Here is a 72,089-nt window from a genome sequence, read left to right on the forward strand (position 1 = left end):
AGTGTCAGGAAAGGACGGACGGTTAATAGTAATGAGAGTAGTGAAGTGTGACCAGTCTTCCCTCATAACGGAAACACGATGATCACCACCTTCCGCACAACTCCACTTCTCCACTACTTAACTTCCTCCACTTCCTATGAGATCAGGGGCGCTCGATGACTTGTATAAATAGGTTTGCAATATACTTTCAAAGGGAACACAAGTGTTATCAACACAAGTATACATAAACCATTTTCTGATACAAGTCATAAAACAGCCACACCTTCATAATTCAACATTCTGATCTCAAACACCTTCTTCGCTTCCCTCCCTAAGATCAACCATTTTCCTTCATTTCGTGACTGCATTGAATCTGGAACGAGCATTTCTTGGTTTAGGCCAGAGTCTTACAGACTGATCTCTCGAATCTAAAAGTACTCCAGTGCAGTGCATTTGTTTAGGGTTTGAATTCGCTTCTCATCAACACACCCAAATTTACCAAAAACATCAGAATCAGTTTTTACCCATAAACAACTGGAGACCACAGTGGGAGATTAATCTCTCGGTTGCAATATCAATTTTCAATTTCATTTAAATTTTCTCAAATTCAAGATGCTGGATCTTAGGTCTGGATCAGCGACACATGCCGATGTTACTGGCGCTGACAACACCCCTGGTGTCAACATTCCTGTTGGGGACACCAATGTACCGCCTACCAGTACGATCAACGCATCTCGAGGTGCTACATCCTCAACCACCAACACCAGCGGCGCAGGAAACATTCCTTTAGGCATGACACCTCCAATCGCCAGAGCCGGAGCCGCTACCGCCACTTCCAATGTTTCTTATAATTAACACCCTCGGTCGTTAATAGAGCTACTATCACTCCCCCATCAGGACGAGAGGCTGGAGGATCCAGGAGGAGACAACCCCCTATCAATATTGTTGATTTTATGGAAAGACAATAAGTTCTCGCTAAGGCTCAGACGGATATGGCTACAACTCAGAAAGAGGTACTCACTTTCCTCAAGACACTAACGGAGCGACTACCACAAGAGCCGTGTCAACCCATGGATCCAATAAGGAGTACTTTCAACACTCCTGGCGCAAGCACTTCAACAGGGCGTGCCTTCATAGATGAAGAAGTTTGTGTTGCTCCTGAGCGCTCAAGGGAAAAGAATCAGCCGTCCGACTTCATCACACGTGAGGATCTGGAGCGTCTCCTCCAAAATCGAGGCAAGAAAAACCCGGTAGACATGCACCAACACCAACCTCCATATCCTCCTGATGTGCAAAGAGTTCCTCTCCCGAGAGGATACACTTCTCCTCAATTTTCCCTTTATGATGGTACTGGTAATGCTCGTGAACACATTTCTCTATTTCTGGAATCACTAGGAGAGCACAAATACAATCACGTCCTCCGCCTGAAAGAGTTCTCAAAGTCACTTACCAGAAGAGCATACACCTGGTACAATAACATTGCACCAAACAACATATCCAAGTGGTGTGAGATGGTAACCGCTTTCTACAAGAAGTATTCCTTCGTATCCGAGAAAATCACCTTTTCAGACTTGGGAAGAATGTTCCAACGAAACAATGAGCATCCAAATGATTACGTCAAAATATTCAGGATTCAGGCGTTGGATTGTCACGATCCAAACGTGACTGAACAATAGTTGGTAGAATCGTGCATTAACGGCATGGTGCCCATCTATCGCGCTCTACTGGATAACTTGCGTTTCCAAACTTTTTCTGAACTTCATGAAGCTGCTAAGCGCTCAGCCACGACGGCACCAGCATTACTGGAGAGGACCATACCCGCTAGAAACGAAGATGTACGTGAGACTCGAGGAAGCATACGTCTCATTAACAAACAATACATTGTTGGGACCTCTGTAAGCGTAGTGGGTGAAGGAGGAAAAATGAAATCTCCAGCCGTGGAACAACATCCCAAATGTGCGGCACCAACGCATTATGTGGCTCCACTACGAAAGGTACCAGCGCAACAACAAGGGGTTGGAGATGCTGCTCCAGACTTCCCATTCCCAATGGAGGAAGTAATCGAGCTCCTAGAAGCATGGATTCAGGATGATGCTATCAAACTACCTCCTGTCAGACGCCCACCAACTGAAGAAGAGCTGGCAAATCCAAAATATTGTCGTTACCACAGGTTTGTCAATCATCCCACCAATGAATGCAACAAGTTGAAGCGCATTTTCAAAGAAAAAATAGATGCGGGAGAACTTCAACTAGGCACTGAGGGAGTTCACAGAGACCCTCTTCCAATCAGAAGTTGCACACTTTCTGGGGACTCTATCCACAAAGCCGTGCAATCCATGATGGAGTGTGTATGTGAAATTATTTATTTCTCCAAAGCACAACGTCAAGATATATTTGCAGCCATCAATCGCATTGTGTCGGGAAAGCGGTTGTTTTCAGTTGAAGGAGCCACTCCCAACCCCCAACATCTTTTAGAAGGCGTTGTTGGAAAATGCAACTGGGGACTACTGACAACTACCCACCTGAAGGGAGTCAAATTCGACAACACACTGATCGACGCGGCCTCTGACTTCAATGTTGTTACCGTCAAGACTCTGAGAGCTGCATGGATTCCGAAGCAGGAAGTTGTTCATTGCCCAACCATGATTAGAAACGCAGAAGGAGAATCAAAAAAATGCTTACAGATACATTAATCTCGAAATCAAGGTAGGAGATGCTCTAACACGCGACAAGTTTCATATTGTTAAAGAATGCATGAATTATGATATGATTCTAGGCCATTCGTGGGTGCATGACAACAAAGCAAAGCTAGGAGTATGTCCTTTGCCAGTGTCTATACCTGAAAGGATTTCCAACAAGCCGTCCAACCCCGAAGATTATATGTTGTCGTATCAACAACTTTCCAATGTGACACAGCTACCTGGGGAGAGCCCATCGACGTACATTCGAAGATTCCGAACCCAAGTAAGTCTTATTGAACAACCCTTTTTACAACCAGTTACTCTTCCTTCCGCCAAAGCTTAGGGACTCGCTCCGATCATCAACCTAGCCGCCACTAGGATATGTGAGTGGGATGCTGGCCCTTTAAAATACTTTATCAAAAATTTAGAAGACGTCTCGGTCAAAGACAACGAGTCTAAGAATCAAGTAATTGTGCAACACCCAAACCCATTTCAAATTGGAGATATGGTAGTGAAGGTGACTGCGTTTCAAGTTGGAGATGTGGCAGTGAAGGTGACCGCTCATCCTGATTCTCCTACAGAAAGGGAAGACGAGCCATACCTGGTGGCAGATGTTATCTTAGGAGGTTACTGCAAGCTCATCAATGCCGACAAACTGGAAGGTGTGACAATTCACTCACGATGGCTCAAGCCTTTAAATAACTAAAATGTTGTGCTACCTTTTTCTCCAGCGGTCTCCTTAATATTTTCTCTAGCAATTTCCCTTTTCATCCAATATTTGTAATTCCTCCAAAATGATTGTACTGCTTGCATTCAAAATTAGTGTTTGTCACTCAATCGAAGTATTCTTTTTTAAAGAAATCTCTTTACTCCTGAATCATGAGACAAAGTCTCGAGCAAGCCTAAACTCCCGTCATTACCCATTAATTCAACAAAAAAAAAACCTACAAGAAATATCTCATATCTTTCGAGAAGCACCGAAGAATATATGAAGAAAAGAGAAGGAAATCGTCAAGCAATCAGCAGATGGTTTTTAGGGCAAGCGCTTTCTGTCCCCTGCAGTGCAACCTGTTTCAACAGTGAAGCGGCCACTCAATCACCGCATCATTACATGAACTGCGACGCGCTATCGATTGGAGGTGGATAGGTTCATGTCAATTCTTAATTTCCATCATTGCATTCTCTACTTCGGGCTATCATTGTTAGGGTTATAGGTAATTATCATAGAGGCGGCGCCCAAGCACATAAAAGCATCACCATTTATGTGTCGCACCCCCTTCATCCGCACAAACCTATGGAATGGGATATTCTATTGCAGCTCTATTGGAAAGCGTCGCAGAGTCTCGAGATTATATAAATAAATGAACCATCATTTAAATAAACGTAAGCTCAGCCACCACTGAGTATAAGAAGAAAATGTCTACAAACTGCAAAGAAGTGCTCATCTACAAAAAAGAGAGAGAAGATAACAAAAGAGAAATCTAATCATCAGCGAGATCAGCAGTGTCTTCACCGGAGCCGTCATTGGAAGCTTCTTCAACACCTTCATCGCAATATCCGGAAGCCGCCTCGACTTCCCCTTCCGATGTCGTTTTAACACTTCTCTCAAAGACTGCTTCAATATTCCCTCTAGGAGACGCGCCAACATCTTTCTTGGAAGATGTTCCAACATCTCCTCCAGATACTGGTCCCATGTTCCCCTCAGCAGCCGCTTCAGTGTTCTCTCCAACAGTTGCTTCAATATCCCCTACGAAAGCTACTTCGACCTCTTTCTAGGAAACTGCCCCAACAACCTTTTGAGGATGCTCCGGTTCGTCCATGTCAGATTCGAGGATTATGATCCCGTTATGAATAGGGTAATCATACTTATTCCCACTTGGAGGTTGCTTATGCTCGATCCTCCGCCGCTTCAATCGAGCCGCGAATCTTTCAGCCCCAGCATTCGGTGGAGACGGTTCATCACGCTGAGAAGCTTCATCACATCTCCACTTTTCCTTCGTGCTAACCGAAGCCAAGAAAGCCTGAACACGCTCTCGAACGATACGCAAATGTGCGAGAGGCATACCTTGTATGGCACGACCAGCTTCACGGAATGGAGGATCTATCTTAGCTAGTACCTCCTCAAATTCAGAAACCCTAGGTTTGTTGAATTCGAAACTTTTCTCTAGGGAATTGGAAGAATAATTATCCCCGGCATTTCTCATCATATACTGCAAAGCGGTATTGTGATTGTATCAACAACCTGCATGATAAAAAAAATCAAATCAAATCACACGAGGGTGTTAATAAATACCTGGAACAATGAAGGATGTAACTCTATGATGATTGGACTGAAGAAGAAAGCAACTCTGCGATGATCAGTGCAGAGAAAGGCCCCGACGCTTCCTTTATATCCCGTAAATCAACAAGATCCCGGTAAGGAGAGGAGTCTCTACTTTCCGTGTATAAAGGCTTCAGATGCGGGATAACGATCAAATAGATGCTTATCCACCTGAAAAACAACTGACGTGCGCTAAGAGGAAACGTATCATACTCAGGGGTCGAGTCAGCCCATATCCGGGTAATGTACGCCAAACTTCTCTCGTGAATTTTTTTTTAACTGTCACCATCTAGTGCTTACCCCGCAATAGCGTCACTATTACGTGCTAAGCAAGGGATTTAATGTTGATGGTGGTTTTTAGTTAAGGGTCAAAATTGTAAAACCCTGTATTTAATGCGTTGTCATCCTGCAAAAGAATAAAGCCCATTTAAAAGTATTGAGTGTCCAGACCTCTTTACTTACATATGTATTGAGCAATTAAAAATATTTATGAAGTTTATCCAAAATGGTGCGTGAAGCAACAACCCCTGATATTCTGTAAATTTTAACCTATTGCATTATTCACTAATGCATGACCTGCCTGGTATTTTCCTATGCTATGTTCCCAGCCGAACTCTCAATATTGGCATGACATGATGATTAATGTTCACTCGCAGCAGAGTAGCATGAATCTCCCGAAGTTTCGGTATTGGGATCTGCATGAAAATACTCACACAGGCTACATCACTCTCTGAAAAAGAGATTTTCGTATCGACGCACTTTTAATTGAAAGTTAGCTCGATCGAACGTGTTTAAATTTCTTAAGGAAAATCTAGACTGTTCATATCAGTCTCAAAAATAATCACGGCCACACAATTTTGCCACGAAATCCAACAAGCCTAGCCTACTCCTAGCGGAACTAAGCGACCATCATTATGACCACCGGCGGGCCCACTAATACCATGACCAATCGGATTCCATTTAGCAGACTCGCAGTGCCATCCAACGCTAACCCTAACATGGGTGATCGCGTTGTTGAAAAAGAGAGCTCAAACGAGCTAAGACATGTAAAAACGGTCTCAAATACATCATGATCGTCCAACTTAGATAGCCTAGTTAGACGGCGGAGATCTTCCTTGGAATGAACAAAGAGGCGTCAGCATATCCACTGGGTTCCCAACTTCTCCCTTGGTCGATCGACCTGCCCGCGGAAAGTCTAGAGGGCGTCAAATCGTTTTCCCAAACTGAGGCGAACGCGCTATTCCAAAACCCTAATTTGGGTCGGGACAACATATATCTATCGCAAATCATCACATCCGTCCAACTTCGCCAACCTAGTTGGACGGTCTAAATCTTCTCTCAAATAATCAAAAGGGTACTGGCGTGTTCTTCGGCGACCCAACTACATCCTGGTTCGATCGAGTTGCTAACGGAAAACCAGGAGCATGTTAAATCATTTGCCCAAAGTAGGGCGAACGCGCTTCTTTGAAACCCTAAGTTATGTTGCGGTAACACATTACTGTCGCAAATCGATCACATCCATTCATCTTCGCTGGCCAAATCGAGTGGTTTAGATCTAACTTCAAGTGGCACCGAAGATGTCAGCATGCTCATCAGTGACCCACTTTTACACATGGCTGATCGGCCTGCTCAAACCAGCGCCCCGCGCTTTCATTCTCTTAGCCAAAGTTGGGTTGGACACACGGCTTCCAAACCCTAATTACATCAACGGCACTATGCAACCGTCGCATATCATCTCGTCCATCAACTTCGCTAGCCTAGTTGGATGGTTTAGATTTGTTTTCAAGAGGCCAGTAGGGTAGAATTGTGATCACCGGCCACCCCTCTCCCACAGAGAGCGATCGACCAAGCAGTAGCTCGCCCGCAGGGATCCCAAGAGATCACCCAAAGGTGGTCGATCACGCTCCCTTTTCTAAGACGTTCAACTCGCGACTAACTTGAACGAGCTCTAAAACAACGATGTTTTCTACACATCGATTATTTTTCAGCTGCTTGTTTAAAATCGATGCTTTCTATACATCGATTATAAGATGTTATACAAATATTGATTTCACAAATAACTTGTTATTTAACCTAAAAAGCACTATGTGCTAATTTTAGTGGCGAGTCTCACGACTTGACTCATTCACTCGAGACATCAAACATGTCACAAACTGGGGGATGCTCACTGGGGTATTGGTCTGGAGGCTTACAACGTGCGGCGTACAACACGCCCATTACGAGAAAGTGTCAGGAAAGGACGGACGGTTAACAGTAATGAGAGTAGTGGGTGAAAGTGTAACCGGTCTTCCCTCATAACGGAAACACGATGATCACCACCTTCCGCACAACTCCACTTCTCCACTACTTAACTTCCTCCACTTCATATGATATCAGGGGCGCTCGATGACCTGTATAAATAGGTTTTCAATCTATTTTCAAAGGTAACACAAGTGTTATCAACACAAGTAGACAGAAACCATCTTCTGATACAAGTCATAAAACAACCACACCTTCATAATTCAACATTATGATCTCAAACACCTTCTTCGATTCCCTTCCTAAGATCAACCCTTTTCCTTCACCTTATGACCGCATTGAATCTGGAACGACCATTTCTTGGTTTAGGCCAGAGTCTTACAGATTGATCTCTCGAATCTAAAAGTACTCCCGTGCAGTGCATTTGTTTAGGGTTTGAATTCGCTTCTCATCAACACACCCACATTCACCAAAAATAGCAAAATCAGTTTTTACCCATAAACAACATCACAAGGATGCAAGGTATAGTTGGCAACCAAGCTCAAAACCTGTTGGTTGGCCCATATTCGAAACGTAACAAACTGGACCGGCTTGAATGGTTGTCTAAACAAGCTGGGTTAGAGTTGGAAATGATGGCTTGCTGGAAAATGGGTTGGCCCGGATTGGCCCGTAAAACCGCAGATCAACCTGTTAACCCGTTAATTTTCTTTGAAATTTGAAAGGAAGGTTTTCTTTTAAAAAGTGTTTTTTTTCCTTTTTTTTATAGGTTGGCCTGAGACCAAAAAAACTAACTACTCTAACATCTCTCATTGTTTCTCTACCAGCAAGGTCATCACTTATCAAATATTTAATATCATTTGGAGGTTGATTTAACCGCACATCCTCCATTACATTTGCAGCTCCTCCCTTAGCTAAGTAGTCCTCCACAGAATTAGCCTCTCTATATCTCTTTTGAAAGAAAATATCATCGAAGTATTCTTTCAAAGCACTAATGTCTTCAGTTAACGCATATATGCTCCATGGAGCCTGGACTTCCTTGTTGCACAACTGAATTCCATATATCGAGTCACTTTCAACCTCCAGTTTCTTGATAACAATCTCCTTTGAAAGAATCATTTTATTTCTTATCTCTCAAAGCTCTACAACATTGTTGTCGTTCTTAAAAATATGTTTGGCATAGCATGCAATAAAGCCTCCGTGATCACCACGAATAACCCCTCATATCCCAGCAAAACCCTGATGATTTTATGCTCCATCACAGTTAAACTTTGCATACTCATATTTGCGATATATCCAAGGGACCGGAACAAAAACAACTCTTTGTGGAACATGATGCAGTTGATGTGTAGCAGTAAGGAACCCTCTTGCATCCTTGATAGCTCTGGAAAGCACTCTAGTTGGCTGGAAAATAATCCCCCTAAAAACACAATCATTTCTTCCTCTCCAAATTGACCACAACACAAACAACATAAGATATTTCCACTAGATATTGCAAATCTTTCCTTCGAAATTGCACCAGTTCTTGAGAATAGTAGGAGAGATGTGATCAGCAATAGGTTGGAAACCAATCCACAGCTGAACTTTCCTCCATAAAGGACCAACTTCACAACAATTAATAAATAAATGGTGAAGGGTTTCGAAGTCTTTGTTACATAGCTTACAACCTGGGTGAGTACCAATATTTTTCATGTATAAAGATTCATTCAGAGTAAACATGTTGTGGAAAAATAACCACAAGATATTTTTAATTTTCTGTTGACATTTGAGCTTCCACAAAAATCTCTGATCCATATTAGGACTGGGATTACCATTATTTTAGAAATAAGGTAGATATAAGCTTCTTTAACTGTGACTGCACCACTTTTACTTCCTGAACAAACAAGTTAATCATTATGTCCTTCGCCACCATCAACCGGCATAGCTTTTATATCCTTTTCCACTTTTACTTCCAACATCTACCTTGTTTATTCATAATACTTTTGACCTTGAGATTACGTAATGTTGGACTATTATCACTAATTATTGCATAAATGGGAAGATTATAGAGCCATGGATCATTCCATAATTCAACAGAGTTTCCATTCCCTAGATTCCACCTAAGACAATCTTTAACGAGATATCTACCTTTTGAAATGATTCTCCAACTAGTGCGTAGAGCACTTTTTCTTGATGTCACAAGACCAGAAAAGAGCTAGTTAGTTGTTTAGTTATGAAGTTATTAACCACAATATACATTTTGTGCAAGAAGTAGTTATTAGTATCTATATTGTTGGACTTGGTAATACAAACAATGGTATTACAATTTTACGGTCTCGAGTTTGTTTTTTTTGTTGTTGAAGATGATCATGAATTGATGAAGTACTAGTAATTAGTGTTCCTTTTACAATGCAAAATTAGTGTGAAATTATTGTTAATTCACATTATTTTACAATTTCATCCTTATAATTTGTCACAAATTAACTTAATTAAGTTTTAAATTTTGATATTAATTGTACAAGATAACCGGCAAGCCCGAAAGCTTTACCCGCTACAAGCTAGGGTTTAAGAGATGACCACCCGTGAAGAATAACTTCCCGCAATATTTGGCTCGTGTTAACCCTTGTGACCCGTAGCAAGCCAGACTCGGTTTGTTCGTTTGACAGCTCTAATGCAAGGCAAGTTACATCAAGAGCCTAATTGATACACCCTTGGAACAAGCAACACAACTGGATGCATTCGGCACAATGCAAGGAAAAATAGGGAAGCAAAAAATAGGTTTGCAATGGCTTATGTGCAAGTCAAAAGCATGCCTTATGCCTGGACATGATGCTGAAGTCAATTACGCATTCAATAATGCATCAACATTAGCCTTCATGGATTTATACCCTTCTCAAAAAAAAAAACAGTGTGGAATTTGCATCATGCTTTCCAAGCATACTTGCAAAGAAAAATGGACGCGCATTTTAAATTTACTTTGCAAAATTCGATAACAGACAATAATTTCCTGCTCTCGTTGGGCCGGAACGAGCTCTAAATAATCATTATACGCATTTAAAGTGAATATAAGTAGAGAAACATAGTAAATTTACTGGATGACAACCCATCACAAAACTGTAGTTCATTTTACGAGTTGAGGCTTTAGGCTAAGATAAACCTTCATAAAGGCATCTCTAATGCTAGTGTCAAACAACCTGCGTAGAGATCACGGTTATTTGAGGTCATTTATATATAAAAGAAATTTAGAAGTTTTTCTTTTAGCGAAAAATCAATATCCAATGCCAAGGTTTTATTTGTGTTTTTTAAAACGGCAGTTTCTTTTGTTTATCAAAATAAACATACAGTTTTTATTGGTTAGTTGATAGTTTTTAAAATTTTAAAAGGTTACATAGATATACTTAGATTTAGGGTCATAAAGTCTATATATGACTTTTTCTTTTACCTTTATCAAAAAATATTTTTTCCGGTCATCATCCGAAAAAATTAAGACATTCTAGTATTAGAAAAGGTCATATTATCTTATATGTCGACAAAATAGTTTTTGAAAGGAAATCTCCGGATCCTGAAGAGCTTATCCAAAAAATCCAGAAAGATATTATGGTCTTTCTAAAAGAAAATCATAATCTTTCTAATAAAGCGATTAGAACTTATTATGGTGATCATCCAAATTGCAAAAATGGAAAGAATAACCTGAATTTAAACATCAATTATATCATGTTTGATGATGCCTTCATTAAGAAGAAAAAAAAATTCTTATGGAATTGTTAAAGTTAATAACTTTGGTGAAATTTGTGACTTTGCAGGTGGAAATGGGTGGTGTTTTATGCTTACAAGGAAGGGATGGAAAAGATGCTGCTAAATGGGATCTGAACAAGAATCTGAAGAGCATAACTGTGCTCAATGACAACAATATAATTGATTTTTTTGCTACAAAAACTTGCTCGATCGAGTGGAGATGTCAATCTATTTTAATGAATATTAGTGAATTCAGTAGGGATTTCACTTTTACTTTCTTCAAATATGCAAACATGTGTTGTAATAGTCCTACGGATAGACCGGCTAAATTGTTGTTAGTCTTTGCCAATCATCAGATTACCTCTGATTTAATGCAACAATGTAGGGAGAAGCTATGGATTCAAAAACTTAGCTCTGACGAGCATGTATCTGATTTTTTTCTTTCAAGTTAATAGAAGTCTTTTTTTATCAAAAAAAAAAATGTCAGACAAAATTCAAGACATTGACCTAGCATTGGAAAAGATCCAAACAAGCGAAAATTGCGTGCATTCCTTTTTGATTTGTACAATTATGATGGCGGGATATGTGGTGTCTATTGACCCCACTCAATTTTCTTTGTTTGAGTACTTGCTAGTAATACTTGTAGGTTCTGATCCCGTACAATATATTTGTTAACTGACTAACCCCATTAAATTTCTTTGAGAAACAACTTCTACTCTAATACTTCGCATATTAACCTTAAAGACCCTTCAAATATTACAGAAAAACTAAAAATCGCACTTGCTTTGACCCTTAAGTGAGTTATATAATTAAGGATTAGGAAATGAACATTGTCCTGACTAGAATTGTTAAAATTTTCAATAAACTTTAAAATTCGGGCGGCCTTCAACCACGACTATGTTAGCGTTTTGACCCCATTGAAATAAATTCTTGGGTCCTCCACTATAAAGTTGTATCAAGTATTAGATTTGTTAGAGCGATGCTCGGTCGAACTCGCAAGTTTTGTTATCTCAAGCTTGTTATCAATGTTAGATGCACAAAACTATATCTTGATTTCTAGTCTACTAAAGTTAAGACTCGGACTAGGATTAGAGCATGGTAGTTGAGTATCATACATCACTAAATGACCCTCGAAGCTTAAAGACTGGAGATCAAACGAAGACATTTGAAAAACTTCATCGGCAAAGAGGTATGTGAATACTGAACTATTTTATTTACTCATGGCATTATTATTCTATTTGTACGAGACTATCCTATTTGCATTAATATTGCAAGAAGAAGGTTCAAGTCAAGCTTGAATATGATTTAAGCAATGGATGTTCATATATCCTTAGAAATCTTATTTCAAAATAATTTATTGTTCAAGAACTATCTTTGTCTCAGTTATATCATTGAAAATTACGTAAGCAATGATATATAATTTATATCTATGGTAATTGGGAATGTTTCAAAACATGAAAAGATATTTTTCAGAACTGCTAAATTTGGACACAGGGTAGGTACGCATACCCAATACTCATACCTTAGCTAACTAAGTTCTGGAACAAGGTAGGTACGTATACCCTGTAGTGTACCCTAAGGTTCTGAGATTCATAAATGGGGGAGGTACGCATACCCATACATGTACCCTAAGGACTTGAGTTTGTGAATAGATTAAGGGTGCATATACCTGGTATGCGTACCTTAACTCCCTGAACTCATGAACTGGTTCACTGGTACGTGTACTCCTACACATACCTACCCAGTACGAATTAAGCAGATGCTCATGAACTATTTTCACAAATATGTTTGGCATTACTACAACTCTCAGAAACACCTATAAGACATCTTTGATCACTGAATCACTTTGTGTATATGTATCATGATTCAAGTCTTAAGTTTTAAATGAACATGACTATGCTTATACGTTCATAAGGCATACTTTCCATGAACTATCATTATACACGGTTCTGGTAACCTGGGTCATAATGTATATTCTTTTATATTATTTCAAGTCAAACTGCTCAATGCTTACATGAACTCCTAACAAGAGTTTTATCTAAACAGAGAAAGTTTTTTTCTTGATTCTCAAGTTATCTTAGATTGAATTTTAAGCAACCTCTTAAAAGTCTATAAATAGAAAGACTCAAACAACTGGAAAAATCAATACTTGACACTCTTGTATCCTAGTTGTTTGATACATTCACCCTCTATTAACCTAGGTTTCCTCTGAGAAAGATAACTGGTTATGAATTAAAGACTTCACTCAGGGATTCATGAATCCATGTGCGACTATTTTTACCTTGATAAGTCATGTATCCTGATCTTGTTCTTTCTGTTTATCGAGGTTTTCGTTAATCTCCTTCAGGAACAGGATAAACATAAATCACAAAGTTATTTTCATCTCAGACATTATGATTCCTCAATATAGATATCTAAAACTCTTTTTTATCGATATGTTTAAGATTTTCTTGAGAACTGGTTTATAATACAAGATTCTCAGCTAACTGAATGTAAGTGTTCCGGATTTGTGAGGTTTACTATCTTTGTCTATTGCAAACAGATTTCCAAGCTTTGATCTATTCGATCCAACGGAAAATCGAATAGGCTTGTCAGTTAGAGGAAGATTAGTATCAAAAGTCTTCACTGCGGTTGAAGGATGTCAGCTAAGGGAATCAATTGCATCGAATCTTGCGAGGTTCAAGAGACGTAAGGAACACGACCATAACTGAATTCCTTGGATAGTTAATTTGTTTCAACTACATTCCATTTTGAAGTCTGATGGTATGATAATGTGTGTAGCGGCTTAATCAAGTTGGTGTTCAATTCTGGACAAGGTCCCGAGGTTTTTCTGCAGGTACAGTTTTCCTCGTTAAGAAAACTTCTGGTATCTTGTGTTTTTCCTTTTACGCATTGTAATAAGTCCATATTAATTTTGATCAATTACGAGACTCGTTCTTGTAGAATTCGTATCTTGAAAGATAGATAACAAGTTTCATACTTGGCAGAATTCGGATCCTCTTTATTTGGATACGACTAGATTGATCTTTGATATTGATTCTTGAGATCGTCCAAGTACTCTATACAATTAGGTTCATGTACTTTATTGTCTTGACCTTTTGATTGTGAAGGGAATGAGGTATAATTGTTGGTGTACTTGGTACCTTCTCATTTTCAAGATTTGTTATAGCCATTTGAAAATAAACTGGTGAAGTTTTAACTACTACTTTGTCTTGTTTTTGTTATAGTTTATGCTTCTTCTTTCTTTTTAATACTAAGCTAGATGGTAACTTCATCTTTTTTTCATGCAGTTTTTATTTTATAAGGAGATGAAACTAAATTTTTGATGACATGTTCCTCGTACAAATTTCTATGTTCGCACCAAAATTAATATTAAACCTCACAATTTACCGGTTTTAATCTCAATCGTCAATTTTCAACCGTCAGTTTTTTAAGTGATAAATTGTAATAATATGCCTCTCGAATTGTGCTAATTTTTAGTATGAATGCAAAGATTTACAAAAAGAATATATTATCAAAACACTAATTTCAAATATTTTGTCATTTGGAAAAATAAAAATTTGGTGCCAAAATTGTGATATAATGTGAAAATTATCATGACGTATCGTGTCCACCAAGTAAAATGTAAAATGGGAGGGAAAGAGTATATTATCATGACGAATCCTGCCCACCAAGTAAAATGTAAAATTGGGAGGGTTTTTTTTTTTTTCTTTTTTCTGCTAGGTCAAGTAAAATTGGGAGGGAAAGAGTATTCTTGTACATTCTCCGCATAGACTTTGCAAAGACAAAAGCATCTTTAAATCGGAATTATTAGGTCTGGCCCGTCTGGGTATGTTTCAGTCAGTACAATTCATCTTCGTATTTCTTGTCTAATTCATAAGAAATTAAAAGTGTGTGTACTTTGCTCGAGTAATATTCGAGTAATGTCATTCATTATCTCATTAAACTATTAAAGCGACACTAATATGTGCCCATTCTGGTCGGCACCAAAGCGATTGATACTATGTACCAGATCCTAACCGACGTCAAGCTACAGTCCCACAGTACACACCTGAAATGTAATGTCCTTCGTTTGCCGTGTAATAGCAATAACAATAACACAGTATATAGTAACAGAGTTATAGTACGTATTGGTCATTTCATTGCCATAAAGATGAATCATTATGAAATTTAAGAAAGCAAAGTCACATGGTAGCTAAATTGATCAAACTTCTCTAAATACTCGAACTTTTATACTTGTATATACGTGTGGCGTCTCTACGCAGTTTCTGGTTATTCATCCGAATACCTGCAAGAAACCCGAAGACATTATCCATGTTAAGAACGTTTCCTCTCCTACTTTATTAAACCAAACGTACCTGAATTTGTAGACAAATTAAATTGCCATGCGCACTTGTCTTCTAAGCCGTCTATGGCTGCAACCGTATATACCCAAATTGTACAAAACTTGTAGGCATGCGTTGTATTTGTTGTTAGAAAACGATTAATAAAATAGAATTTTTAAAGTTTTAATAAAAAATTATAATTTATTGTTTTTTTTGTGAATGAAAAACTTATTAGTCCCACAACGTGGAGTTTCCATTTTTAGTTGTTTTAAAAGACTATGTAAGTTTTTTAGTCCCATATCGGGGAGTTCATCATTTTAAGTTGTATTATTCCATTATAAAAAAAGATTCACTACTTTTGTAAAATCTATGGGAAAGAGGTTGCTCTATATTTTAGAGGGACCTCCAAGGGAAAAATATTTTATATTGTTTTCTTATGCGTTCGTGATTTTCCTTAAGGGTTTTTCAGAGTTGCCAAGCTCAAGTTGAGCATCTACTACATATGCTAGTACTAGGTGTAGTATGGTGTTTTATCCTGGAGATATCCATCCTGTGAGGGCTATAGCATCACTCTTGAGTGTAGCCGGGCGCTAATGTCTTAAGGGCAACGTGTTGAACACGTAACTCACTCTGTCTTTCCACAGTTTTGCCTTGTTGCTTTTGCGGAGATCTGGGGAGCTCATCCGTTTCATCAAATCGATCACTTCCATTATAAAGGAGCTAAGTATCAATAACTTTTGTTTATTTGATTTTTTTCCTTGTTTTTGATTATTACACCCAACAATCTTAAGACCTTAGAATTTGTAATAATCATGGATGTTAATTGTGACGTGAAACAAAAAATGAATTTTTGGTCAGCTGTAGAGTTTAAAATTTATCTCTCAACCTAGAAGGAATTTCGATGAACCCTTTTGACACAACGTAGTAGACATCCTGCTAGTTACCCACGTAAAATTTCAGAATTTTTGGAGTTGTAAAAGTATTTTTTTGATATTTTACAAAACAGAGAAACGTTCCTGAAAAATTCTGATGGACAGAAATTTGTTGTTAACTAAAGTTGTTTTTATGGGGTAACCATGAGTTTTTTGAAATGGTGATTCAAACAAAGTTTGTATATCTAGATGTTATCTTCAAAACTCATATTTTATTTTTCGATTCGGAACTAAGGTTTGTGAGATGTGGTGTATTAGGTGATTGGCCTAGTCAGAGTATAAACGAAGATTGTGACATGAAACTGGAAAGGGACATGGCTAACATGCGCATGTGGATGAACACAAGTCTTCCAAAGCTGAAAAAGGCGAGAACATCAAACAACTCTAAGCGTAGTCTTCACAAGAAAGGTATGTTTCGTAAAATTGAATCCGGCATTACTTTAATTAAGGGTGATTGTTATGTTTGTAAAATTCCTGGCCACACGGCAGTAAATTGTAGACAACATAAAAACCTTAATAAGTAGAAAGTTAATGCTAATTTAGTTGAAACAAACTAGAACGAGTTCAATGGCATGATGTCGGAAGTTATTTTAATAACCATTGTGAGAAACCAGTAGGTGGACTCTGGAGCCACCAAGCATGTTTGTTCAAACAAAGACTTGTTCACCTCCTATCAGAGGATAGGGGATGTCGAGAAACTCTATATGAGTAACTCAGTTGCGACAGAGGTTGCATAAAAGGGAAAGGTCGAGCAGAAGCTCATATATGTAATATTCTCACATTGAATGAAGTTTTCATGTTCCGGGCATATGCAAATATCTTGTATCTTGTTATGTTGTAGTTGTTAAAAGATTTAAGATATTAATTAAATCTAAAAACTTGCCGTAACTAAGGGAAGTGATTTTTTAGGAAACAGGTATAAGACTTAAGGTCTATATAAGCTTAACGAAAAAAATGATGAGGTAAACGTAGTTGATTCTTGTGTTTTGTGCTGTGTGATTGAATATTTTGCATGGTAGACTTGGAACCGTAAACTTATAAGCCAACGCATAAACTGGCCAGCATAGGCTGCGTACCCAATTTTAGTTTGGATTTTTAACACAAAAGTGAAATCTGTGTAGAATCAAAATATGCTATAAAATCTTTTAGCACAAATGTTCAGAGTAATTCTAAGCCATTAGAATTAATTCAGTTAGGACTAGTTGACGTGAGTTCAATCCAAAACCACTATGGTAAAAGATGGTTTATAACTTCCGTAGATGATTGTACGAGGTACTATCTTGTATACTTTCTTAGGGATAAGAATGATGCCTTCAAGCCTTAAAATGTATAAAATTGAAGTTGAAAACCAATTAGAAGCCTTGAACATAACATATGTATCCTTAAGTAGATGATAATTGCCATGTTGATTAGTTCAGGATTACCTGAGGCCTTGTGGGAGGAGGTTGTCCTCTTATCTAGTATATCCTGAATAGAGTACCCTTTTAAGGATCAGATGAAACTCCATATAATTTATGGAAATATAGACAACCTTCTAATGCATACGTCAAAGTGTGGGGGTGTTTGACTAAGATTGTCATTCCTCTTCCTAAAAGAACTAGATATAAACCAAAAATGTTGATTGTGTCTTCATATAGGGTATATGTTGAGTATACCTCTATATATAGACTTTTGGTTTTGTGTTCTGATTTTTCAGACTTTGGTGTGATTTATGACTTTGGTGTGAATATTATTACGAAATCTAGGGATGCTGAGTTCTTTGAACATGTTTATTCTTAATCATGCACTTCATTAGAGATGTGTTGTTGATCCCCTAGATTTATTTTGAAATTGTCAGAACTTATTCTAAAAGAAGATGAAGTTGATGTTGAGCCTAAGAGAAGTAAAACAATCAGACTTGAGACTTCTTATGAAACCGACTTCATAACATGCCTAGCTTAGTCTGAGCCCCGGACTTGTAAAGAAGCCTTGATATCTACTGAAACCCCATTCTGGTAAGAAGCTTCATTTAGTGAAATGGACTCAGTCCGTCGGAACCAGACTTGGGGGCTTGCTAGTTTACCTCCAGGGAGTAAGACCATGGGACATAAATGAGTCTTTAAGAGGAAACGATTGGTAGATGGAACTGTGAAAAAATATTAAGCTAAGTTGGTAGGTAAAGGCTATAAACTAAAAGAAGGTGTAGATTTCCTTGATTTTTATTCACTTGTGACAAGAATTACTTCTGTTGAGATGCTAATTGATTTTGCTGCCATAAACAACTTGGAGATACATCAGATGGATGTTAAGACAGCTTTTCTAAAACCGTGAATTAGATAAAGAAATTTACATAGACCAATCTGAGGACTTTGTAGTGAAAGGTTATGAAGACAAAGTTTGTAAATTGAACGAATCTTTGTATGATTTTCAAATAAGCTCGTAATAAACAATGACATGGAAAATTTGATCATGTGATAATGTGTAGTGGATTTAAGTTAATGAATCTTACAAGTGTATTTACAAGTAACTTGTTAAGGATGCATGTGTGATTGTATGCTTGTATGTTGATGATATGCTTATGCTTGTTACAAACATAGATGTGATTAATTCCACTAAAAACATGCACTGAATGAGAACGTTGACTAGAAAGACCTAGGACCTTTTGATGTAATCTTAGGGATAAGGATTAGAAGATAATCAAAAAATTATATTCTTAGCCGTTATCATTATGTTGAATTTGTGCTTATGAGATACAATCATTCTGATTGTAAGTCTGCGTGTAATCCATACGATTCTTCTTGTAGACTCGAGAAAAATAAGGGTAATGGAGTATCTTAACTTGAATACTCAAGAGTTATAGGATGTCTGATGAATTTAATGAACTGTAAGAGTCCAGACATTGGCTATATTGTGAGTAAGTTAAGTATGTATACTTGTAGTCCAGAACAAGAGCATTGGGATGCACTTAGTAGAGTATTATGGTACCTAAAATACTCTACTACCTTTTGTTTGATTTATGAAAGGTCTCTTGTTGTCCTTGATGGACTTTGTGATGCAAACTGGATAGTTGACTCAGAGGAGTCTAAGTCTACGAGTGGATATGTTTTCACTCTAGCAAGAGGGTTTGTTTTTGGAAGATTTTCAGACAAACATATATTGCTCAATTCATTGTGGAATCTAAGAGTATTGCGTTAGATAAAGCACGAGAGGGGGTCGAGTGCCTCAGATGCTTTTTAGAAGACATTCCTCTCTGGCATAGGCTTGTGCCAGCTATATCTATACATTGTGTTAGCCAAGCTATAATAGATAAAGCTAAAAATAACTAATCTCAATCGGCGTTATTTCCATTGATTCGATAAAGTCCAAGGAGAATATGGCGCAACCTTTAACGAAAGGTTTGTACAAAGAGATAGTTAAAAATGCATCGAGGGGGATGGGGATTAAGCTCATAAATTAAACTTGTCATGAAGGATACTCAACCTTGCTGAATGGAGATCTCAAGATCAAGGTTTCGAATGAGACAACTAATTTGTGGTGGGTAAAGATAAACACTATCAGAGAATTTCATTCTTTGTCCCTTCCCTATGGTGTAGACGTGATAGTGTGACTGCATGTGAAGGATGACTTTTAGAAAGTATTAATGAGTTTTATAGTTTCAATTTAAGATTGAAGTGGGGTGTAGCAGTAACACTCTTTATGGAAACTCACCTGTATGAATGAGGAAGTGGGGTCGCTTCCTATGAGAATATGAGATTTGATTCTCTAGAGCATTCTGAGAAACAGGATATGTCTAGGGCCAAATTGGACAGAACGACACGATTTTGGCATCAACCTTGGAGATATCATCCGTGGTCGTTATCGAGAATTACATCAAACGCTAGAAGTTCAATACATATTTCACTGTCTCTAGCAAGTAATTCTGGTAATATCTCACTAAGTAAAGGTTCAAGACCTCATGGACACCTCTACCTAAAATGGTATTTCCTTCGCTTTTTATGTGATTTTCGTTTTGATGGTTTTGGTATTACTGGAACTTAGGACCAAAGGGTCACTAAGGGTTCACTAGTTCATGCTTTTTCACTTTGGTGAAAAGAACCTTTAGTCTCACTTGTGAGGAACTAAAGATGAAAGCTCTATATACTATATGATTTTTGTAATCCATGGTATGACCCTGGGGTCAACACACTGTTGTGTGAGGGAGATGACGTTGGAATGGCTAGTATGACTTCAACATGCACGATCTGTCTGTCTGTTCAGTCAGTTCGGGTTGTGAGATTGGGTTGTTGATTTACCAAGATCTATCTTTGTTTTCGTGTTTTATTGAGTTTTCATTCATGTGAGGGATTGTTGGCAAACGATCAATAAAATATGATTTTTAAAGTTTTAATAAAAAATTATAATTTATTGTTTTCTTTTGTGAATGAAAAACTTATTAGTACCACACCATGGAGTTTCCACTTTTAGTTTTTTTAAGAGACTATATAAACTTTTTAGTCCCACATCGGGGAGTTCATCTTTTTAAGTTGAATTATTCCATTATAAAAAGAAATTCACTACTTTTGTAAAATCTATGAGAAATGGTTGCTCTATATTTTAGAGGGACCTCCAAGTGAAAAATATTGTATATTGTTTTCTTATGTGTTCGCGATTTTCCTTAAGGGTTTTTTCAGAGTTTCCAAGCTCAAGTTGAGCATCTACTACATATGCTAGTAGTAGGTGTGGTAGGGTGTTTTATCCTGGAGATATCCGTCATGTGAGGGCTATAGCATCACTCTTGAGTGTAGTTGGGCGCTAATGTCTTAAGGGCAACGTGTTGAACACGTGACTCACTCTGTTTTTCCAAAGTTTTGCCTTGTTGCTGTTGCGGAGATCTGGGGAGCTCGTCCGTTTCATCAAATCGATCACTTCCATTATAAAGGAGCTAAATATCAATAATTTTTACTTATTTAATTTTTTGCTTATTTTTAATTATTGCACCCAACATCTGTATATATTGTACTTGTATACTTAACAATTAAAGCAAAAAGAACATGACAGATTTCGAAAACACCTTTTCCAATTATATATATGTAGTTTAGACGAATCTTTGGCTCAGCGGCAGCCCAGACATCTTTCATGCAACTTACTGTTGCAAATAGACTCAAGAAAGATCGACCCTCTTGCGGTAAATTGGTAGTTAGTACTGACTATATTTTTCTACGTTACAGTGATTGTAATGTTCAATTTTCCATGCCAATGATTGGCTCTTATCTTATGCAAGATAACAAAACCCATAAATAATTTATTGGCGATTTATCTGTGCATCGTATAAGCGCGTTAAAAATGTCTAAATAGCGTGTGGCAAAGAGTTAGTATACAATCTGCACAGATATTGTTGCATATAAAAGAGAAGAGACAACTAGAAAAATGAAGAACAGATTAGTTAATCTAAAATAAGTAAATCATTAGAGTTAGAGATAACTAATGTATTATTAGGGATCGGGCACATGAAATGACTATCGAAAGCAGACGTATCATACATCGAGAAATAAAAGCGAGCCACAGCAAAATTCAGTCACGTGCATTGGTCTCTCCAATCTTCTAAGCGTTAAATTCTAAAGTCGCACAGAGATTACAGAAACAGACCAAGAGATATTCACTGTTTTTACTGCTCACATATCTTAGATTCTCTCATCCATTTCGCCACATTATAAATAGAGTACATGTTAGAGGTTTCTCATATACCACCAAAGTGTTTTACTTCGAAAAACATACATAAGAATCGATCAAAAAAAAACATACAAAAAAAGCTAATATAGCAAAAGAATCATTCATGGCTAAGTCTAAAGCTAATGGGTGGAAGAAAAATGGAATGGTCAAGCTCAAAGTTGTAGCAGAGAAGTTACTACAAAGAAGTATATCGAAGAAAGAAGAATATGATACTGATCTTGATCTTGATTACGGCCAAGATGGTATGTCTTATAACTCAGTTCCAGATGATGTTAAAAGAGGTCATTTTGTTGTAATGGCAACTGGTGATGGTGGTAAACCAAAAAGACATGTTGTTGCGCTGAGTTATTTAACTAATCCGGCATTCCGGGAACTATTGGAGAAAGTGGCCGAAGAGTACGGTTTTTATCACGGCGGTGCCCTAACCGTTCCTTGTAGATCGAGTGAGCTTGAATGTATTTTGATGGGAAAGGGGGGAGATGTTGATGATGTAGCTTCTAGTAATATTGGATGGGAGGCCTCTAAAAGTACTATGGTTTGGAGTTGCTAATTTCCAAGTAGTCATGAAAGACGCAATATCTTTCAGAATGATGCAAGATGGCTCATTAATTCCTTCACCCCAAGAAAACAACAAAACGATCTTCTGCTAAGATCGTTTGAATATGTGGAGATGTGAAGCCAAGAGGATGTGTTTCCCTGCGGTCAAGGACTATCCAGGCTATTAATCGATGAACGATAAAAGATTGTTATCTTTTCTTTCTTTTTCTTTTACTTTTTTTTTTTTTTTACGTAATCACGTCGTATGTATCGCCACCTGACTACGTCAGTTTGTTTATATTTTGCCTTCAAAAGGCTAGATTTGCGAAATGAGAACCAAGAATGGAACCTTCCTCAAGTTATGTTATTTTTAAGATTTTGTTTAAGTTTAATTAGTTCGAAATTAATTAGCTTCACATGGTCTTCTAAAGCAGGAGTTTAATTAGTGTTGCAGGTGCCCCTCATTAGGATACGTACGCAATCTCTAACGACAAGTCTCTCTTTCTGATTGGGTAACGGAGGAACGGTTAATTGTTGGACGTGAGGAGATTCACCATCACAAACTTCTTCCAAAACCTCTGATTTTCTGCTTACTGCTGAATTTCTGTGTGTTTGGGAGTGAATTTAAGTATCAACTATATGCCTACGTAATATTCCTAGCAGTCTGGGGGGGAAAAGTACCCATATGACAACAAAAATGAGTGTTTAAATGAGGAAGTGACAAGAACTTGCGTACAGTCAAAAGAGTAGTGTCAATCACCCTCACTTTCACGACGTCAGACCTTCATAATCAACAGTCCAACACAAATGATTTGATTCTTCAAGCTGCTACTTGCAAAGACGGACAAGATTTCTCTGCCACTTGTGGTTTAGAATTTAGACAGGACTTGAAACCTATTTTAGCCACCTTTCTAAAGAAGGCTACTAGCCATCTTTTGTGGTGTAGTCCGATCATCCACGAATTTCTTAGTTGCACGATAACGTGTTAAGGTAACATTATGTTTACAGTTAAGATTAAATGTCAGTTCTCTTACAGGCTGTTTTATGAACTGATGGAACCAGAAGGACGAAACTGTTTCCTTCCTAAAATGAAGGGTCAAGCAGCCGGGATTAAATGAGAGGGAGGGAGGAAGGGAGATGAATTTCACATTATAGCAGACTGCAATTCAAAGTTTAGGTTCAGTGGAACAAACATAATATAGGTTTTTCAGAGGTTGAATGGAACAAACATAATATAGCTTTTTCAGAACAACAAAATCCCCTATCTACTATAAAAAAAGGACTCATGTTTATCTCCTTTCGTAGTTAAATTTAAAACATATTAAAAAGAGAAGGAAAAAAAATGATAATAATAACAGTAAAAAAGAATTCCGGCAGAAAACCCGAACCTGTCAACCAATTGGCGACCAATCTATATCCAGTTACTGCAGTTCTCTTCTTTCTTGATCTCGTCATCATCCCCCAATATAATTATACTTAACCGAACGATTTAGAACTCCTTCCCTTCTCCTCATACCCACACCTCATGCTCAAGTCCTACCTTTGGAAGGCACTGCTTCAGGTTCTATAACCACCTTATAAACCAGCCTTCTTCTTTAAGTGCTGCTTGAACTCCATAATATCGCCTCTCCATGGTGTTACCTTCAGGTTCTCACATACCCATATCTCTTTGGCCACCTGGTTGATGAGCCTAAAGTCGTGGCTAACAAGAACAAGCCCACCATCCCACTCCTTCAGTGCCTCGGCCAAAGAATCAATTGTCTCAATGTCAAGATGATTCGTAGGCTCATCAAGCAATAGCATGTGAGGTTGTCTCCATGCCAACCATGCAAATATAACCCGAGCCTTCTGACCATCGGACAAGTTATTCATGGGCATCACTTGTGCTTTTCCTGTCAGGCCAAAATTACCAATTGCAGCCCTCATCTTTTCTTCCCCATTTCCAGGATATTCATTCATCATATACTGGAGTGCAGACACATCCATGTCGAGCTTCTCAGTCAAGTGCTGATGGAACTGAGCAATCTTAAGGTGATTGTGGCGCTTGACCATTCCATCATCAGGCCTCAAATCTCCGGTCATCAACTTCAGCAGAGTACTCTTCCCAGCTCCATTGGGTCCCACAAGTGCAATTCTCGAGTCCAGATCCACACCAAATTCAATGTTCTTGTAAATGGGAGCCTCGGGAGAGTAACCAAACGACACCTCTGAGAACTGGAGTACTGGAGGAGGGAGCTTACCAACATCGGTAAAGCGGAACACAAGAACCTGGTCTCTTGTCACCTTCTCTGTCAATCCACCACGTTCCATCTTTGCCAAGGTCTTTTCCTTAGATTGTGCCTGACGGGCAAGCTTTGCAGAACCATGACCAAAACGAGCAATGTACTCTTTCATATCTGCAATCTGCTCTTGTTCCCACTTGTACTTCTTCATCTGGTTCTCTTCAAGTTCTGCGCGAGTTTGCACATATTGGTCATAATTACCAGAGAAAAACTTCAGCTTTTTACTCTGCATGTGAATGATGTTCGTGCAAACACCGTTCAAGAAATCTTGGGAGTGGGACACCACAACCAGGATACGATCGAAGTCCTTCAATGTCTCTTCCAGCCACACACAGGCCTCCAAATCTGTCATCAGAAACAATAATATAACAATGGTGAATATCAGGATGAACGTATTATTGCCATCATAAACTACAAGAAAAATGAAATAATATGTCCTCTTGCAGCACACCTCACACCTGTACCATGTAAGCGGTTTGGCAATTTGTGTAGTCCACCCTTGCATGAACAGGTGTTGAACGAGGAGGCAAATGTTACTAACTTAGAACTACACCAACTGCGTTACAGCCACAAGCACTTCCATGAAAAAGAGAGACTGAATTCGAACAAATGAACTAAACATGGAATCTACTGTGCTTAAAGCAGGCAACTAGGCAAGCAACTGCTTACTTGAATAAAAATATACACAATCTGCATCAATGTGCATACATGTTTAAAATGTCATTGTAGAGTTCATAGATGATTCAAGCCGGACAAGTAGAGTTCTAATACCATAAAACTCGCGCTTTCAGGAACATATGGCAAGCAGGCAAGGGCAATCTAAAACTAGTACTCCAAACATCTTACCAATATAAAGATGAATATGCAAGAAAATGAGAGAGAGAGAGAGAGAGAGAGAGAGAGAGAGAGAGAGGCAAAGTAGACATTACCAAGATGATTTGTAGGTTCATCAAGTAAAAGAATGGTTGGTTTCATGAACAAAGCTCTTGCTAGTGCTATCCTCATTCGCCATCCACCAGAAAAATCCCGTGTTTTCTTGGCTTGCATATTCTTGTCAAAACCAAGACCAAACAGAATTTCAGCTGCACGTTTCTCAGCTGTTGCAACATCCAAAGACTCCAACCGTTCGTAAACACGATCTAGAGCTTCTCCACCACCATCATCCTAAAGACAAAAGAGCATTAAACTCCATACCGAACTCCAAATATTTAGAATTTAAAGCACTGCATAGTGAGTGGCATCATTTCACAAACCTGTTCGGCCAAACGTTCAGCTTCTTTTTCCAATTTCAGCCTCTCATCATCACAATTTATAACAGCCTCCAGGGAGGACATGTCAGAAGCTTCAATCTCCCGGCTAAGATGGTAAATATCCATATGATCCGGAATAGGAAGCTCCCTTTTTCCAATTGCAGTTAAGAGAGTAGACTTTCCACAACCGTTCAAACCAAGCAAACCGTAACGCCTGGAAAAACAGAAAGAGATTCGAAAATACAGGTTACTTTTCACTGACCAAAGTTTGCATCAAACGGAAGCTAAGTAAGTAAGTGAACAAATAAAACCAGAAGCTACAAACCTGCCATAATTAAGCTCCATTTCAGAATCCACTATGAGATCATGACCATGGAAGGTAACAGATAAAGACTCTATCTGCAATGAACGCAAAAAAAAAAATATTGCTCAGATTAGTTCCTCACATAGTAAAACAGCTAACCCAACAACAACAACAAAAAAAACAATATTAACAAAACCAAACAGGAATCTCCCTTGCCAGACTAAGAGCAAAAGAGAATTATAAACATCATATTGGTGGATAGTTATAATGTTGTTATTTTCCATTAGAAAAACAAGTCATATTATAGTGATTAAGTTAATTTGTCAATCAATGCAATTCCTTTTTACCACTCAATTCAATTCCTTACTAGCAAGGATTAAGAACTTCACCAGAAAAACAGCAACAGTTCAAAATTTTAACCTAAATATACCTTTAGAAATCAAAAGTTGAGCCTAAATAACTTATCTAAACGAAAATATCACCAAATAGAAATAACCCCTAATCTAAATTCTCACACATCTTAAAGAAATCTCACATCCACTAGAGAAACTCGTTATAATCCAATCTTTCTGGAACTTACATGGATATCTCTTGACATAGGATGAGAACAGAGTACACCAGTACAAGTACGATCAGATATTTCAATATTTTCAACTCCATTCGCTAACTTATCAAGAGCACCATTAGAAGCCGACTTTGAAGTAGCCGCCGCTGATTTTCCTCCTCTTTTAGCAGCTGCTGCTGCTTTCTTTTGAGCAGCTTTCTTCTTACTTGCATCAGAAACCATTTTTCCTCCTAAAATAAATCCCAAAACCAAACACAAACAATCAAAAATCAGATCTAATTCATCAAAAATCCAAATCCTACAAAAATTGATAAGATCTGATTTCGCATAAACGCTTCCTTTACCTGTTTTTTTCGATTTAAGAAAAAGATAGCAAAAGTGATTTCACTTGAATCGAAAAAGTTCGAATTAGGGTTTCCTTGCAAGTTCTGATTTACGTTATAGCTTTCACTTCTTCACTTTCAAGAGAAGAAGAAGAGAACCGATCAAAAAGAAAAAGAGAAGAAGAAGAAGAGAGAGAAACCTACAACAATACCCTCAAAATCGAGGGTTTTCAAAGAGGGTTTGCGGAACGGTTGAAGTCAGGTATTTATATATTTAGACCAATTTCATTGTACCACTTGAACGCTGTTTTTGATATCAGAACTAGTCATAAAAAGCCAAGGTGACCAAACTTGTAGTACAAAAACCCCATTCAAATGTTGGGATCAGTTAGAGCGACTGCAATGGTACGACTAAACTCAAAGATCAAAGACCAAAAAAAAAAGACTAAATATGAGTTTAATCTGTACTGTGACGTTATGGGGAGAAGACCAAATTTGGTCGCGCGTAAAATTAATCACCGCACGAAAACGGGCGTAAATTTGGTGTACGCTTGAATGGGGCGTAAAATTGGTTTACGCCCGAAATTTGAATGGGGCGGATGGTTTGGTGTCCGCCTGATGAGTAAGTGAACGGGCGGATGGTTGGGTGTCCGCCTGATGAATTTCATTTTGAATGGGGCGGATGGTTTGGTGCCCGCCTGATGAGTAAGTGAACGGGCGGATGGTTGGGTGTCCGCCCAGCAATAAACGTACTTTAAATTTACGCCCGACTATATTAGGATTTGGTATTTGGTCGCGACCAAATATGATCTGGGATTTGATCTTTGGCTGGGATTTAATCTTTACTCCGTCCCACTGCGTTACGATCTCATCCCAAATTTTTGGTTATACTCGCCCACTGTGGATGCTCTTAAAGCTCCATCTTAAACAAAATTGATACAAAAACCCCCAAATTTTTAAAAAATGATACAAAAACTCCAAATTTCAAAATTGGTTTCATCAAAATTCTTTGTAGTTTTTGTGTTACTTTTGTTTTGATGGGGTTTTTGTGTTACTTTTATTTTGATGGGTTTTATATGGATGGATAGTGACACCTTTGGGGTTATAACTCGCGGACCGTTTTGATATTTACCCATAAGAATTGACCACGTGAGTGTTAATTATATTTATACTTACCTAATTTTGGGGTGAAGAATACGACAGAGTTTTAAGCCGTTGAGTACTTGTACGTTTAGCCCTAAAATCTTGGCAAGTAATTGTGTTACCCTACTATTTTAGGAGGTGAATAAAAGGTGAATCCAGATTCAAGAATCAAACAGAAAGAGGAAAGATGGTTGGCAAATATAATATTTCACACGTGTCTCTGGGTATGTGGCGAGAAGCTGAAGTCCACCTAAAGTGTTGGTCGGTTAGCCAATCAGATTTGATTACGTGGGTTGTATGTTTTAAGGAAAAACATGCGATGTGAGTGAGTGAGTGTGACCCATAAATTTGGCTTTTTGATATGGGTAGGCTTGAAATTGGGGTTTTGATATGGGAGGGCTTGAGATTGGGATTCTGATTACAAAACTAGTCAAATAAAACCAAGGTGACCAAACATGTGGTACAAAAAATTCAGCCATATTATTTTTAATAAATGAAAACCATTTAATTAAAAAGTGACACAAAAACTCCAGGTCAAATAATAATATGCAAATTTAGTTTTTATTACTTTAAAAAAAACCAAACATACCCTTTTTACCTTGTCTTCTTCTTCTTCTTTCCTTTCTTTTTTCTATTTATGCGGTCTTCATCTCCCCACCACCATTAACACCAGCAGTAACAAATATCTTTCCATGAACACCATCGCAACACCTCCGTCACCACCAACAACAACACCTCTGTCACCACCAGCAGCAACACCTTCGTCTCCTCCACGAAACCTTCGTCTCTTTTTCTTCTATTTCTATTCAGATCTATCACCAACAGTAGCTCCGCCACCATCAAACCAACTGATGTGTCCAGATCCGCCACCAACAGAACCTCCGTCTCCTCCATTAACACCATCATCACCTCCTTCTCCTCCATTAACACCATCATCACCTTCTTCTTCTCCGTCTACAGATTTTCCATCAACAACACCGCCTCCTCTTATTTTTGTTTTTCCCACCAGTACATCAGATCCGCCACCAACACTACTTCTACCTCCTCCTTTTATCATCTAAAACCACCACCAATACCTTCAAATCGGCCACCAACAACACCTCATCTACAATCAACGCCAGTACATGCAGATCCGCTCCCAACATCACCTCCGCCTCCTCGTTCAATCCTCTACAATCACCGCCACCACCTTATGATGTTTTCATCACCAACAAATGATGATACATCTTCAAAGTCGAAATCAATATTGTATTGGGAAATGACAGATTTATGATGAAACCAAAATTGGTTTCATCAAATTCTGATAGTTTTGGTTGGTGAAAACAGTAAACTAATGATGAAACCAAATTTGGTTTCATCATAAACTTGCCTATTTTCTGTCATGAAACCAAAGATTTTAATGATGAAAATTAAGTTTATGATGAAACCAAATTTTGGTTTCATCTGATTTTTGTCTAGTTTATTCGGTCTGACTTGGAAGACGGCATGTTTGGTTTCATCATTGAAGTTATGTTGGTGAAATGACAATATGTGGTTTCGATTGTATGTACAATGGTGGTTTTGATTATATGTGTGTATGAATTGGGAGAATTTGTATAGCAGGGTCTGGTACTGGTACTCCAGGTATTGATGAAGAAGTTTTGTTGGTAGTGGTGGCCTTAACTGAAGTTATGGAAGTGATAAAGAATGGATTAACTGAGTAAGGGTGGTGCTAATGTAATGAGAGTTGTAGTTGAGCTTCAGGTGTTGCATAAAGGACTGGTATGGGTTACAATTAAAGAGGTGTATGTCTGCATTGTTAAAAGTGTAATGAATTGGCTGAAGTTGATGAAACCTAATTAGGTTTCATCGTATTTTTTTCATTTTGTTGAATATTAATATCTGTGAAGCCAATTTTTGATGGTGGGATACAGGTGGATTATTTTTTGTTGAAACTGGTTGTAGTTGAGGGGGTAATGGTAGTGGTGGTTGTGGTGTTGGTGGTTGTGGCAGCGATGGGGGTGGTGCAGTTGACGGTGGTGGTAGGTTTCATCTTATTGTGGATTGTTTTTTATTGAAAGTAGTCTTAGTTAAGGAGGTAATGGTAGTGATGGTTGTGGTGATTATGGTTGTGGTGGCGATGGGGGAGGTGCAGTTGACGGTGGTGGAAGGTTTCATCTTATTGTGTTTCATTTTTTCTTCTTCTTCTTTCTCCTTTCTTTTATGATGAAACCAAATTTTGGTTTCATCTTATTTTGGTGAAACCAATTTTTGGTTTCATCATTTTTCTGGTGGTGGCGCGGTGGTGGTCGGTGGAGCCGGCGAAGGTGGTCGGTGGTGGTCGGTGAAGCCGGCGAAGGTGGTCGGTGGCGGCGGCGGCGAAGGTGGTCGGTGGTGGCGGCGACGACGGGCGGTGGTGGTGTTGCTGGTGGTCGGTTGTTGTTCGTGGTGATAATATAATAAAATTTAAAGGTTGGGTTGATTTTTGTTTTTGTTGGGGTGATTTAAATAATAGAAGGGTAATGTAGACAGTTTATGTTAAATGGGGTTTTTGTGAACATTTTGTTTTGGTGGAGTTTTTGTGCATGGATGTGACACCTTTGGGGTTATAACTCGCGGACCGTTCTGATTATAGATTTCTTTTCTTTCCAGACTATTGGTCTTGTGTAGGGTGAGCGAAAACACCCAAATTCGCTTCGCATTTTGGCGGGTTGACATTCAATTCGTTTCTCAGAGAATTGCACGCGGGTGGGCTTTTAAAACCGGTCATTTTCACAAGTTGGATGTGGGTGGAACATTACCCGGTCATTGAACACCTGATCTTAAAGATAATGAGTTCTTTCGTTTAAGAGTAAATCAAATCTTATATATTCTTTACAAGTTTATATCTTAGATAAGATGATCATGATACTCGATCCTCATGATCATTCTTGCGTATTGCTTGGCTCCCTTGAGATATAGTTCTTGCATATCATATTTATAAATTCGAACACCATCTCATGATGATTTTTCCTCAAAAGTTAAGCTAGCTCTTGACTCTTACGTTCTTAATAAACTAAGAGGAGTAAACTTTTGATGATGATGATAGATATAAATTTACTTGTGAATTTGTTAATGTCCATAGAAATCATTTACTTGTAGAGGTCTCTGCGATGTTCTCTTTGTGAATAATATAAAATGGGGGAGAGTTCTTAAGTGAACTTGTGTTTAATTGCTATATCTTTGTGAGGAGAGTGGATGTGGAATATAAAGGGAATGTTTGTATCTTAAATCTCCTAGATGAGCGATACGTATTTTGTATTTGTGTATCTAAATTAAAGTTGATATGAATTCCTTTAAGTCTTCAAGTATCTTTTGTTTGAATTCATTACGATCCCATTATTTTCGTATCTTTACCAATTTTTATTGACAAAAAGGGAGAGAATTAATTAGTAGTGTTGCACTACATAATTTGAATTCATTACTATCTGTATATACATATCACTACGCATCTTCAACAACAACGATGTTGAGTTGAACACGTTCAGAATCATTGCAACTTGAAGTAACAAATAATTCAAGGAGTTGAAGAACCAAGGAAATCAAGCATGATGGATTCCGGAGTTTTGAAGCTTTATTCTTAATGCATATGTATTGATATTTTTGTCACTAATATTGACAAAGGGGAAGATTGTTAGAGTATTTCTCGGCCAAACTCACAAGTGTTGCTATCTCAAGCTTGTTGTCAAATTTAGTTGATCAAAACTATATCTTGATTTCTAGTCTACTTTAGTCAAGTTTCAGATTTAGGATTAGAACTGTGTAGTTGAGTATCAGAAACTACCGGACACCCTTGAAAATTGAAGATTGGAGATAAAACGAAGACATTGACGAGGACTTCGTCAACAAATGTATATGTGGTTACTGATTTCATTTGGATTTTTGTTCAATTCTACCTTTCTAATCTATCAAAACAAATGCTCACTCTATGGAACAATTCCTATGATGCTATACTCGAGGTTATTTGATCCAAGACTTAAGTGAAAATAACCTTCATCCCTGGAAAGGTTCTCATGTTATAGTGAATGAGCTTACGAATTAAACGAGCCAAGAATCACTCAATTCCGAGTTATGACGAAGAGGTTATGAGTAATTTATTAAAGAAACAGTTATAAGTGTGTTGTTTCTGTTGCAGTTCGTTAGTAGGAAACAATCCACAAACTGTTTCTAACGGTTCACGGACTTGAGCGCAAATACGTGACTAGAAGTCTATTTTAGTCAAGTTTTTGATGTTTCCTCATCTAGGCAAGATGATTATTCTTTAAAACACATATTAAACCTTGTTTAATTGGGGGACCAAAAAACAATTAGGGGCCCTAGATTCCTATCCCCACTCATGGGAAGAGGATAAGGGGTGTCTAAATATAATGAAAAGACTAGATTACCCTAACCCGTAAGATTATGACATGTGTCACCGTATTAATATTCAATTTTTTTATTTTTTTATTTTTTATTTGTTATTTTTGAAAAGATAAATTGCCCAGATTTGTATGAAAATTCGTCATAGTATTGAAGTGTTTCAATAACGACTCTAAACAGTCGTTACTGTTTCAATGACGACCCTCAAGAGTCGTTATTGCTTCAATGACGACTCTAAAGATTCGTTAATGCTTCAATGACGACTCTTTTATTGCTTATAAAAGAGTCGTTATCTTCTTTGAAGAGTCATTAATGGCGGAAATACATTAAAGGGTCGTAATAGTGTTGAATACGACCATGGCGACCCTTTAATGTATTTCCGCAATTAATGACTCTTCAAATAAAATAACGACTCTTTTATAAGAAATAACGATTATTTAGAATCATCATTGAAACATTAACGACTCTTTAGAGTCATCATTGAAACAATAACGACTCTTGGGGGTCATTTTTCAAACAATAACGACATTTCAGAATCGTCATTGAAACACTTTAATACCATGACGACTTTTCATACAAATCTGGGCAAAAAAAATTAAAAAAGAAAAAAAAAATGCAAACAACAAATTTGAAAAAAAAAAGTTAAAATCAAATTAAGTAAGATTAATACTAATTAAGTAAGATTATCACTAATTAAATAAGGACAGATTAGCCATTACCTAAAATATTTGGATAAGGGGTTATTGAAATTAGGTTTGGGTGACCTTTTTTGTCTTCTAGTGTGAGGCCCTAATTATTTTTTGGGGCCTCCAATTAAACTAGGATATTAAAGTGTTTGTGATATTTTAGAATTCCTTCATAAGTTAAATTGTGATTTATTCACAAAAATACAATTTTTGCTAAAGTAATTATTTAGGCAACAGTTGTAACTTAGGAAAGACTCCCAAAATTAGGAGAGTCCTGAAAAAAGAAAATAGCTGAAACTTGCTTTGGATTCAATCTACCTTTGCTTAGCTTTCAAGCTACCTTGTTCACTATAAATAAAGGGTTCGTGAATACTACATGTTTCATCCCTTGGAAAATTGATGTAAGCTTCATAAGGTTGTTTTCCATGTCTTATGTTTTTCGTGAACAAGAGTGAGATAATAAGTCTTTGCTTCGGGGATCGCAAAGCCGAGTTGTAATAATTTTCGTGATAGTTACGCAACTTGTAATCTAGGTTATTCATAACTCCTGTCTATTCTAAGGTCATTCTCTTCTGATATAAGGTCATTCAAGAGTTGTTGATCACAAACCCTAGGTTTTGGTCGAAATCGGAACTAGAAAGAAAACTTCGATCAAGGTATCTCATAAAACCCTTAGGTCGTGTTTGGCCCCTTGGAAATGCCTATCCTGGGTTGGGTTATCAAAAAAATACACTTAAAATATGTTTGTCTCATTCTAATTCTAATCGATAAGAACTACTAAATCTTCCTTAATTTTAGGAAGCAAAAAAAATAAGGTTATGGTAATCTCCAAAGTAGCTAGGATACCAGTATACTTAGGTTAGACGGTTATAGGGGTAGTTATTTTAATTTATCAAATATTATTTAAAATTTTAATCTATTTTTATGTTTTTATTTTTGTTACTCTAACAAAAAATTTCAAAATATACAATTATTCTATAAAAATACAGGGTTAAAGTTCCGAGAGACAAACATAATACATGATAAACCTGTGATGGATATAATGGAAAGATGAACAACATCTTTATTAATACATCTTAGGATAATACGAATCAAGTTAGAGAAAAAACTTCCCTAGCTAAGTTTTATGTAGTCAAAGCTCCCAAACACGGCCTTAAGGAGTTTTAACAAGATATCTTTAGATTTATTCTAGTTGTTCTTGTTGTAGAATTTAGGTTTCTCTTCCAGTTTTGAGGAGTATAATAATCCCTAATCTACAAGTTTGTTTTGATATCTCCACTTTTATCTGGTAGTTGTTCGAAACAAATACAAGATTTCCGAAACCTTGGTTCACACCTAAAAGGAAATCACAACCGGTGTTTTTTGGATTCAAAACCCAAAAATTCTTCACTTAGGTTGAAGCAGCTCTTAGGCTGTAAAGGACGTCGGTTAAGGGAATCAAGTGCGTAGAATCTTGCAAGGTTCAAGAGATCTAAGGAGCGAGGCTGTAACTGGATTATTGTGAGGGTGGGTTTGGTCTCAAATACATTCCAGTCCGAAGTTATTGGTAGTAGGCTAGTGTCTGTAGCATCTTAATACAGAGCGGTGTTCAAACTGGACTAGGTCCCGGGGGTTTTCTGCAAGTGCAGTTTTCCTCGTTAATAAAATTTCTTCGTTTCTTGCTTTACTTTTGTTTTCCGCATTATATTTTGTTTGATATAGTTAAAGTAAACGCTAGTGATTCGATAATCTACCTAAACAGTTTTTAACTAAAATTATAGTGAACCTACAAGACTTGTTCTTAAAATTCGTATCTTGAAATATAGATTACAAGATTTGCTCTTATTGGAATTCGGTTCACGTACTGTTACGGTACTAGGTTATCTTGGATATTGATTTTTGAGATCGTCCAAGAGTTCTTGTACACAATCAGGTTCACGTATCTTTTTGATTGTACAAGAAAAATAAAACTTATATGCATATTGTGAAGGATCATTAAGTTAGTTTACTTTCCACTGTATTAGGTTTTGTCTCATAGGTCCGAACAAAAAAAATTGGTGCTGTATTTTGGTACTCCCTTGTTTTCATATCGGACTCTTAAAATTAGAGAACTTCAGATATATAGACTAACATCTTTCTTTTGGTATGGTGATGGCAGCTGAATAGCCGTGTTTGATTATCGTACGGGGAAAATGAGAAATTTAAGATGTATGTTGATTAATAAAGACAGTATAAATTCAATTTTTTTCTGATCCAACCAAAGAATCAATTAAAGCTAGTCCACAAGTTAAATTTTTCTTAACGTTGACCAGTCGAGGTTACAATCTCTCATTAACCATAGGTAATTGTCTGTTTTATATGTATAAAGGCTTTTTTTTTCCTATACTGGCCAAATGTTGTTTCACTTATACTTTATAAAATTTGATTCTTAATTATGATTGTTGACAGTTTCGCATGGTTGGGATCGACCCGCAACTGCTGAAGTCAAACGTTGTACAAAGTTTGATCAAAGATTGAGAATCCTCCTTAGAGTTAAGTTCAGAAGAGTTTCGTGCCATAAAAGACATTAAAGCCGACACCAGAGTTCTTATAATTCAGGTTCCCCCCATTTAGTATATCTTTCTTTGAAATGTCGTTTTATATACTTTCTTAATGGGTTATGAGTTCCTTTGTGTTCATCAGCTTCTCACCGATAATATCAAGCACCCACTCCCAAATATCACATATTTGCTACTCAAGTTTATGTGGTTGCGCAGACAGTTCTACAGACAAATTTCTACTACAGGTTTTGCTTGTTACGGTTGTTTTAGAGTCAAATGTGAAAGGGTGGTGTAGAGTCCTAGCCACATCATGCTCAATTGCCCTTAGGAGGAAGAAATAGGAAAAGGTAAAGGAGAAAAAAAGTGAAAGAGAAAAAAAAAAAACCTTCAAATGCCACTTCCTTTCTGTTAGAGCATTGCTCGGTCAAACTCGCAAGTGTTGCTATCTCAAGCTTGTTTATCAAGTTTAGTTGACCAAAACTATAGTATTGATTTCTAGTCTACTTATAGCTATGTCTCGGATTAGGATAGAATGTGTAGTTGAGCTTTAGACTTCACATCATTCATCGATTGAAGACGAAAATCTACTAAGGAGAGCTTGGAGGAATGATGTAGTTTTGAAAGTGGTAGTAAAGTTCGTTCAATTCGGATTGTGTAAAGGTTTGATTTAAGAACTAAGAATAAAAATACTAAAAATATATTCACAAGGTTGTCACGAATATCGAGAGGTACTGAGACTTAGGATTTCACCACTAATCACATTCAATTGGTTCATATGATGACTCATAACAATTCTAGCTTTTTTGTTGACTCTTTTCTTTGCCAAAAGTAGATTTTATAAAGCATTAGATGTAAATCACAAGCATGACGCATCAAAAGTTCCTAAAACCCAGCATGCGACATCAAACAAAATCACAACTAATCAAGAAAAATCATAAATCGATTAAAACAAGTGCAAAAATCATAAAGAATCAATTATAATTACCAAGTGATTGTGAAATAGGGCTTCCTCCATCATCCCAGTGTTGGGGTTTAGCTCCTCATGTCAAAAACACGCTCAAAATATTTAATCATGGCTCAAATAGGTGTTTTTATTGAAGAAGTGAATCTGTAACAGATATAATTGTTACAAAATCCACTGTTACGGAAGCTGCCCTTACAAATAAATTCTAACAGGAATAGTTGTTGCAAAGCTGTTACAAAGGTATTGGATTTGAAAGATTAGGTAACAGTTTCTTGCTAAGTTGCGAAGTGTTCTACGACGTTGTTCTTCAGCAGAAGAAACGTCTTCTCTGCAACTCTTGATTTTCACCTCTGCAGCTTCACCAAGCCCTCAGCTCGGCCCCCCAAAGTCTCGACACCTTTCTATGAACTCCCAACAACTTATATATAGCCAACAGAGCGATTTAATCTCCCCAAAACTTCTCGAAATCTCTTCTTTTCTTTTCTTGGCAGTTACGGCAATAATCTTTTCTCTAAATTGTTCCACGCGTTTTTGAGCTTTCCCGATTGTCTCAAACTCTTCCTTAGATAGATATGTATATTTGGGAAGAGTTTTAGGTCTTTAATCTCTCTAGAACTTCTAAAAATAATCTCAATAGGGTCCGTGTAAAAACACTTTCCATGTTTAGCTCCAACTCGGTTTCTAGCCCAATTCGATCCAAACAAACGACTATACCAAGCTTGTTTAGTTGAATCACGTCCATCCCAATCAATTCTGGCGATTGGATCTCACTAAAACACCTTCGAAATCAATCCCCAACTCTGCCAGTTGCATGCACAAAATTTCCCGCCAATTTCAGTTTTTAAAACGATGAAGATGACCTCCCCCTATCCTGTGCTGGTCTCCCTTTAGCAGATGTCTGGAAATAGATCACCCCTTACTAATTAGGTTACCCCTTATCCAAAGTGAGAGTCCGTATAGTAATTTTCTCCCACGAGCGCAAAAACCACCTTTTTAGCCAATTTCGCCGCAAAAGCTTATTTCTCCAAAAATACCTACAGGGACATAAAAAGCCATAATAAATATAAAATCGAGCACTAATAATATATACAATTAAGATTATATAAGACACAAAAATGTGCCTATCAAATACCCCCAAACTTATTATTTGCTAGTCCACCCGAGCAAATCAAATAGAAAATAAAATCCTAACTCACTGTCGCAGGCATCGTCGATTGCATTTAGCGTATGCAATAAGCCTTTAAACCCCTAAGTGGCCCTAGTGGCCGAGTTATAGTCTCGGGAGGGCTTACCAGAGGTATACCCACAAAACCTTTATACTCCAGATCCTAGCTATCTACACAGAACCTTGGAAGGCACTAAAGAATCTCCTTGGTTGGCATACTTATTGACTACAGGAGGAAGTACCCTGATGCGAAATTCCAATTGTTGTACACGAGTTTGCACTCAAGCATACTAAAATTCATATAAAGTGACAGAGCTCTACTCAAATAGTTGCACTATGGACATCAATATCCGGAGTCAAAACTAATCACATGGATAGATCAAGAAGATGGATATAGAAAAACATAGATGGTTTTGATGTTTACTAAGTGAACGGCGTTTCCCATATCTGTCTGAAGGCCTCCGCCAAAATGAACCTATCCTAATGGATTGAGATACTAGTCTGACTAATATCAACACACTGGCATATACAAGGGAACCAGTGGTCGATAACCTAACTCTATGTCAACACAACTGGCATATACAAGGGTACCAGTGGTCGACTTTATTGAATTTATTCCTTTTGGTCAAAAGGTCTGGTCTCAATTTTTTTTATTTTTTTTCTTTCATCTCTTTTTTTTTGTCATGGTATCTCAATCACTCTAATTCACCCTAGCATTGGTAACAACTTGAATCGTGGGCCCCACCTATCACTTAGAGAAACATAGTTTAAAAACAAAATAAAAATAAAAATAGAAGTGAAAAGGACTCAACGAGATATGGTGAAACTATCATGTTATTTCTAACACCTTATCTCTGTGCTTTTATGAATAGACTCTTCTAGATGTTTCCATCTAATCAGATTGGTTCCTCAACTCCTACGATCAAAATGCTTCCATCCACTTAGATTAGTTGGTGCAATCCTCAATAGGCATAAATTTCTAGGTTCTGGAGTTTATTTATTCATACTGCAACTAAAAAGTTTCTCCCATACCCCCAAACTTAAATCTAACATTGTCCTCAATGTTCTAAAGATAAAATTAAAAGCATGAACAAAGAGAAACTGTTACCATTTGAAGCAAAAGAGATAAGGAAAGATATTGCCGTGTTGCATGAGATTGGGTTACCTCCCAAAAAGTGCTAAATTTAAAGTCTTCAGCCAGACGTCAAATACCACAAAATGGCTAATTACCTTTCAAATCATATATCAATAGTCGAAACAACTGTGGGCCAACAAAAGCAAATAAAATTGCCACAATTATCAGAAAACTGCACCAAATCAGAAAAATGAACAGACATAGCACATCCTCATCCAAGGTTTCCTGCAAGACAACTGGGTTTTTCTGTTGTGCCCATTTGGGCTTCATATGAGTGTCTTGACAAATTGACTCATTCGAACAACAAGTCTTTAGAATTTCCTCCTGGACAATATCAGGAGGATCTGGTTGCGGAGTCGTAAGTGACTCAAGTAATACCTCAGGTACGCTAGGCCCGAATCCCAAGTTAGGGACTTCTAATGGATATAATTGACCATTACTACCCCCAAACTTAGGGTTGTCAGTATTCTCGAACAAACCTCTAACTATTGCTTGAATTTCTGGATCCTCAGAGTCTTTAAAATACTCAAGAGATTCTTCTAGTTCATTACCCCCAAACTTAGGGTCAACACTACTCTCCGTAAGGCCTAGCACTATGGCTTGAATCTCAGGGTCCGTAGAGTCTTTAAAGTACTCAAGAGCTTCTTCTAGTTCAAAAGTTTGGTCACCTAACTGACTTAAGAGAATTTCCTCATCAAGTTCATCTAAGGAATCACCAAATAAAGTGTCGTCCCAATCATCCTGAGTTAGATCCTGAACTAAAGTGCTAATCATATTCACTTCATCTAAATCATCGGAAGGTTGTCTATTAACATTAAAGACATTTAGTTCAGTGGTCATATTACCAAAGGATATGTTCATAAGTCCAGTCCTATAGTTGATGACAGCGTTAGCTGTGGCTAAAAATGGGCGACCTAAAATCACCGGTATTTGAGCACTAGGATCCTGAACAGGTTGAGTATCTAGAAAAACGAAATCCATTGGATAAATAAATTTATCAACCTCAATCAGAACATCCTTTATGACACCACGAGGTATTTTGACATACCTATCAGCTAATTGCAATGTCATTTTAGTCGGTTTCTACTTACCAAGACCTAGCTGGTTGTATACATGATAAGGGAGTAAGTTCACACTAGCTCCTAAGTCAAGCAATGCCTTATCTAGTGAATAATTACCGATCACACAAGATATGGTGGGGCATCCAGGGTCTTTATACTTAGGAGTTGTTTGGTTCAGAAGGATTGAACTTACCTGACCAGCTAAAAAGGCTTTCTTATGGACATTAAGCTTACGCTTTCGTGTACAAAGGTCCTTAAGGAACTTGGCATAAGCAGGCATTTGCCTAATTGCTTCTAATAAAGGGATGTTAATGCTTACCTACTTAAATATCTCTAGTATTTCGTTGAAAGTCGACTCTCTCTTTGTTGGAGCTAACAACTGTGGATATGGGGCTTTGGGTACAAAATGAGACCTGTCGGGAACCACATTGGCATCACTAGAAATTTTATCGGTTTCTTCAGTTAGTGGCTCCTTATGGGGCTCATCTTGGGAACTAGAAGGTGGATCTACAGTATGTCCACTATTAGGCTTGGCTACCTTATTGTCTACCGTTTTACCACTCCTAAGGTTTGTGACATAATTCACTTGATTAAATGGTTTTGCACCTACTTCATTAACTCCTCTAGGGTTGGGTATCGGTTGACTAGGGAACTTACCTTTTTCTCTTAGAGACTCATTGATCAGACTAACATGGTCTTTCAATTCAGAAATGGCCTGATTATGTTCTTGTCCTATCCTATTACTAGCTTCTATGCTTTGTGAAAGCAATTGACCCATATTTTCAGTATTTTGAATAAACGAGGTGAGAGTTTCCTTTAGACTTAAGATTTTCTTATCAGACTGATTCTGAAACTGAGTTGATCCTGAAGTATTCTTAGTATAGCCAAAACCTGGGGGAACATTAGAATTACTAAACTGACCTTGGTCCTTAGACCATGAAAGGTTCGGATGGTTTCTCCAACCAGGATTATAGGTTTCTGAATATGGGTCAAAATTCTGACGGTTATCAAACCTAGTGTTATTATAGAGAGCATTGGCTTGCTCTTTTTTATTCTGGCATGCCCAAAAAGGCTCTACTCTACCACTAGTGTGACCCAATTCTAAAGCTTCTAACCTTTTTTCTATAGCAGCAATTTTGGCATCTGATTCATAGCCACCTTCTACCCTATTAACGTTTCCTCTACCTAGAAGAATTGTTCTCTTGGGTTCCCTACAATATTCCCATTGCTGGGTCTTTTCGGCGATTTCATTCAAAAATTCCATCGCCGCATCAACAGTTTGGTTTTCAAAACCACCAGTGCATAGAGACTCAACCATGGTTGTTGTCGAATAATCTAAACCCTCATAAAGGATTTGAACTAGCCTAACCTTTTCTAAACCATGATGAGGACATTGGGCTAATAAGTCATTGAACCTTTCCAAATACCTATATAACGATTCTCCCTCCTGTTGAGAAAATGTGCAGATTTGCGTCCTAATAGACGATGTTTTGTGCCTAGGGAAAATCTTGTTCAAAAAGGCAGATGTAAGTTGTTCATATGTTTCTATTGAACCGGAAGCCAAACTATATAGCCACGATTTGGCTTTATCTTTTAGGGAAAAAGGAAATAACCTAAGTTTCAAAGCATCATCATCAAGGTCTCTAATATTTAGGGTACTACAAATTTCCTCAAAATCCCTAACATGGAAGTATGGGTTTTCATTTTCTTTCCCTAAAAAGATTGGAAGCATCTGTAGGGTCCCAGGCCTAAGTTTATAATTTGCTTCAGTTTCGGCTAACCTGATACAAGAATGACGAGTAGTCCTAGTTGGGTTCAACAAAGCTTTCAAAGTTTCCATTGCTGACACTATCGGGATATTTGGATTCTATCCAATCACAAAACAAGGCTGACTCAACCAAATCAAACCTAATTTTCTAGCAAACAAAAAGGATGATGGTTCCACTTAGATTACTTCTAGACCAGCTTCCATTCTTTCGAAAAGGAACTCGTTACAATATGAGCAAACCCCTCTGGAATCAATCCGAGTCAAAGTAAGTTGAATCGAGGCGAGGGAAGCTCAGTGGAGCTTTGATACCCAAGGCCTCACCGGTTACAAGACGGCGCAGTCACGCATTCAACTCACAGAAACCATCATGAACTTCGAAGTATGCTCAAAAGAGTAACCAATATTTTTCGAACGACTTTCCTATTAAGCTCGTTACTCTATCGGTCTCGTTCTAGTCAAAATTTTAGGCTTAGGTTCGCGTTTGGTTTCGTTTTCCTAAGGCGCGCAAGAAGAGAACGGTGATGAAATCCGAACCCTTATCTTGTATGGCCAGTCCTTGCCCTTTACTAGGAAATTAAAGAAGTCGTTTTCAAGTCCTCAGCATATATGCAAACGAAGGAATACAGTAAACCCGCTGACAGGGGATTCGCGGGTGTTTCGAAAAACTTACCTCCCGTACCATACGGGCGAAGAACCGCTGAAGTCGACTCGGGCCACGACTCCTATGTCATGTACGAATCCGAGGGGCCGAGGCGATATCGTAATCACCGTCCTTCTCTGCACACGGTTTTTATTAAAACCAACCCTTCCGTAGGGTTTAAAAATAATAATGTCCCAGTCCAAAAATAAAGTCCAAAAAGTGTCCAAAAATAAAAAGAAAAATTACAAAAACTAAAACCCTATTTACATTTTCTAAAAATAAACCAAAATAACTATATACAAAATCTCTTCTTCACTCCTTTCGGATTCCTCTTTTCTTTCCTTCTTTGGCGATGCTTTCCTTTTATAGCACTTTTTCTTTCCTTGTAGCTTCGCTCGAAATCTGAAAAGAATCAAAAAATACCAAAGGCGTAAAAGAGAACAAAAATTCTAAAAGAGATAAAATAAATCTAAAACCTAAAACTTAATACAAATCCGCGTTGGCGGCGCCAAAAATTGATGTAGTTTTGAAAGTTGTAGTAAAGTTCGTTCAACTCGGATTGTGTAAAGGTTTGATTTAGGAACTAAGAATAAAAATACTAAAAATATATTCACAAGGTTGTCAAGAATATCGAGAGGTACTGAGACTTAGGATTTCACCACTAATCACATTCAATTGGTTCATATGATGACTCATAACAATTCTAGCTCTTTTGTTGACTCTTTTCTTTGCCAAAAGTAGATTTTATAAAGCATTAGATGTAAATCACAAGCATGACGCATCAAAAGTTCCTAAAACCCAGCATGCGACATCAAACAAAATCACAACTAATCAAGAAAAATCATAAATCGATTAAAACAAGTGCAAAAATCATAAAGAATCAATTATAATTACCAAGTGATTGTGAAATAGGGCTTCCTCCATCATCCCAGTGTTGGGGTTTAGCTCCTCATGTCAAAAACACGCTCAAAATATTTAATCATGGCTCAAATAGGTGTTTTTATTGAAGAAGTGAATCTGTAACAGATATAATTGTTACAAAATCCACTGTTACGGAAGCTGCCCTTACAAATAAATTCTAACAGGAATAGTTGTTGCAAAGCTGTTACAAAGGTATTGGATTTGAAAGATTAGGTAACAGTTTCTTGCTAAGTTGCGAAGTGTTCTACGACGTTGTTCTTCAGCAGCAGAAACGTCTTCTCTGCAACTCTTGATTTTCACCTCTGCAGCTTCACCAAGCCCTCAGCTCGGTCCCCCAAAGTCTCGACTCCTTTCTATGAACCCCCAACAACTTATATATAGCCAACATAGCGATTTAATCTCCCCAAAACTTCTCGAAATCTCTTCTTTTCTTTTCTTGGCAGTTACGGCAATAATCTTTTCTCTAAATTGTTCCACGCATTTCTGAGCTTTCCCGATTGTCTCAAACTCTTCCTTAGATAGATATGTATCTTTGGGAAGAGTTTTAGGTCTTTAGTCTCTCTAGAACTTCTAAAAATAATCTCAATAGGGTCCGTGTAAAAACACTTTCCCTGTTTAGCTCCAACTCGATTTCTAGCCCAATTCGATCCAAACAGACGACTATACCAGGCTTGTTTAGTTGAATCACGTCTGGCCCAATCAATTCTGGCGATTGAATCTCACTAAAACACCTTCGAAATCAATTCCCAACTCTGCCAGTTGCATGCACAAAATTTCCCGCCAATTTCAGTTTTTAAAACGATGAAGATGACCTCCCCCTATCCTGTGCTGGTCTCCCTTTAGCAGATGCCTGGAAATAGGTCACCCCTTAGTAATTAGGTTACCCCTTATCCAAGTGGGAGTCCGTATAGTAATTTTCTCCCACGAGCGCAAAAACCACTTTTTTAGCCAATTTCACCGCAAAAGCTTATTTCTCCAAAAATACCTACAGGGACATAAAAAGCCATAATAAATATAAAATCGAGCACTAATAATATATACAATTGAGATTATATAAGACACAAAAATGTGCCTATCATGGAACTTCATCAACAAAAGGTATATGGAGACTAAAAATTATTTATCACTCAGAACTCTATTCTATTTTATCTCCTAATGAGGCTAAGTCATATAGATATATAGACTTTTATATTATACACATTTGATATTTCAAGATGAGTTTAAATCGGTTATCTATTTCTCGGATATGAGTTGAAAGCTTTTTTCTTTAGTTTTATTCATCGTATTCTTGTCGAGTTTAGTTGGGGACAATTTATTTGTTGGAAACTAAATATTAAGTCAAAAGATGATCATGTGAAAATTGCCTTGAAACATCTCACATGATTTGTGTGAGACAATAATTTGATATCGACTTGGAAAGTTTCGTATTGATCATTCGATCACTTGAAAATTATTTGAAGTTAATAGTTTGTGTGAGACAGTTATTGTCATCTTCTAAGGATGTTTCAATGATTGAAATGGGAGTTTAGAACAATTAACCATGTATGGATACAACACGATATGCATACCTAGTATGCGAATTGTTTTGTAATGATTCGGGTCCAGGAACTTTGTTTGCGTACCTAGTATGCTAACGGTTTTAACTGTAAAGGTCCGGGAACCTTGTTTGTGTACCTAGTGTGCGAACGGTTCTACCTGAGTTGGGTCTGGGACGGCTGGTCGTGTACCTGGTATGCGAATGGCTGGACAGGACAAGGTCTGGGGCTATTGTTTGCGTACAGGGTTAGCGAACACGATGGTTAAGTTCTAAAATCGGTCAAGTATGTTTCTCATACTCATGAACTAAAACATTTATGAATTAAGGAATGCAATCTTTGCAAACCGTGGCTTAGTGTTCATGAATTGATTCTTGTATAAGTACTTTGTACGATTACGAATCAATCCGATTTTGTTTCAATTTGTTCTTATATATATTTCTATGAGATAGTGAGTAATTGAACAACTCTATTTGAAACACAATTAGATTCATTTAATTATCTTTCATGTTTTAAGACAAAAATGTTCATATGGATAACTTCGGTTAACTGTTATTGAGCCAACTCAATATACACGTTTAGGTACCGTTACTCACATCTAAATGAAGGTATATTTCATTTTTGTGTAACAAGCTAAGACCATCTAACATTGGAGATTAATTGATTTATTTTTAAGCAGACTTATCTTGAATCTTAAATCAGGATTCAGGATTTTATCTATTGGTAAATATTGAATGCTTTGTTACTAAGCTATCTTAGCTTTGATTGTAAGCAATCCTGATTTGAAATATCATACAAGGGAGAAATCTAGCAACTGGAAAACCTAATCCCGACACTTTCATGTGTCCTAGTTGCGTACTAGAGTCGATTCTCCCTTAACCTAGGTTTTTCCAGAACCATATTAGGTTAACGACTTGAAGACTTCATCTGGGATTCGTGAAGCCAGACCCAACTATTTTATCTGTAGTTGCGTATTTTGATCTTACTTGTTCTATTGTATTGAATACTATCTTCTCTAAGATTTGCTCGAGATTTATCTCTGATAGGTAAGATATAAAAAGTAATCACAAAGTTCTTCGTCTCAGAGTTTGTGGTTCCGTAGTAACTTCTTCTACTACCATATAGTTAAGCTATTGTGAGGTGATTGATGTTTCTAGGATGCTCTTCTGGAGTATAGGACCGGATTATCAATTGGTTCTTGTGTACTCTACTCAGTACAATTTGTATCAAGATCCGGGAGATAAGAAGGATATCAGAGATAAACAGGGAAGTTTAGACGAATACAATGAGAAGATTAGATGAATTAGGAAGAAGATGAAGAAGAAAACTGGTTCAGGTGAACGCATCCAAAGAAGATATTCATTCATTCATTGATTGATTGATGTCCTACTCTCTCTCTCTCTATTACAGAATAAATACACCCAATATGCCCTAACATCTACCACTCTCAGACAGACACGTGGCAACATCTGCCTGGCTCCTAACATTCTCAGTGGACCAATAACAACTTATTATATAGGCACCCGGAACAACACTAAAAGCACCCCAGATACATAACATTACTCTCCCCTTAGAAAGTATCATTGTCCTCGAGGATGAAGTTTGGATAGTGAGCTTGAATCTGCAACTTGTCCTCCCAAGTGGCATCCTCAGGAGCCGAGTTAGTCCATTGGATGAGAAGTTGTGTATATTCCTTCCTTCTTGTGGTAAGTGACCTAGTAGCCAAAACCTTTTCAGGCACCATATTATTTCTCCTGCATGATCAACTACACACAGTATTGGTGACAGTATATGAGCCTGACCAATTTGTTTCTTCAGCTGAGAAACATGGAATACAGGGTGTACTCTAGCACTGGATGGTAAATCTAACTTATATGCTAGGGACCCAATTTTTTGCAAAATGGTGAAGGGACCATAGTACGTAGATGATAAATTGAAGTTCTTGCGCAAGGAGACTGAAGCTTTTCTGTATGGATGCAGCTTTAAGTAAACTCTATCTCCCACTTCAAATGACATGTCAGTCCTGTTCTTGTCAGCAAAGAACATCATTATCTCTTAGGATTTGTGGAGACTCTCCTTAAGCAGGTCTGTCATAGCATCTCTTTGCTTTAAATACTTTTCCACTGCTGCAACAGAATTAACTATTGTGGTTGGAAAATCCATACGGGGAGGATTGTATCCATATAGGGCCTTGAATGGAGTCATTTTGAGGCTTGTGTGATATCTAGTATTGTACCACCACTCTGCTAGTGCCAGCCACTTGAACCACTTACCAGGTTGATTCCATGTAACACACCTTAAGTAATTCTCAAGACATGCATTTACCCTCTCAGTCTGCCCATCAGTTTGAGGGTGATAAGCTCTGCTTAAATTCAAACTTGTACCCAGAGCCTTAAAGAGATCTTGCTAAAAATTGCTGGTAAACACCTTGTCCCTATCTGATACAATGGAATAAGGAATCCCATGAAGATTGAAAACTTTATTCAAATAAGCCTTAGCCACTGCAGATGCTGTGAAAGGGTATTGCAGTCCTATAAAATGGCTATACTTAGTTAACCTATCCACCACTACCAGTATGACAGTTCTCCCTTCACTCATTTTAAGTCCTCAATGAAATCCATAGTAATGTGTTGCCATGCTTAGTCTGGATTTGGTAATGGGTTAAGGAGACCTCCAGGAAATTGATGATTTTCCTTGTTTCTTTGACATATATCACAAGAAGAAACATAAGAGAGCAGATCCTTCTTCATACCTGGTCAATAGAAGTAGCTCTTAGCTCTCATGTAGGTGGCATGAATTCCTGAGTGACCCCCTATAGCTGAAGCATGAATTGAATCAAAAATGGTGGCTCTGCTATTGTTGCTGTCACCCACATATAATATGTTCTTGTACCTCGGTACTTCGTCAGTATAAGTGTAGTGCTCCACAGATGTAGGGGCTAAAATCAATGTAAAAATTAGTTATTGTGCCTTAGCATCTTGAGTGTAGTTGCTAACTAATTCTTGAGTCCAGTTAGGTATTGACAATGCCATCATATTGCAATTGGTTTGTGGGCGTGGCCTTCTTGATAAGGCATCTGCAACAACATTCTCTGCTCCCCTCTTGTACTTGATCTCATAATCAAAGCCAAGCAATTTCATTAACCACCTCTGTTGAAGTACTGTAGTAATCTTCTGTTCTAAAAAATATTTAATGCTTTGGTGGTCTGTTTGAATAAAATTTTTACCCCATAACATATAGTGCCTCCACTTAGTCACTGCCATCACAACAGCCAGTAGATCCTTCTCATAGGTATAGAGAGCCCTTGCTCTAGGCCCCAGTGGCTTGCTGTAAAAAGCAATGGGCCTACCTTCTTGAGTTAATACAGCTCCAATACAATTGTTGCTTGCATCAGTTTCCACAGTGAATTTCTTGGAGAAGTCAGGCAGTGCTAGGATTGGAGTCTTGGTCATGGAAAGCTTCAATTACTCAAATGCTTGAGTGGCTTCTTATGTCCGATGGAATGAGTTCTTTTTTAGTAGGTCAGTGAGTGGCTTGCATATGGATCCATAACCTTGGACAAATTTTCTGTAATACCCAGTAAGACCAAAAAATCCCCTTAGCTACTTGATGTTGCTTGGAAGTGGACAATCCCTCATACTAGCAATTTTGTTTGGGTCTGCAGCTACCCCATTTGTTGTGACAATGTAGCCTAAGTATTCTAGCTCTCTTTGGCCAAAAAAGCACTTAGATAGCTTGGAATACAACTGATGCTTTCTTAGTAAGGAGAATACCATGTGAAGGTGCTCTTGATGTTGTTGCATTGATGAGTTGTATACCAAAATGTCATCAAAGAAGTCTAGAACAAACTTTCTCAAGTAAGGCTGGAATATTTCATTCATAAGGGCTTAAAAAGTGGCTGGAGAATTTGTGAGCCCAAAGGGCATCATCTTGAACTCATAGTGTCCCTGGTGGGTTCTGAAGGCAGTCTTGTGAATATCAGGACCATAAACTCTGATCTGATGGTATCCAGCCCTGAGATCAATCTTTGAAAATATGAAGAATCCTTGTAGTTCATCTAACAATTCATCAATAATAGGTATAGGAAATTTATCCTTAATAGTAATTTCATTGAGTCTTCTATAATCTACACAGAACCTCCATGAATTTTCCTTCTTTTTGACTAATAATATTGTAGAGGCAAATGGACTGTGGTTGTTTTGTATAATTCCAGAGTGTAACATCTCTTTAACCAATTTTTCAACAACTCTCTTCTGTATGTATGGGAATTTATATGGTCTGAGGTTGACTGGTTATGAATTTGGTTTAAGTGGAATGGAGGGATATAAGATTCTGGTGGGAGGTAATTGTTTTGGATTATCAAATATGTCTTGAAATTCATGAATGAGTTTTGTAAAGGGTTCAGGGACTGAGGTTGGAATTTCAGAAAGTGCTGTGGAAGATACTTGTCCAATAAGCCCATGGGAAGTTTTGGACAAGAAATTCTTAAAAGCCTTGCAACTCATCATCTTGAGTGTTACCTTATCAGTAGTTCCCTGTAGAGTAATCTTCTTTCCCTGGTAAATGAAGGAAATGCATATCTTAGAGAGATTAAATATTACATCACCTTTCTTTCTTAGCCAGTCAGCCCCAAGTACCATATCACACCCTCCTAAAGGTAGCATCCTCAAGTCTTCAGAGAATTTGTGACCTTGCATGGACCAATGAAGTTGAGAGCAAACACCAGTACTGACAGTTTTGTCTCCATTATCCACAGTAACCAACATGGGAGTTGTCTGTTCTATCTGACACTTTAAGGACTTGACCAAAGCACAATCAATGAAATTATGGGTACTTCCAGTGTCAGTGAGAATTGATATTTTCTGCTTCTTAATGGTACATGGTATTCTAATTGTATCTCCATTTGCATTGCCTGTGAGAGCATGAAGGGATATTTCCATATCAGACTCCACTGGAGATTCCACATCTTCTTCATAAATTTCTTCCTCTACTTCTTCAGAAGATTCTGGTTGTTCTACTTGTACCATGAACAATTGTTGCCTCTTGCAGATATGTCCTGGAGTGTAAACAACATCACAATTGTAACACGAACCCTTCTCTTTTCTTGCCCTCATCTGTTCCCGAGTCAATTTTTTTATAGGTGATATTGGGGGACTGGACTTTGGGGTAGTGTTACCAGATCTTGCTGTGAAAGGAGAAGAGGTTGTGGTAGAAGTTATGATTGGCTTAGGTGGGAATTGAGGAGTAGTAGTCTGATAAGACTTGTTGAGGGTAAATGAGTTGTTAAAAGGCCTTTGGAATGGTTTGTGGGTTTAGATTGTTGCGCACATTTATGTTCTTGCATCCTAGCTAGTGAAAAGGCTTGTAAGAGGGTAGCAGGACAAAACATGAGTATAAAGTTTTTGATTTCAGCTTTCAGCCCACTGATAAAACTCATCACAAAGTATTGTTCAGTCAAGTGAGGATTACTTTTCAGCATAAGAGCTTCAAATTGCTCAAAGTACTCCTCTACAGTGGTGACTTGACACAATTTATTAAAACTCCCAATAAAGTTATCATCTACAGGATTTTCAAATCTAGCATAAACACCCTCAGATAGCTTTTTCCATGATAAAAAAGGTTTGGCAATTTGAAAGTTAAGAAACCATTTATCAGCCTTACCCTCAAGATAAATAGAAGCTACACTGACCTTCTGATGTTCCTCAATATTATGGATCTGAAAATACCTCTCACTCTTTTGTACCCATCCACGCGGATTCTCTCCATCAAACTTAGGAAAATCGAGCTTTGGGGTACGTTATTGTCTAGTATGAGATGTATCTCCTGCAAATCCATGACCAAATTGAATGTTACCTCTTGGAGGTGTAAATCCAGGTGTACCAAAAATTCCTAGATCGCCATTGTTGCGTCTAGAATTCTGAAGTAGCTCAGCCATTTGACTGTCTAGCAGATCAAAACTATTACTCATCTTCTCATGAAAAGCTTTTGAATCTGTTGATTGTTCATCTAATTTTTGACTCAGCTTCGTTACTTTATCTTCTAGATCAGTAAATTTCTGTAGGTTCTGTCTATGAAAATCAGATAGCTCTTTGATTGTAAAATTGTTGGTACCCATTGTTTGAAGGAAAGAACGGCTCTGATGCCAAATGTACTGTACTCAGTATAATTTGTATCAAGATCCGGGAGATAAGAAGGATATCAGAGATAGACGGGGAAGTTTAGACGAATACAAGGAGAAGAGTAGACGAATTAGGAAGAAGATGAAGAAGAAAACTGGTTCAGGTGAACGCAGCCAAAGAAGATACTCATTCATTCATCCATTGATGTCCTACTCTCTCTCTCTATTACAGAATGAATACACCCAATATGGTGCCCTAACATATACCACTCTCATACAGACACGTGGCAACATCTGCCTGGCTCCTAACATTCTCAGTGGACCAATACCAACTTATTATATGTTCACCTTGATTTATCATAAGACGAAACAAAACTTCATAGGTACTTTTGTGGGAGACAGATTTATCTATCACGATAGACTTATCTGTGGGAGACATATTTGTTTATAAGTCTTCGACTTTGGGTCGTAACAACTCTTAGTAGTGGGTGAGATCAACTAAGGGAACCAAGTTCACAGAATCCGGCGTGGTTCTAGAGGCATAAGGATGAGACTTGGTTAGGGCTCAACTACATTCCAATATGAAGTTAACTTGTAGTAGGCTAGTGTCTGTAGCGGCTTAATACAGTGTGGTATTCAAATATGGACTAGGTCCCGGGGTTTTTCTGCATTTGTGGTTTCCTCGTTAACAAAATTTCTGGTGTCTGTGTTATTTCTTTTTCGCGTTATATTTTTATATAATTGAAATATCACAGGTTGTGCGTAGTTCAATCAGTTGATAAATCCGACCTTGTTTATTGGATATGACTTGATTAACACTTGGGCGTTGGTCTTTGGTACCGTCCAAGTTATTTCTCTTATCAATCAGGCTCATAGATTTCTATCTATTTGATTTGTTGTTTGAATTTAGAAATAGAGATAAAGCTCTTTGATATGCATCTTGATAGATCTTGCTATTAAGTTGGTGCTCTCGGAAATATATTAGAGTTTAGTCCATACAGATTGTCGAACGAATTATTGGGTGTGGTTGTTATACCCTTGCTTTTTCAAGTATCAGAGCATAAAAACACGCTAAGACCTCATACGTATGTGTTTGTAGCAATCTGACTCTATGGACAAAAGTGTTATCTCTATATATGTACCTTTAGTCTTCGATAGCTCAAATTACTTATGGTGGAAAATTGCTATGCGTGCCTTTATTCAAGCGCGTGATTTTAAATCATGGGTTCGTGTTGTTAATGGCTATGATCCTCCATTAGTTACAGTAAACGGTGTAACCGTTCCAAAGGATATTGGTGAGTATGATCCTGTTGATATTCTCGTAGCAAAGAAAAATTCTTACGGATTAAATGCTATCATTCATGCCATTACCCCAGATCTTCAGCACCATGTAACTACATGCAATAACTCTAAAGATGCTTGGGATATCTTAGAAACTGTATTTCAAGGGAATACCTCTGAGAAAGAAGCTAGGCTTCAAAACCTAAATTCTGATCGCTGCCAGCTAGAGATGATTCTAAGAAACATGCCATCGTTGAGGGAAATACTGAAAAAAATTTCAGAAACCCACTTGTCAGAAGTTAAAAATACTTGATCTAGATCAGGACACAATCAACACATCTGCGTTCAATATTGTTACAATACAAGTGAATCTCCTAACTTGTCTTGGGATGATGAATGTTATTCAAATCATGTTGATCTTGACAGGTCATTAATTACACAAAATATCAAGGATATTGTGAAGAGAAGAAAGAGACTTGAGAAGCGGTTCTGTCTCTCTGATGCTTCAGATGATTCAATAAAGAAATCAAATCAAGTCAGTGTGTCAAGAATATGCATACTTATGAAGTTCAAACAGAAAATTCTGCTCTCTCTGCAGAAACTTCTATTAACTCAAATTCTGATTCAGAATACGAGTCTGACAATGAGATTTTGAAATTCTTTGATAAAAAAGAAGAAATTCATCAAGAAAAACTTCATTTGAAGAATTTGTTGGAGAAACTTGAATCATCACTTCGGGAGAAAAATCTTGAGATTGATTGTCTTAATGATGAATTCACCAGAACCCTATCTCTAAAAGAAAAATAGATTGATACTTTTAAGTGTGACCTGCAAAGGTTGTCTAGAAGCTCTGACAAGATCTCAACAATGTTATTTGGTCAGAAATCCTTTGGAAACACAAAGGATATATGGTTCAGAAACAAGACTGTGAGTATTAATAACTTCTTTGTTCCAGTCGGTTTTGGAAAGGTGGATGAAGAAGGTTGTGATAAACAGAAGACCAATCGACAAACAAAAATTCCTCTCTGAATTGTTTGTTTTGTGGAAATTCGAATCATATTCAAAGTAAGCGTTGGAAATTCAAGAGAAACAACAAAAGAATCTCCAAGCTTCAAGGTGACATGCAAAGAATGAATCTGGATTTGGGTAACCAACAGGGAACCCCTGAAGATAAGAAGAAGTCTAGAAGAACCAAAGTCAGACGAGGTATGAAATCTGCTTATACAATTAACCTTGGAATGTCATCATGTGACACCATAAGTTAGCTTTCTGCTCACTCCATCGCTACCTAATTGTAGTGATGTATGCATCCTTATTACTAACTTGAGAATATGAGGATTGCATCAACGTTGCTCAAGTATTATATAGTTGTTTATTTCTTATCTTAGAGTTTACATAAGGTTATGTAAGTTACATTTTTCAAAGTGAATATTTTCTTATCAAAAATAGATAATGGATCATGAATTGTTAAGACTTTTTCAAATGCATCTTGAAAAACTCTGTAGGGTTTGTTATTCTCCGTGCTCTATTTATATTCCTTTGTGATCAAAATGCCCTTCACTCTTTTTTTCTTTGAAAGGTACGGTATCATGGCTTATGTAACCAGAGGTACCACAAAAAGGGATGCGGTAGAAGAAGTTAATGTGTATCTTTGTGAAGGAATCCAATCCTCAAGAAAGAAAAATGAGAGGTCTACAAATAATAAAAAAGGTTCTTCCTCTAACTATATTTTGTCTATTTATCAGAATGATAATAACTTTAGGGCTATGGTGAAGGATTTCATCAGCAAAAGAAATAGTTTAAAATCTCAAACCATTTTCTCTTTGGAAAAGATAGCTCACTACGAACAAATGTTATTTATAACAATGAACACCTTGTGTGAACTGAAAAGAGAGCTTAGTGAGTTCACTGATATTTCTGAAGATTTGGATGAATTGAATGATCCTATAATCAATGGATTTTTCAATAATAAAAAAGAATTTTCGGTAGACGCTCTGAGAAAGCTCTACGATGTATAGGAAACTTCTTATGAGAATTTATTCTTATGTTTTAAGAAGGATAACTAGGGTTTGGAATACCAAATATTGTGATACACTTAGCTATTGCCAACGATTTTCATCTTGCAATGTTTTCAGATTTATTTATTTAAATTCTAAGTTATTTGGAAGATAATTTTGCAGTATTAATCTTTATTGGTTTATATATTGCAAAAATATTTTATGGGATATGTTTGTATTTACGTCCGTGAACTATGATTATCTCATATATGTTCAAAAGTTAAATCTATTATGTAATTATGCAAATCAAACAGATAGAAATCCGCGAGCCTGATTATTATGAGAAAGAACTTGAACGGTACCAAAGACCAATGTTCAACTGTCAATCAATTTATATCAACAACCAAAGGTTGGATTATCTAATTGATTGAACTATGCACAACCTGTGATATTTCAATTATATACAAAATATAATACGGAAAAGAAATAACACAGACACCAGAAACTTTGTTAACGAGGAAACCGCAAATGCAGAAAAACCCCGGGACCTAGTCCAGATATGAACACCACAATGTATTAAGCCGCTACAGACTCTATCCTACTACAAGTTAACTTCGGATTTGAATGTAATTGTGCCCCAACAAAAATCAAGGTACAGTTGCGTTCCTTACGTCTCTGAATCCCAGCAGGACTCTACGCACTTGATTCCCTTAGCTGATCCCACTCACAACTAAGAGTTGTTACGACCCAAAGTCGAAGACTTGATAAACAAATCTGTCTCACACAAAAAAGTCTATTGAATAGATAAATCTGTCTCCCACAGAAATACCTACGAGTTTTGTTTCGTCTTTTGATAAATCAAGGTGAACAGGAACCAATTGATACACGGGACTTATATTCCCGAAGAACAGCCTAGTAATATCAATCACCTAACAATAATCTTAACCGTATGGTAGCGGAACAAGATATTGTGGAATCATAAAGAATGAGACGAAGAGTTTTGTGATTACATTTTATCTTACCTATCGGATATTAAATCTCGAGCAGATATTAGAGAAGATAGTACTCAATATGATAGAACAAAGTAATATCAGACCACGCAATTACAGAGAAAATAGTTGGATCTGGATTTAGAATCCCAATGAAGCCTTTAAGTCGTTAACCTATAATGGTTTTAGAAAAACCTAGGTTAAAGGAGAATCGACTCTAGTCGCAACTAGTATCACATAGGAGGTGTGGGGATTAGGTTTCCCAGTTGCTAGAGTTCTCCCTTACATAGTCTTCAAAGCAGGGTTTGCAATCAATGTTACCTTGGTAACAAAGCATTCAATATCACCGCTAGATGAAAACCTGATTAAATACAAGCTAATATCTTTCAACCGTTAGATTGTCTTATCTTGTAACACACGATTGAAATATAGCTTCATTTAGATATGTGTGAAAAAATGGGGGGTCTAACAACCTCACCCAATATTTCTCTTAGAAATCTGTATGGACTAACTCCAATATACTTACAAGAGAATCAACTAGACAGTTAGACTCAATATTAAGAAAAATATATTAAAGAGTTATATCTCAATCTCTCAATTCAATCCGCAATCAAACAAATAATAATTTGTGAGCCCGATTGAATATAAGAGAGATAACTTGAACGTTACCAAAGACCAATGTTCAAGGATCAATCAATTTCAATCAACAACCAAAGGTTGAATTTACCAATTGATCGATTCAACGTAAAACCTGTGATATTTCAATTATATAACAAAATATAATGCGGAAAATAAATAACACAGACACCTAGAAGTTTTGTTAACGAGAAAACCGCAAATGCAGAAAAACCCCAGGACCTAGTCCAGATTTGAACACCACACTGTATTAAGCCATTACAAACACTAGCCTACTACAAAGCTAACTTCGGTCTGGAATGTAGTTGAACCCTAATCAATCTCACACTGATTCAAGGTACAGTCGTGCTCCTTACGTCTATGATCCCAGCAGGACACTACGCACTTGATTCCCTTAGCCGATCTCACCCACAACTAAGAGTTGCTACGACCCAAAGTCGAAGATATGATACCCCAACCTAATTACCTTCTTAGATAATAGGATTACAACCTAATTCAAGCACCAAATCTAGATTATCGATTTTAAGAATCATAATCACATAAAGTGCTAATAGAAAAACCCAAACTCTCTGATATTATATAAATGAAAGTCTCTCGAGTGATATGAATATAATAATGTTTTGTTTACAGAGAAAGGGTACATACATAAAAGATAAATATACATTTTCAGTTCACTAAAAATTTACGCTATGAAAACGGATATCTTCACGTGCACCTTTTCTTCTGATTACTGAAACTGAAGTGGGAACTAGTGAGCACATCATCCCAGAGGGGTGCCCAATTGAAAACATATAACTCTCAAGTAATCACTAACAACTGCTATAAGCATAACAATTTAAGTACAACAATCTAGGAAAATATTCAACACCTTTCACACCAATCACATATCTCATATAGATATAATAATAAAGTACAACGTGCACTTGCATGATTTCCCCAGATATATTCGTTTATAATACTACACATCTCGCGCTACTGAAGACAACAATAGGGTATAAAATAAAAAGTAATAATACCACACATCTCGCGTCACTAGATAATACTGCACATATCGCGCTACTTGACTTAGCAAGAAGCTATGGGGATACACAGACACTCCTTGCAGGAAAATTAGACAACTATCACACCGCATACCCATTCAATTACACACAAATATGCTTACAAGAAGTAAAAGCACATCATGCTCGCAGATAGAAGGAAAACTCAATGATTACAAGAAGGTTACAGAGTTCCCACCTGATTTCATGACAAAGCGTCACCTACCTCGAGATCCTCAATCCTCTGGTTCATCCTTTGAATCGATCGTTGTTAATACATACTGACTGGTAGTCATACAAGAACTCTAAGAATTAAGCCAATTGACTCATACAAGGATCATAACATAAATTCGTACAAGTCTCTAGTTTTAGGCTAAGTGAATTATCTAATGGTTCCAAGCCCATTTATGTTCTACACCTTTTCATTGTCTATCTTTTGCATAATAAAGGTTTATTAATTCAATTAGGTAGAATCTATAGTCCATTTGATAAGTCTTAAGAAGATATACAACTTTGTAGAAGGAACCAAAGGCTACTTCGGACCATAAAGGGTCCAAAACATCAAACTAGAAAACTATGCCTAAGCCCAAGTCCGTTACACAAGCCCATTACCCTAAGGGCCGGTCCATTAGAATCAACTAACAGTCACTAACAGTCAAACTTACGGTTAAAGGGCTTAACTAACAGTCCACATCAAGTCAAAGTCCAGGGTCAATGGTCAAACGAGTCAACTCAGTGAGTTGAATCAGGGTTTACTGAGTTAACTCAACCCAGTCAGACAACCTGAGTCAGGTCAATCAGTTAAGCTGGCAGAACTGAATGGTCCGACGCTAGGCCAACTGCACAGGCTACAAGCTTTGTTGCCCCATAATGGTGCAACTCAAACCACAAATGCATTACAACATCAAACATATATCTACACCCTCTTCTTAACACTTCAACCTCAATTTATTCATTTTTTAAAATAATCTTCATAAACAAATTACAAATACAAGCTAAGCTTACCTGCAATTCCAGTAGCTGCAGGCTTCTAGTGAAGAGATTCAACTCAACAAAGACCTCTAACCTTCGTTCCTATAACTCATTCATATAACATCTTCACATTCATTCATCTATTTTCATATCATACATTTAACCTATCTTCTTACAGAACCTGTAACACCACCAATTCTTTTACCTTCATTCTACAACAATCATTCACTCTAACCTGTCTCCATTTCACCAACTCATTAAACTGAACAACTGTTCATTCATATTCTTCATCTGCAATATCCGCATCTTCATCCCAGCACCAACAACACTTCCAACTTCACATCCTTACAATTTCAGTTCGCCATACTAAATCCACTCTTCACAAACAACACCACCATATCCATCCTAACCATTTCAGCACCACCAATTCAATACCACCAACAGTTCTATACTTACATCTCAAGTTTCATTCAAATATACTCATTAATACCTACAACAGCAACACAAGTCTTTTTACTTATCTCTGATTCATTTAGACAATAATTATTCATAATTCAATAATAACGCCTCCTTTCCTCTTCCAACTAGTTCACATAAATACTAGTTTCAACAGCTCATCTCCAAATTCAAAACAACCCCTTGTGAACCAAACAACCTTCACTTACAATTCTTAGTTATTAACATACTCTAAACTATAAATTTCAAACACCAAAATTAAACAACATAGAGACTTACCCAATTAACAGCCTCCTCCAATTTCTCTTGGTCCATCAACAATTTAAACCTCAAATTGGCAGAACCTTAATTTCATTGATGCTTCACAAAACAACTCCACATTATAAGTTTAACTTCAACCATAAAGGTTTAATCAAATCACACCCATCTATAATTACACTTCTTGAACATCAATTTCATCTTCTAAACTCATCGCCGAATCAAACTCAGAAACCCTAATATCATAATTGATCCCTAAACAACCTTACAACTTAAATCAAGGTCAATCAAGAACAAACCCATCTTCTAACTTCTTCTTATTCATCCTCTATCGAATTCTCGAATTCAATTATAGAAATCTAACTTTCAATTCGGGGAAGAACAGAAAACCTAACTTCCTTTGAATCAAAATTAAAATCCATAATCTTCACTAACAAGAACCCATCCTTGCTCTTTCTTCTCTTGTTTCAATCTCATACTCAATTCCACACAAACTCGAGCCAACTCCAGAAACCCTAATTTTTTTCCTCCTGATTCACTTTGTTCTCCGAGTTTGAATCACCAACAAAAAACAACACCACTACCAATAGTCTCGCCTTGATCTTTTTTCTCTTAATTCAAACTCAAATCTCCAGTTTTGATTCTCAAATCAATCACAGACGAATAACAAGGAAACGAGAGAAAAAAAGAAGAGAGAAGAAAGGAAAAGAGAAATGAATTTCTAATGAAATTACTACGGCGCCCAACGCGTTGGATAAGGGCATCCCAGGTTGGTCTAAAGCAAAAAAACCAATTTTCCCTTCATACTTAACTGATAATATCTTTTTCGTCCAGTATCCGATTGACACGTTCAAGTAGTCCGTTTCGCATAACTTTTCGAGATATATCCAGTGGTACTAGTTTCGTATCTAGATCATTATTAGATTAATTCCTATGAATTAACGTTCGTGTTAAACTAATCGAGTTATTATCGACTAATACGTCTCTTGACTAGTCTAATAGCGTTGACAAGCTTGCGTACCTCTACAGAAGACTTGATAAACAAATTTGTATCACACAGAAAAGTCTATTGAATAGATAAATCTGTCTCCCACAGATATACCTCCGAGTTTTTGTTCCGTCTTTTGATAAATCAAGGTGAACAGGAACCAATTGTGAAAAAGCGGGGGTCTAAAAACCACACCCAATATTTCGATTAGCAATCTGTATGGACTAACTTCAATATAATTTTAAGAGAATCAACTAGACAGTCATACTCAATCTTAATAAAAGTATATCAAAGAGTTATATCTTTCTTTCTGATGAGTGCCAAATAATGTATATATTTATCCCTTTTTGTTGGCATTTAACTCATCTTTTATGCATTAATTCTACATTTTATCCCATATTCTGTATTTTCATTGTTTTCAAGAATAAATATTTTTCTTACTTAATTTTGCATTTTTAGGTAATAAATAAAGATTGGATGAGTTGCGGAGCAAAAAGAGCAGAAAAGTGGTGAAAAGCCGGGAGAAATTACGCAAGGAAGCCGCAAAGAATGGAGCGCACGTCCAAAAAGCTGGAAATGGGCTCAAGAAGAAGAAAGTTGTTCTTAAAGAAGAAGTGGGCTCAAGGTTTTCCAAGCCCAAACTCATTTCCCAAACCCATATTCTATACCCAAAAGCCTAAAACCCAAATCCATACCCGCTTGCGTCTTCAGCCGTCAGATCAGTTCTCAGGAGCATCCGACGGTCGCTCCCTTGCTGTGCATCGAAGTTTGATATCTCCGCCTTACACTACAGTACCTAACTCCATCAAGTACCGTTCGTTTCGTCGTATCTCTTCATCCGACGGTCGCTCATCGCCTGCCTCCGCATCGCCGTCAGATCCACCTACCATCTTCCCATCCATCGGTCCAGCTTCGCGAAACATCAAAATCCTCTACACCTGCTCAACACCCTAGTACCCGAACCCTACACCCATTAGCCAAACACACCCTTCTCCCAAATCCATCGAAACCATCTTTCCCCCCCCCCCCCCTCTCTGCAACAGTACCACCATGTCCGTCTCCATCACCACTACCTTCCCCCAAATCACTCCACTATCTTCTCCCCAAATCACTCTATCACCACCACACCTAAACCCATCATCACTATCACGTTTTACCTCTTTTTCATCAACTAATCTCCTCAATTTCTCATCTCTCTGACTGAAACCCTAGGTGAGAAATTGAAGATATAAGTTGATGTTAGAGCAGCAATTGGAGCACGAGATGGAGCGAGTATCTCATCAACATTAGGTAAATCAATTTCACCTGATTTTCTGATTTTGGGGAAAAGGGGCTGTGAACCCTAATTCTGATAGGGGGGTATAAATTGGTGTTATGTGGAGTGTGTGAAAGACACTGTGTATCTCTCTGGACTAGCCAGTAGAGAATTATTTTAATTTTGCAATTCCAATTTCTGATTTTTGCATAACTGTTGACAGTTGAAAGTTGCATATGTTTTTAGTTATCTCAAATGTTGCTAGTTGTATCTGAATTATCACATATGATGAATGTTATTGCTTTATCCATGTTTAGCATGAGCTAAATAGCATCAGGCCAAGGCTCAGCTGAAGCCTTGTGCACTGTCAAGTGACTAGAAGCTAGGATAGTTACTTCCATGCTCTGTTTTGCTTGAGCAAATGGGAGATACCAATGCACATAGTGCCTGTGATTGGCTGTGCTGTCAAAAGACAGCCAATGCTAGGGGCAGACTATTGAGCAATTTAGTATTCTTCTTATTCTAGATGTATGCATAGGATCAAACTCAACCTAGAAACATGTCATTTGGTTAGGACACAAGGTGGATCCTAAGCCTTGGCTTACCCACCAATTCCTTCTCAGTCACTTACATTTTCAGTTCTGTGTGCTTTCAATTCAGTTTATTTTCTTGCCTTTTTTTTCTTGCACTTTGAAGCCTTTTGTGCACTGAAGTCAGTGCACAATCCTCACCTTGCCCTTGGCTTCCAAGCCTTGGTTCTTGTCTTTTCCTTGCTGCTGTGGTTCTTACTAGTTCTTTCCTTGCTGCTGTGGTTCTTGTCTGTATGCCATATTGCTTTGCCTTGTTTCATCATTTGTAGCTTAGGTTTCTCTTGTATGCTCCCACTCCCTGTGGACTGACCCCCTGCTTACCTTCTATATCATAACTTGGCCTTGTATACTTGCAAGCTTTTGTGTCTTTGCTTGTCACACCAAGTTTTTGGCGCCGCTGCCGGGGAGTGGTACTGCCATCTGCTGTTACCTGAGCTGCTGCTGCAAAGCCTGCTGCTGCTGTTGCCTTCTCTGCTGACTGGCTCTGCTGCTGTTGCTGCTGCTGGTGCTGCTGCCAAGCCAAAGCCAAAGCTGCTGTTGCTGCTGCTGTTGGTGCTTCCTCTGCCAAGCTGCTGCTGGGCTGCCAACTGAAGCTGTCAACTGGGCTTGTGCACCCTCTGCTGCTGGGGCTCTGAACCAACTGAGCTGGGCTTGAACCAACTGAGCTGGGCTTAGTAACCTCAATCTCGCTGGGCTTGCAACTTCTGCTCCTGGGCTTCGCTGCAGATTCTGCTGGGCTCTGCTCCACCTGTTGCTGCTGGGCTTGGACGTGAGCTGCTTAGGACGATCAAAGCCCAACTGGGCTGTGCAACTAAAAGGGGACTAAAAGCCTATTTTTGGGCTTCCCTCCAAAAACAAGTAAGCCTAACCCATGAGTTAACCCACTTGGGCCTCATTTAAATTCAAATTCGGGCTTGTAATAATTAATTTAATTATTTATTTGGGATTGTAATAATTTTTTTTATTTTCTTTTCTTTTTTATTTGGGACTGTAATTATTTTTTTGTTTTCTTTTATTTTTCTTTTATTTTTCTTTTTTCTTTTATGGGTTTGTTTAATTATTATTATTGTTTTTATTTTCTTTTATGAGTTGTGATAATTTATGCTAGGTTTAGTTCAAAAATTTTTTCCAAAGCCCAAATTTTTAAACCAAAAACAAAACCCCTTCTTTAAACCAAAACCCATTCAAAACCAAATCTTCATAACCCTTGTGGGCCAAATTGTTTCCGATTGCTCTGTCTGACCAACATGTTAGTTAAGGTACCTACTAGGACATGATTGTGACCTACAGAGACCAGACAAACAGACTTGTTAGAATTAACCCAGACGAACCTATCGAAATTCTAAGTTCTGAGGGAGACAGTCCAGATCAACCAGAAACAATGGGAGAACCCCGTACCCTCAAGGATTATATGTACCCAACTAGAGCCAGTCAACCTTCTTGTATTGCTGCCCGAGGCTAATGGCCATTATGAGCTGAAATCAAGCACAATACAGATGCTTCCTATTTTTAGAGGTGTTGAGAATGAAAACCCGTACCACCACGTGAGAGAATTCGAGGAAATTTGTGGAACTCTGCGTTTCACTCAAATGACCGACGAAACCCTGAAGTTAAGGCTTTTTCCTTTCTCCCTGAAAGATAAGGCAAAGGCCTGGCTCTATGCTTTACAGCCTCAATCCATCATGACATGGGATGACCTCATAAAGGAGTTTTTCAAAAAGTTTTTCCCGAACCACAAGACTGCGACAATTCGTCAAAGTCTGAATAGCTTTGTGCAATTAGAAGGTGAGACCTTAGCTAGATACCTGGAGAGATTCAATGAATTATTGCTCCAATGTCCCCATCATGGTTTTGAAAAATGGAGACTTGTGCAAATTTTGTATGAAGGTCTAGATGTGTCCACCCGAACAACGGTTGAGTCGATGTGTAATGGTCTATTCGTAGATAAAACTGCTGACGCGTCTTGGGACTTCTTGATTGAAGTAGCTGAAAAGACGCAACAGTGGGAATCCATCCGTGAAACCAGAAAGACTACATCCGAAGCAAAGGCTTTTAGGATTGAAGCGGATTTTGAGGGAAGAGCAAACATGGCATCAATAGTTAGGAGATTAGAAGAGTTAGAACTACATAAAAATTCAAAACCTTCCACCACTACTCTCCGAGAACATGTCGCTTCGTCTGTTTGTGCTGCTTGTAACGACCCCAACCATCAATTCCAAAATTGTCCCGATTTGCTTGCAGTCCAGGAGTCTAGGCTTGAACAGGCACATGCCATGTTTCAAAAACCAGAGCATAACCCTTATTCACAGACCTACAATCCAGGATGGAGAAACCACCCTAACTTTTCATGGTCAAAAGGACCCACTCAAGGAGGACCATCTCAACCCAATCAGAGCTATCAAAACAATCAGGGATATCAGAACAATCAAGGTTATCAACACCCGAGAAACCCTCAACAACAATCAAACTCTCAACAACAATCATATCCTCAACACAATACCGACAAGAGATTATCCACCCTAGAGGAAATGTTCCAGAGTTTGATGCAAAGTCAGAAAAATCTAGATCAAAAGATGGATCAAATATGTGAGAGAGAAAAGGGTAAACTTCCGAGCCAACCCCAACAAAATCCAAAGAGGATATTTCAAACAGGCACAACATCCTGCACTGAAACCTCACCTGATCAAATCCATGCCATTACCACCCTCCGAAGTGGTAAAGTCATCGAGAACAACGTGGGCGAACCTAATGAATCTGATACAAATTCCACGTCTCCACAACCCCAGAAAACCAAAGAATCTGAGCAAGTTGGAAAATCTGACAATTCTACTGCTGTGAATGTCCCTTTGCCAACTCATTCTCCTGTTGCCCCATTTCCTCAAAGATTGATCTATCAACAGAAAAGTACCCATTACAATGAGATGTTAGATCTGTTCAAGAGAGTCAACATCAACATTCCTTTTCTTGAAGCAATCAAGCAAATCCCTGCTTATGCCAAATTCCTCAAAGACTTGTGTACTCAAAAGCGCAAGCTCAATGTGCAAAAACGTGCTTTCTTAGCTGAGCAGGTGAGTTCCATCATTCTGAACAAAACTCCACCCAAGTTTAGGGATCCAGGATGTCCAACAATTTCTTGCACTATAGGAGAACACACGGTCAATAAAGCGTTATTAGACCTAGGTGCAAGTGTTAACCTACTGCCATATTCTGTTTATGAGCAGTTAGGTCTTGGGGAGTTGAAACCAACATCTATCACTCTACAACTGGCAGACCGATCTGTCAAGATTCCTCGTGGAGTGGTCGAAGATTTTGATCAAGGTTGACAAATTCTATTTTCCCGTAGACTTCATTGTCTTAGACACTCAACCTGTACAAAACCCAGACTGTCACATTCCTGTCATCTTAGGACGTCCTTTCTTGGCTACGTCCAACGCGATCATTAATGTCGGAATGGAGTGTTAAACTGTCTTTTGGTAACATGACGGTAGAATTGAATGTGTTCGATATTAGTCAACAACCTGTGAATCTTGATGATGATGATGTGCATGAAGTTAATATGATTGAAGGATTAATGCAAGATTCGTTGACTAACATTCTATCCGTCGACCCCTTTCAAGCATGTATGGAGAACTTTAACCCTGATTCCTATGATGATGCATACTGTAGTGACGTCCTATCTCTGCTCGAATCTGTACCTCAAATGGACGTCACTGAAAGGAAATATGAAGTGGAACCACCCTACTCTCTGATTCCAAGCTTATTCCATCCATTGTTGAGCCACCCAAGCTTGAATTGAAAACATTGCCTAGTACGTTGAAGTACGCATTCCTAGGTTCTTCTGATACTTTACCTGTCATTATTTCATCATGTTTAGACACGGAACAGGAAAGTAAGCTTTTAGAAGTACTTAAGGAACACAAAGAGGCCTTAGGATGGACCATCTCAGATCTCAAAGGAATTAGTCCCACCATTTGCATGCACCACATTAACCTTGAAGAGAATGCCAAACCATCGAGGGAAATGCAAAGGAGACTTAATCCTAACATGAGAGATGTAGTCAAAGGAGAGATCCTGAAACTACTTGATGCGGGTATCATATACCCAATTCCCGATAGCAAATGGGTTAGTCCCATTCAAGTTGTGCCTAAGAAGTCAGGCATTACTGTAGTTCAGAACGACAAGAATGAATTAGTCCCTACTCGTACAACCACAGGATGGCGAGTATGCATCGACTACAGGAAGTTGAACACAGTAACAAGGAAGGATCACTTCCCGCTCCCTTTCATTGACCAAATGCTAGAACGTGTGTCTGGACACAGTCACTACTGTTTTCTAGATGGCTTTTCCGGTTATAACCAAATTCACATTGCTCCGGAAGATCAGGAAAAAACTACATTCACGTGTCCATTTGGGACGTTTGCTTATAGACGTATGCCCTTCGGGTTGTGTAATGCACCTGCTACTTTTCAGCGTTGCATGATGAGCATTTTTTCTGACATGATAGATAGTTTTCTCGAGATCTTTATGGATGATTTCTCTGTTTTTGGTTCCTCGTTTGACGAATGTTTGAAGCATCTTGCCCTCGTGATATCCAGATGTAAAGAAAAGAACCTTGTTCTAAATTGGGAAAAATGCCATTTTATGGTGAATTCAGGAATAGTTCTAGGACACATCATCTCAGAAAAAGGAATTGAAGTGGATAAAGCTAAAGTTGACCTCATTCAACATCTACCACAACCTTGCTCTGTGAAGGAGATCAGATCATTTCTAGGTCATGCTGGTTTTTACCGGCGATTCATCAAAGATTTCAGCAAAATCTCCAGACCTCTGTGCAGTCTTCTCTCCAAAGATGTTGCCTTCAATTTCGATGCTGCTTGTGTGAAGGCATGGGAGGAATTAAAAACCCTTCTCACCACCGCTCCTATAGTCCGACCACCCGATTGGAAGCTTCCGTTCGAACTTATGTGTGATGCCTCTGATTATGCTGTTGGTGCTGTTTTAGGACAGCGAGTTGATAGACTACCATATGTGATATACTATGCTAGCAAAAACCCTTAATGATGCCCAACTCAATTATTCAACTACCGAGAAGGAATTGCTTGCCGTCGTTTTCGCATTAGACAAGTTTAGATCTTATCTGATAGGGTCTAAGATCATCATATACACAGACCATGCGGCTTTGAAGTATCTTCTTTCCAAGAAGGATGCTAAAGCTCGCCTTATTCGATGGATACTCTTATTACAGGAATTCGATCTCGAAATCCGTGATAAGAAAGGTTGTGAGAATGTGGTTGCTGATCATTTGTCTAGATTAACTTTAGAGTCTATTGATGAATTGAGCTGATTAGAGAATCATTCCCAGATGAACAGCTGATGTCTATCTCAGACCTTCCTTGGTTTGCTGATATTGTTAACTACCTCGCTACAGGTAGGATGCCCTCACGTTGGTCGAGACAAGACCGCTCTAAATTCCTGGCTGAAGTCAAACATTTCCTTTGGGATGTTTACCCATATTTGTTTAAGTACTGCCAGACCAAATCATTAGGAGATGTGTCCCCAACACTGAACAGAAAGATGTGATATCTTTCTGTCATGACCAAGCATGTGGAGGCCATTTCAGTGCCAAGAAAACCGCTGCAAAGATCTTGCAGTGTGGATTCTATTGGCCATCATTGTTCAAGGATTGCCATGATTATTGTGTTGCTTGTGAACGCTGTCAAAAGCTAGGAAGCATTTCGAGGAGAAACATGATGCCATTGAACCCCATTTTGATTGTGGAGATTTTTGATGTTTGGGGGATAGACTTCATGGGTCCATTTCCCATGTCTGACAGCAAGTTGTACATCCTAGTCGCAGTTGATTACGTTTCTAAGTGGGTAGAAGCCATAGCAACCAGAACAAATGACCACAAGGTGGTACTTTCATTTCTAAAGGAAACATATTTGCACGTTTTGGTACCCCTAGAGCTATCATCAGTGACGGCGGTTCACATTTTCGTAACAAGTACTTTGAGTCTTTAGTACGCAAGTATGGCATAACTCACAAGGTTGCTACTCCGTACCACCCTCAGACTAGTGGACAAGTGGAAGTGTCTAATAGGGAAATTAAGCACATTCTGGAGAAGACGGTCAACCCGTCCAGGAAAGATTGGTCATTGAGATTGAATGATGCTTTGTGGGCCTATAGAACAGCTTATAAGACACCAATTGGCATGTCCCCCTATCGTCTAGTGTATGGAAAGCCGTGCCATCTACCTGTGGAATTAGAACATCGTGCCTACTGGGCAATCAAAGAGCTGAACTTTCTCTGGACGAAGCTGGAATTCAAAGGAAACTTCAACTCAACGAGTTGGAAGAATTGAGAAATGAGGCTTATGACAGTGCCAAGTGTACAAGCAGAAGATGAAGATGTTTCATGACAAGCGTATTCTACGCAAATCCTTCACTCCTGGTCAGAAAGTCTTGCTGTATGACTCCCGATTACATCTTTTTCCAGGAAAACTGCGTTCCAGATGGAAGGGTCCGTACCTAGTACGCACAGTTTTTCCTCATGGAGCTGTAGAGCTGGAGGATGTCTCCAACAAGAACGTTTTCAAAGTCAACGGGCAGAGATTAAAGCCATTCCTTGAGCCATTTCCACCCGACATTGAAACAACCAACCTGGAGGACCCAGTCTATGTGGACTAAACTGGTCCACTCTTTCCCTAAATAACCAAAAAGTTTTCCAAATCTTTCCCTAAAAACCAAAATTTTTCGTTTTCCCATCAAAACCAAATGTTTCCCAACAAAACCAAATTTTTTCCAAAAAGTCCAATCCCATTAAAAACCAAATTTTCTTGTAGATAATGTGTTAGTTAAATTTCCTTTTGTATATTTTGTGCTCATCCATTGTGACTCCTAATATGATGGATTTTTGCCTTGAATAACGGAGTTTTAATCGAGCTGCGCCGTACAATCGGGTATTCTCTCTCTCTTTTACTCTACTCAGCATGTTCCTCTTCATATATTGTTTTATAATTCTTTCCATATTTTGAAACATTGAGGACAATGTTTAGTTTAGGTTTGGGGGTATAGAGTAGATACCATGATAATTTCCATAATTGAAAACGAACTCCTTCCTTCTTTTTGAAAAAATTGAAAAATTCCAAAAAATTGAAAAATCAAAATAAAAATTAAAAAATGAAAAAAACATAAAAATGGAGCTCATTTACCTTGAAATGTTGACTCTTGTGCAAATATGTATTATTAGGAGTCTTAGTCTAGATATTTAGGCACCCTGATTCTAGCACAATTCACATAGTGATAAGAAATTTGCACGCGCACGATCTACCAATACATGTATGGCCTCGATCTTCAAGGTGTTTGATAGGAAGTTACGATTACCAATCACTTTAGAATACTGAACGAAACTTGACTAGCTTGTTCTTTGGTTGGTTGGGATAGAAGGTGGAGGTTACATTAAGAAAAACAACCATCGAATTTAACTGGGTGCATCAAAAAGGGCTACCTCTTGCAAAGTGTCATGTAATTTTTTGTTTCTTCTTGTTATGTATCAAAAGTGTTTCCTTATTCAAAAAAAAAAAAAAAAAAAATCAGAAAAATCAGAAAAATACAAAAAAATCAAGTATTTATCAATTCCATCATCTCTTGTTCCAAAAATAAAAAGAGAATAGTCAATGTAAATAAGAGTCATGTAAATAGTCATTTTGTTGTTTCTTTGTAATAAGCAAGGAGGGTGTATGCCATTGATGTACAACGCGAGTAATTGTGAAATACCTCCAACTCATTCACAATTCTCGTAAAGTCCGGACAGCTAGCTAGATTTCGACCTCAGTTCTTAGCCTGAGAAACTATCTCTTGGTGATTAGTAGTCATAACTTCAGATCTTTCTTTACACATGTGTAGATACACTTTACACTCTTATCACATGTCTTTATTTGTTATCAGTGCTAGGATTGTGCCTTTGATAGCTAGATTGACATCTCCATTTTGCTGTGAGCTTAAACTGTTTTGCACATGTCACATTTGATGGAATCTGAGCTTATATTTTGACCTAGAACTTTGTAGGTACGTTCTAAGCAAACCTTCACGAGACTTAACTCGTCCACTAGGGACACTTAGTGGTTTAAAAGGCTTAGTGCATACGCTAAATGCATTCGAGAGACCAGCGATAGTGGTATAGTTAGGATTTCCTTAGTTTTGTTTTACTTGAGGACAAGTAAAATTCAGGTTTGGGGGTATTTGATGAGTGCCAAATAATGTATATATTTATCCCTTTTTGTTGGCATTTAACTCATCTTTTATGCATTAATTCTACATTTTATCCCATATTCTGTATTTTCATTGTTTTCAAGAATAAATATTTTTCTTACTTAATTTTGCATTTTTAGGTAATAAATAAAGATTGGATGAGTTGCGGAGCAAAAAGAGCAGAAAAGTGGTGAAAAGCCGGGAGAAATTACGCAAGGAAGCCGCAAAGAATGGAGCGCACGTCCAAAAAGCTGGAAATGGGCTCAAGAAGAAGAAAGTTGTTCTTAAAGAAGAAGTGGGCTAAAGGTTTTCCAAGCCCAAACTCATTTCCCAAACCCATATTCTATACCCAAAAGCCTAAAACCCAAATCCATACCCGCTTGCGTCTTCAGCCGTCAGATCAGTTCTCAGGAGCATCCGACGGTCGCTCCCTTGCTGTGCATCGAAGTTTGATATCTCCGCCTTACACTACAGTACCTAACTCCATCAAGTACCGTTCGTTTCGTCGTATCTCTTCATCCGACGGTCGCTCATCGCCTGCCTCCGCATCGCCGTCAGATCCACCTACCATCTTCCCATCCATCGGTCCAGCTTCGTGAAACATCAAAATCCTCTACACCTGCTCAACACCCTAGTACCCGAACCCTACACCCATTAGCCAAACACACCCTTCTCCCAAATCCATCGAAACCATCTTTCCCCCCCCCCTCTCTGCAACAGTACCACCATGTCCGTCTCCATCACCACTACCTTCCCCCAAATCACTCCACTATCTTCTCCCCAAATCACTCTATCACCACCACACCTAAACCCATCATCACTATCACGTTTTACCTCTTTTTCATCAACTAATCTCCTCAATTTCTCATCTCTGCTGACTGAAACCCTAGGTGAGAAATTGAAGATATAAGTTGATGTTAGAGCAGCAATTGGAGCACGAGATGGAGCGAGTATCTCATCAACATTAGGTAAATCAATTTCACCTGATTTTCTGATTTTGGGGAAAAGGGGCTGTGAACCCTAATTCTGATAGGGGGGTATAAATTGGTGCTATGTGGAGTGTGTGAAAGACGGTGTATATCTCTGGGCTAGCCAGTGAACAATTTATTGAATCAATTCTCATTTTTTTCAATTTTTGTCTTAGCAACAGTTGATAGTGTGTATGTGTGTATCCTGTTTATCTGTTGCATTTGAATTCAGTTTGTTGTATGAATGCTTTAGTTATACTCATGGTTAGCATGAGCTAAACAGCATCAGGCCAAGGCTCAGCTGAAGCCTTGTGCACTGTCAAGTGACTAGAAGCTAGGATAGTTACTTCCATGCTCTGTTTTGCTTGAGCAAATGGGAGATACCAATGCACATAGTGCCTGTGATTGGCTGTGCTGTCAAAAGACAGCCAATGCTAGGGGCAGACTATTGAGCAATTTAGTATTCTTCTATTTCTAGATGTATGCATAGGATCAAACTCAACCTAGAAACATGTCATTTGGTTAGGACACAAGGTGGATCCTAAGCCTTGGCTTACCCACCAATTCCTTCTCAGTCACTTACATTTTCAGTTCTGTGTGCTTTCAATTCAGTTTATTTTCTTGCCTTTTTTTTCTTGCACTTTGAAGCCTTTTGTGCACTGAAGTCAGTGCACAATCCTCACCTTGCCCTTGGCTTCCAAGCCTTGGTTCTTGTCTGTTTTCCTTGCTGCTGTGGTTCTTTACTAGGTTCTTTCCTTGCTGTTGTGGTTCTTGTCTGTATGCCATATTGCTTTGCCTTGTTTTACATCATTTGCTAGCTTAGGTTTCTCTTGTATGCTCCCACTCCCTTTGGACTGACCCCCTGCTTACCTTCTATATCATAACTTGGCCTTGTATACTTGCAAGCTTTTGTGTGTCTTTGCTTGTCACACCACTTTCTCGATTCAATACTTACTCAAGCAAATAGAAATCTGCGAGTCTAATTGAATATAAGAAAAATCACTTGAACGGTACCAAAGACAAATGTTCAAGTATCAATCAATTTCAATCAACAACCAAAAGTTGGATTTCCCAATTGATTGATTCAAACGCACAACCTGTGATATTTCAATTATATAACAAAATATAATGCGGAAAAGAAATAACACAGACACCAAAAGTTTTGTTAACGAGGAAACCGCAAATGTAGAAAAACCCCGGGACCTAGTCCAGACACATTATATTAAGCCGCTACAGACACTAGCCT

At 38.0% G+C, this 72,089-nt stretch overlaps 3 protein-coding genes across 3 annotated transcripts; 1 reads left to right on the forward strand and 2 right to left on the reverse strand.

The window, feature by feature from the left end:
- The first annotated feature begins 21,809 nt into the window (after positions 1–21,809).
- Positions 21,810–22,778, forward strand: LOC113293041. The gene has a single exon (XM_026541819.1). It carries the CDS (start codon positions 21,978–21,980, stop codon positions 22,422–22,424), a length of 447 nt encoding a protein of 148 aa, XP_026397604.1. The 5' UTR covers positions 21,810–21,977; the 3' UTR covers positions 22,425–22,778.
- Positions 22,779–23,568: 790 nt separating this feature from the next.
- LOC113298655 (ABC transporter F family member 1-like) lies at positions 23,569–27,380 on the reverse strand. Its single transcript, XM_026547448.1, has 6 exons — positions 27,157–27,380; positions 26,828–27,042; positions 26,269–26,342; positions 25,947–26,157; positions 25,623–25,857; positions 23,569–25,038 (listed from the first exon to the last, which is right to left on the reverse strand). Exons 2-6 carry the CDS (start codon positions 27,032–27,034, stop codon positions 23,987–23,989), a joined length of 1,779 nt encoding a protein of 592 aa, XP_026403233.1. The 5' UTR covers positions 27,035–27,042; positions 27,157–27,380; the 3' UTR covers positions 23,569–23,986.
- Positions 27,381–49,341: 21,961 nt separating this feature from the next.
- On the reverse strand, positions 49,342–51,164 carry LOC113295338. The gene is made up of 3 exons (XM_026543680.1): positions 50,903–51,164; positions 50,378–50,809; positions 49,342–50,234 (listed from the first exon to the last, which is right to left on the reverse strand). The coding sequence occupies exons 1-3, from the start codon at positions 51,162–51,164 to the stop codon at positions 49,342–49,344; spliced, it is 1,587 nt and encodes a 528-aa protein (XP_026399465.1).
- Positions 51,165–72,089: the final 20,925 nt, after the last annotated feature.

Source organism: Papaver somniferum, chromosome 7, assembly GCF_003573695.1.
Source record: "Papaver somniferum cultivar HN1 chromosome 7, ASM357369v1, whole genome shotgun sequence".
In the NCBI taxonomy this organism is placed as follows: domain Eukaryota; kingdom Viridiplantae; phylum Streptophyta; class Magnoliopsida; order Ranunculales; family Papaveraceae; genus Papaver; species Papaver somniferum.

Coding starts and splice junctions, on each gene's coding strand:
- LOC113295338 (XM_026543680.1), bottom strand. CDS start 51,164: ATGGGTACCAACAATTTTACAATCAAAGAGCTATCTGATTTTCATAGA. Junction 50,810..50,902: donor TGGATTTACACCTCCAAGAG/GTAACATTCAAT, acceptor AGTTTGATGGAG/AGAATCCGCGTGGATGGGTA. Junction 50,235..50,377: donor TAGGATGCAAGAACATAAAT/GTGCGCAACAAT, acceptor CTCCTTTCACAG/CAAGATCTGGTAACACTACC.
- LOC113298655 (XM_026547448.1), bottom strand. CDS start 27,034: ATGGTTTCTGATGCAAGTAAGAAGAAAGCTGCTCAAAAGAAAGCAGCA. Junction 26,158..26,268: donor ATGGAGCTTAATTATGGCAG/GTTTGTAGCTTC, acceptor CTGTTTTTCCAG/GCGTTACGGTTTGCTTGGTT. Junction 25,039..25,622: donor TGAACCTACAAATCATCTTG/GTAATGTCTACT, acceptor TTCTGATGACAG/ATTTGGAGGCCTGTGTGTGG.
- LOC113293041 (XM_026541819.1), top strand. CDS start 21,978: ATGGCTAAGTCTAAAGCTAATGGGTGGAAGAAAAATGGAATGGTCAAG.